The sequence below is a fragment of the Nilaparvata lugens genome, chromosome 11 (assembly GCF_014356525.2).
Source record: "Nilaparvata lugens isolate BPH chromosome 11, ASM1435652v1, whole genome shotgun sequence".
NCBI classification, from domain to species: Eukaryota; Metazoa; Arthropoda; class Insecta; order Hemiptera; family Delphacidae; genus Nilaparvata; species Nilaparvata lugens.
In genome coordinates, this window is record NC_052514.1 from 5227172 (window position 1) to 5293424 (window position 66253).

General features: G+C 34.9%; 1 protein-coding gene across 1 annotated transcript; it reads left to right on the forward strand.

Annotated features, from left to right (window-relative positions):
* Window positions 1-8860: 8860 nt before the first annotated feature.
* Window positions 8861-59617, forward strand: LOC120353629. Its single transcript, XM_039438176.1, has 8 exons — window positions 8861-9058; window positions 27031-27202; window positions 30813-31029; window positions 33669-33717; window positions 39292-39414; window positions 52088-52292; window positions 58641-58836; window positions 59538-59617. Exons 1-8 carry the CDS (start codon window positions 8964-8966, stop codon window positions 59615-59617), a joined length of 1137 nt encoding a protein of 378 aa, XP_039294110.1. The 5' UTR covers window positions 8861-8963.
* Window positions 59618-66253: the final 6636 nt, after the last annotated feature.

The window sequence follows — 66253 nt, forward strand, 5'->3', positions numbered from 1 at the left end:
GAAAGTTTTTTTATTGTGGACTGTTGTTCACTAATCATATCGGCTTGCTTCGCCAGCGTCTCACAGGTTCTGTCAATTTTTTCTGTACAAACGCGTATAGCATTGGATAAGTCCTCATTCAGCTTAGTTCGACTATCAGATATTAATTTCTTAAGCTCCTTCATCGATCTATTAAAAGTTTCAAGATCAATGAACGATTTTTTTACACTTGAAGATGGATTCACTCTCACTGGTGTTGAGTCCGAATTACTTCTTTGTATACGCAATTTAGTTGTACATTTAGTACAATACCATGCACGGTTAGCGAGTTCCTCAATTTCTGCTTTCCCCAATCCCACACATTTACCATGGAATAAGCACTTGCACTGTTCACAGACAATCTTCTCCTTCGCGTTTCTATCCACCGATATATTACAAACACTGCACGTACTCATTATTTGTGCCAGAACAAACTGATCGACAAAGTAATGCAAAATTTGACTTTATCACAGACAATCTCACGAGTGTAATGGCGGCTGGATAGATGAACAGGATATTCAGCAAGACATAGGAGAGAATAGAATTAATAGTGAACATAGAATTACTGAGCTTAGCAACGATTTTATTTACATCTGCGGGCTTCACAGCACCCAGTCTAAAGGATTGCAAGTCACACTGTGAATTGGACAATCCAGACGACATCAGAAGCACTAGCTCCGTGATTGATATTACAAGAACAATTATTGGATGAATTTACAAAGATCATTAATTTCATCAGCAGATAGGGGAGGAACCATTTTGTGAACGATTTTTTGGCAATCGTCCCGTATCTGTATTAATAATCTTCCAAGCAGCTTTGCAAATATTAGAGGACTTCAAAATATAATCATCATTAGCCTTTATCCCTATAAATTTGCTTTAATCTCCTATGATTTTCTATCAATTCAGTAGGCTATTGTTCTTGCATTTTTTATAACTTTAATCCAACAGTGTTCTAATTTCTTCCAATTCGGGTGTGTACCAAGCTTTAGATTTCTGAATTTTACAGCCCTTATTGAAGGAGTTGATTTTTTTAGTTATTATAGGGCAGCACTCGTTGAAATTTTTAGATAAAACCTTCATGAAAGAGTCAAAAGCCAGATCTACATTATCTGCCTGAACAGTTTCCGACCAATCAACTCTGTCTAACCAGTACTTTAACCTGCTTATGCTTGTTTCATTAACTAGTCTAAAGCTGTGAGTCAAAGTGTTATCGGATGGGCACGTTAAACTGTCGGTCCCGGCTGAAGTATGACAGTCGTAAGGCCCATTGACGGCTTAAATTATATATTCAGGCGGTGGGACCTTCCCGCAAGGGACTCCCCACCAACAAAAAGCCATACGAATTTACTTTTTAGCTGTGAGTCAATGATTTATCCTTGGTACTATTGTAGTTGAGCCTGTTAAAATGCCTGCAATCTCAATACCAAACCCAAATGATCAGAAAAATGCGGCTGTACTGTCTTACACTTATATATTGAGGGGTGGAGATTAGAAATGAAGTTATCCAGGCAAGACTCAGATCTGGTAGGATGCAGATTAACACAAAAGCAGTCATAGGATTTCAGCATATTTATAAACGAGACGTTGGTGGATCTCTTCATATTAGGGTCAATGTTCAAGTCACTAGCTATGACTATTCTCAAGTTAGAGTATTTAGAATTCGTATTTTGTATAAAATCAAATAGTTGAGACATTTTTTCGGTAAAAAAGACAATTGGAGAGTCGGGCGTACGGTATACAGAAACAATTAATTATTCAATACTACTGATAACTATCATTACTGCCTCAAATAGTTTGAAATCACAGAGAAAATCAATGTTGACAACCGAGAAAGGGTGCATGAAAGGAGGGAGGAGGATAAGTAGCACTGTTACGCTGCGGCGCGGTCCTCCCCCATGATTAATGCGCGTAATGGCCTGTCTATCGCATCGCTCCTACTAGTCTATGCATTCAAATTATGTATTTCAGGAACGCTATCTTATGTATTTTCGGTCACTGAACACGATTTTTCAACTCTCAAGCCTTAATAATTGATAATTCTCATCATAATATACTAATTATGGTCAAAATTACAAACTTCATCTCATTATCATTATTTATGATTACATTGTAATGATAAACCATCCTGTTAGGAATCCTATATGTGTTTCTCAGTCGATAAAAAACTGATATTCCATTAAGAGAGAATAATTATTCGATTTAGTTCAATGATCACTTTGGAATTGCGAAAGTCAAGTAATGGAGTAAGTTAAACAAATAATATAGGCTACCCCATATAGAGCACCGTGTAACAGGAGTAAAATATTTTCTTAACATAAATTTACAGTTGAATCACAAATAATGCCAATTACTCCCATGTGATATGACTAAATATTTGATTACAAAGGAAATACAACTCTAAAGCTGCGTTTACACCAAAGTTATTAAGGAGATGTTAATATAACTTAATCTTTATAGATACTATTAGATTGAACATAACTTATCATACATATGATGGACATATGTGTTTGCCAAGTTCCGTTCAATCTAATAGAATCTATAAAGATTTTGTTAATAACTTTGGTGTAAACGCAGCTTTATCAACTGATTTCTGTAACTTATATCTACGAATAGATACTTTTCATCTGGCTGAGTTTGACTGATTGTCTTGGGGTGGTACTTGAATGAATGTGGAATGAGAGATATCTTTGTTGAATTTGAAATATTTGGAGAGAATACTGTTGGAAATCTATTGAGGGGGGATCAGTATAATTAAGGTGTGAGAGCAAGCAATCAATTCAATGAAACAACTACAAGGACTCATGAACGGTTCAAATATGAGAGATTGTCAAAGTATATTTGAAAGAAGTCAGGAGCTATTTGTGGAGTTTTATTAGAATCAAAATCGATGACTACTTGAAATTTATGACTGATTATTGTAACATAGTTTAAATTATCTTAAATTGTATTCATGCTCATAAGGAAGGACTATCCCATACTTTTTTCATTCAATCACACAAAACTATGTTATAAAGTCTGTGTTATATCTAGAAAATATAAAAAAAAATACTCATAGAAGTAGAAAATAATTTCCAATAAGGAAACATTAACTCTATACAGTCAATACATTGACTCTCTGAGAGTTTAATAAATGTGACAACTGACAACCGATCATGCTTTGGAGCAAACCCTCATTCGATCATCCAAAACAGTGATTGGAATAGCTAGTTCTTCAAAGGCTTTCCTAAAATGGCTGCTACTATATAAAATAAATCTTGCATCAAAGATATTCTGTTCAAGTATGTTGACATCATTATGGATATCACAGGAGATTGTGAAGAAAGTCATCTAATGAAGTAAAACAAGAATAATGAGAGATGAGAATGATCTCCAGAAGCATAATCTTCTCAAGAGAACATAACATTTTTCTTCAAGACTCTGATGGACAATAGAATCTGCATAATGTTATCAATGGTCTGGAAGCAAGTGAAGAAGTGTGTGATTCTCTTTTGAACGTATAGAAAGAAATAGTTATTCGGTCTCCAACGATTTTTATCTGAACATAGTTGTAACAAATTGTAAAAGTGTATTCTCACCTATATAAAGAAACAGAGTTCTTTCATTCTCCACGATGCAATCAAACAAAAATCCTAGTCTTAGTTAATTCTAGAACAAAAAGATCTGATCTCTGTATTTTAACTAGGTAGCTGTTTAAAGATAATTCAGCATTAAAGTTTTAGTGCAGCATGCATTTCTACAATAACCGCAATCTCTGTCAACATCTGATGGATATTTGAAAAAAACTCTTAATCTCAATTGGCCCATGAAATTGTAAGTGAAACTAGTTGTGGACTTGACTAAATCCCTAAATATCGTTGACAAATTCGCATAATGATAACATGGCTCTCCTGAATTCAACTCCTACTTCACTTTTCAAAACTTCAATACGCTGCAAGATTATGGAAACTTTGTGATGAGAAGAGTTATGAAAATTCTCAATAAAGATGAAGTGATACAGGTGGACATAGCTTTTCATGTCTATGGTCTAAAATCAAACAAAGGTAGTGAACATATTAGAAGCAGCAGAGTAAAAGAATCACTTCAATAATATGCTCTCCAAACCATCGAGACTTGATTTCTAAATCTGTGACAGAGATTTATTAATGTGACATCCAAGAATCTATAAAGGAATAATCCATAAGTTAGCTACGTGCAGGAATACATACATTCATTCATTCATTTGTGGATAAAATTACAGATCATATAAATATGTTCGGGAAAGAATAACAGGCATGACTCAAAACTATTCGAATCCCAAATTTTGATACTGAATAACTTGTTACCATTTCAAAACAGTCTGAACGGGAATACCATAATGGATGAATCAATCAAAAGTTAGTGAAATATCATTATAATAATACTGTTAGAAATAATATGGATGAATATTTAAATTTTCATTTCATTTTGATTTCACACATATCTATTATTATATTGGATATAATTTCTCAAAAGTTCATGACAACTGAAGATTCACAAAAGAATAACATTTTCATACTAAACATAATCATTATGATAATGAATGAATGATGAATTCCATTCCCACCATGAAGAACTAAGAAATTCCACAAATATTTCTTGGAAATTAACTGACCACTATATCAAGTAAGCGTGGCCAGTGTGCAATTAATAATATAATTAGGCTGCAGCGCATCACAATAAATTAATTTCAGATAAAAACAATAGAACATAAACATATATAAATATTATCTTTATTCTATCCTAATATATTTCTTGAAACCCAAGTTTCGTTTATTTCAAACAGTCATTTCCTAGTTTCCTTGCAGAATGACATGAAGTTTGTAATTTTGACCATAATTAGTATATTATGATGAGAATTATCAATTATTAAGGTTTGAGATTTGAAAAATCGTGTTCAGCGACCGAAAATACATAAGATAGCGTTCCTGAAATACATAATTTGAATGCATAGACTAGTAGGAGCGATGCGATAGACAGGCCATTACGCGCATTAATCATGGGGGAGGACCGCGCCGCAGCGTAACAGTGCTACTTATCCTCCTCCCACCGCCGCATCAATGATCGTAACCCCAAAACTATATATAACATTGGATTCAGCAAGAAACGGCCTATAACGTTTATTGGGAGCCTTTTCCTCTAAGTCGGCTAATTACTTGAATATTCGAGAAATAACAAAAAGTCCATAATAAAAAAATACATTTTTCGAGATATTTTATTTTTTTACGGAAAAACTATGCGGTTTATCGCAAAAATGTAGAGAACCACATAGAAAGCCAGTTATGTGTACATGATATTGAGGAAAAATTAAATGCTGTACTATGAATAGTAACTGCAGGACAGGCGATTTTATAAACGCGCGTTTTTTACAACCTAACCCCCTTCCCCCCAAGCTGTCGACCACCCTGGGACGTGACGACATCGAGTTTCATATACACTAAAGACCCCCTAACAATAATCCAAAGTCAAATTCTCTGCCTCTCTCATGTATGCTCAATGTAAGCCAGCGCCTGGACTATTTATTGAACTCTCAATATATAGAACGAATTAATAAAAGTCAGGTACATGTCAAATTTTCAAACAAAACAAAGTTATTCAGCAATCGATTCAGGTCAAGAAGACATACACAATTTTTAAACTATACATTTTACGAACCTGCTAACTTGCTGCAACTAAATTCGGGCCTCGGTCATTCTATGTACTAAATTTTGAGCTATAATACGAAAACAACAAGAGTTTGGCACTCACAATTTTAACAATATCTAAACTCTACTTTTGAGAACACATAATCCAAAACTCAATAAACTCAGACATTATGAAACTTACTACACTTTACTTAAATTCACGCACACAATTAACTATTTAATTTTCATCCACTGATTCTATCAATTTTATATTACTATAAAAACTACAACAAAAGTACTGATAATGAAAAACTTTTCGATTTGTCCCTCTGGATGGGCAACAGACCCATTCAGAGGACCAAGGCTCGCGCACCATTACATGATTTTTCGTTTGCATCTCAATACCAACTGTGGCCTTTTCACTGAAAATTATTCCCCCTCCACGAGCGTTGAGCATTACTTACAGTGGAAAAGCCAAGCTGCAAAAAGGCCAATGCTCGTACAATTTCAAATATAGTGGCTTTTCGACAAGAAATTGAAACTGCATTTGAAAAATGCACGAAAATTGCTTTAATTCCGACAACTAAGCAACAAGTTAGCAAATTCAAACAAGACAGAGTCAATTCTCAGACTAAAACGCAGGGTTCAACATACAGTAAAATCAAAGTTCATTCACAAATCAAAGTTCAAAGACATGAAAAATAATATAAGATACACAAAAACAACTACAATACTACCCTCTCAATATCACACTATTACAACATGACCACTTTCTCATTTGAAAAAATAAAGTTGGAATCAAAATGAAGTTGGATCCATGTGACGGATCCAAGATGGCGGAAAAAAGTATTGAATCGACAGAAATAGTTTGTTTTTCAATTGGAATAGTATCCCCATGGAACCTATTACTGTTATATCATATTTGTAACTCTATAAAATATTACAAGTTGCGGATCTCAGAGATCAATACAACATTTCATGAGCGAGTTCTTCAACCCAGGGATCTCGAGTTCATACAATAAGTACATCATCGGAATGATAGGAAGAGGAAAAATAAGATAACCTTGTGCTATTTCTCTCCAAAATTTAGGTAAGGTTACACATAGTCTGAAATGGGTCAAGTCTTGTAGTTCTCCACTTCACAAAATTCTCAGTCCTTACATATTTTCACAAAGTAGATTTTCAAATTCAGATGCTTCTAAACCTAACATAAAATACTACTACTACTACATCACTCTTTGGTGCTACAGCCCATTTAGGGCCTTGACCTCCTTCAAAATGCCTCTCCAATCTTCTCTGTCATCAGCTTTCCTTCTCCATCTCCTGATACCCGCCTTCCACAAGTCTTCTTCCACATCCTCCAGCCAGCGCATAAAATAAATATTTTACACTAGTGACCCCCTGGGTTGAAGAACTCGCTCATGAACTTATTGTAGTCTTGTAAATCCGCATTTTATACAGAATTGATGAAAATCTTGGAAACAGCTAAATATCTCTTCAGCATGAATAATTTGACAGTAGGTTTCATTGGGGATCCTATTTGAAATTAAAAATTACTCTGTCGTTTTAATATCTTCGACCACCTTATGAATCCAAATTTATTTTTTGAAATGAGAGGGTGGTCATGTGATGCATGATTTTGATACTGAGTTCCAAGAAAAAATAAATGGCGGAAGCCGCACATTGATATCTCAACTCGTAACAGTTTGTTGCTGTAAAAGTTGTAAATCATGTTGTTTACTAACAAGCTGAAATCATGTGTCAGTGCATGAAGAGCCATGACTGGCTTCCAAATAGCCTTGGATGATGTCATGAATGAATGAGAAAACTGTAGTAATTTATTTATCCATTCCTATTTTATTTATTATCTATTGATTCATACAATAAGTGTACCATCAAAAATAAGGTAACAAGTTGCGAATCTCAGAGATCAATACAACATTTCATGAGCGAGTTCTTTAGCCCAGGGGTTTCCAGTTCATACAATAAGTTCATCATCGAAATGATAGGAAGAGGAAAAATAAGATAACCTTGCGCTATTCTCCTCCCAAATTTAGATAAGGTTACACATGCAATGTATTCTTCAGCTGATTAAATGACAATAAATTTTCCTCTGATACACTTCTAATGTTATTTTTATATCCTGGAAAAGGACGAAGGAGTTGGTCATTTTTGTTGACCAACGAACTTGACCTGACTTTCTAAAGTTATTTTAAAACATATAAACAGACGAACAACGACTTTGGCCTTTCAGCCTTCAGCGGATTCAATCACAACAAATTTCCGCCGCGTTTACACCAAAAGTATTAACAAAATGTTAATAACTTAATCCTTATAGATTCTATTCGATTGAACGGAACTTGACAAACACATTTATGTTCATCATGTGTATGATGAGTTATATTCAATCTAATAGAATCTATAAGGATTAAGTTATTAAAATTTTGTTAATAACTTTGGTGTAAACGTAGCTTTATGCACTTTCAATGTTATTTTTATATCCTGAAAAAGGACGATAAAGTTGGTCAATTTTGTTGTCCAACGAACTTGACCTGTTAGATCAATTCTTTTTAAAGTTATTGTAGAACATACAAACAAACGGATAACGACTTCAGTAAGTCAAAAGTGAGAACTCACTAAAGCTTCTTCCTCCTCTTCTTCTTCTTTTTCTTCTTCTTCTTCTTCCTCTTCCTCTTCTTCTTCTCCTTCTTCTTCTTCTTCTTCTTCTTCTTCTTCTTCTTCTTCTTCTCTCTTCTTCTTCTTCTTCTTCTTCTTCTTCTTCTTCTTCTTCTTCTCCTTCTTCTTCTTCTTCTTCTCCTTCTTCTTCATTTTCTTCTTCTTCATTCCAGGATTAGGCGTACACACCTGTTCCGGTTTCAAAGGATATAACTACAGTATTTATCTTACCATCTTTTCAGAGGTCTGCCAATATCCTTTCTACCGTAGTGTCTACATTATTCATGACAGCCTTTGGTATCCTAGTATCTGGCATTCTTCCACATGGTTTTTCCAGTTCAATCTGTTCATCCCAAGTTGTGCAGCTAATGATGATATTCCTAACTCATTTCTAATGTCATCATTGCGGAATCTGTGTAACTTTCTAAAACCTTTCACACTTCGAAGAAGAGGCATCTCTGCTGTTTGAACTCTTCTTGCTCACTCACTAAAGCTTGTTCAATTATTATCATTTCCAGAGCGTTGCCCAAATTTCGTTCAAGTAAGACAGCCACAAGTCAACAAGCTGAGCAACAAGTCGAGGAGATAATAGTAGGAGAGAATTCGACATTGGCAGAAGGAGAATACATGACCAAGAGGACAGGTAAAAGCGGAGACAGTCTGATAATTGGATCATATTTACCCCCTCTTCACGATGGATATTTAACAAGAGAATATTATGAGTGAGTATTATTCATACCATAATCTCAGTTTAAGCTTCTCGATTGTGGACTGACAAGCATTTCATACAAAGTAGTTTCAACCTCTTCTATCACTTCATTCAAATCCAGAGAGCGTAGAATATGAAAAAATTAGGAAGAGAAACAGTTTTAGGTTTATCCTGTTGATTCTCTCCCAATATTAATTTTATATTGTGATTGTGGGATGGATAAATACCTAATATTCTACAAAAACATCATAAGACAATGTTACATCCTCTACTCTGTTATTCCGTCTATTGCTTCATGTATGGAGAAATAACACTATACATGAATATCAAATAATCATCATCACCTCTTCATTCTTATCTTCCCATCCTATTTGTATACCTTCAACCTCGATTTTTTTCATATGCAGGGTGCTTTGAAAAATCCTTAATTACATACAAAACGCATGAAAAATAGACAAAATCTGTTGAGCACTCTACAAATGTAATTGAGGATTATTTTTTTTAGAGGTTGCGTTTGTCTATTATAGACTTATTTTACATACCTACTTTCTACAAGTTATGTGATAAAATATTTTGTGTTTATCGTACATTCAACATAGTAAATCTGCTTCAAACCATGAACGAGCTTGTTTTTCGAGACGAAGTTTGGCGTATTTCGTCACATATCTTGAAAATTACTGTAGCAACAGGTCTGGAAACGGTTTTATTCAATTTTTCAGTCCATTTCACATAGAGTACGATGGATTGTACATCTTAATTAATAGCCAACAAATACCCGTAGGACAGGGGAAGTGAAATTCAGACGAGATATTTCATCCTGTATAACTTGGTAACTAAGCATTTTCGGACCTATGTTAATTAGAACTTTTTTCTTTTTTTTGATGTGAGAAATTTTTGATAGCGAGTTTAATTTACAGCTTCAGCTGTCTCTCGCATCCCACATGCCATCCCTCTCTATCCATCCAATCTCCCTCTGCCAAATTCCTCTCGTGCATGTCATCCTTCACTAATCTTGCTTCATCCAAGTTTCAGGTGGTCTTCCCCTCTTCCTTCTTCCTGGTGGATTCCAATTCAATATCCTTTTTGAACGGTGGCCGTTCATCATCCATTCTTTGCATGATTTAGATTAAGATGATTGAGATTTAGATTTACTTCTTTTGCTATCGGACCATACAGTCATCAGCAACGTCAATGGAGTATTCATAACCCTTAACACTCAATTTATTATAAAGTATGTGTGAAAAACTCCTCCAAAGAATGGAAGGGGTTTGCACGCAGGAGATCAAACAGTAATTTTCCGAACAAAGAGACTGGATCATTTTTTTCGCCACATTGCACAGAAAGCAGCTGTTTTCCAGTCCCTACGTAGATCTAAACGACATTTTTTGCAGACGACTCTCGTCTGACGTCAGAACAGGTTTCTTTCCGGCCTAGGCCGGAAAGAGTGCCCTTTCCAGCCGCTAGCATGGAACTAAGAAAGGTGATCAAAAAACAGCTGATCGAAAAACTTTTTATTATTTGTGTTCATTATTCAATAATCAAAACATTTATAATAATATCATCTTATTGTCATTTAAAAGAATAAAAAAGTATAAACTCAACCTCCCACATAATTGAACATCATCTTTTAGGTTATTTAGACAAATCAGAATAAAAAATGAAAATACTTGGACGATCTCCTGATATTCAGATTACCTCAGATTTGCTAGAGCTATCACCTTCCACTTCTGCTTTCAGAAGTGCTTAGTAAACAACTATTCTCATATATATTCTCATATAATTGTTCTTATTAATGGACCTACAAGATCACAATAAAAACGTTCCAAAGGTTTTGTAATAACCTTGGAAGAAAGAAAGCCGAAATTATGTTGTTGAGCGGGTTTACTTTTCTCACATAATCTACATGTTTTCACCATCAGAACAATGTCTTTTCTGACGCCTGGCCAGAAAAATTTTTCTAGAATTTTGTTAGTGGTCTTATAAATTCCCAAGTGACCACCTAATGTACTCTCATGATAATACTTGAAAATTAAGGGAACCAAAAATTTTGGTATTACCACCTTCAATGAGTTAGAATTACGAGATTTGATGACAAGCACACCTTTACTCAAAGAGTACGGAAATTGGTCTACATTATTTGAAATCTTCTCAATTATGTCCTTACAAAATGGATCATTATCTTGATGACTTTTAATATCCGAAAAGGCAAGCGGGAATCTGACAATTTCAAGGTATTGATAACTGAAAGTAGGGGCTCAATCTCCTTGTCTTTGGATGTAAAATCAATGGGCTCTTCTTCGTCTTGATACATCCGTGATAGACTGTCAGCTGTGACATTCAGTCTACCGGGAATATGGACCGTTTCGAATTGAAAGGATAACAGCCTTAAGACCCAACGACCTATTCGTCCACCTTTTGGATTATTGAGAACCCATGACAAAGCAGAATTATCTGTCAGCAATTTAAATTTAGAGTGTTGCAAATACACTTTGAACTTTTCCATTCCGAAAAGAGCGGCAAGACATTCCAGTTCATAAGTACTATATCGAGCTTCGTTTGGTGTCAATTTTTTTGAAGCATAAGCGATGGGTTGGAGTACACCATCTATTTCCTGTGATAGTACGGCTGCGATGGCTGATGAACTCGCATCCGATTGAAGCACAAATTGTTTAGAAAAATCTGCCGTGCGTAGAACAGGCGGGCAGGTAATAGCCTTTTTCAACTTGAGAAAAGCTTCATTGTGAACCTCACTCCATTCAAACTTAGAGTCCTTTTTTCTAAGCGCATTGAGAGGCGCGGCGATCTCAGCAAACTTCGGAATGAATTTGTGATAATACGCTAGCATTCCTATGAAACGAGCGACACCTTTCTGAGTTTTGGGCGCAGGAAACTCGCGGATACACTTAGTTCGATTCGGATCCACCGATACACCATGTTCATTGACAATGTGTCCTAGAAAAGAAATTTGTCTTTTGGCGAAACTAGCCTTCTCTGGATTTACAGTAAAACCAGCATCACGCAATTTTGAAAGAACTATCTTAATGTGAGATAGATGTTCACCGAAATTTTTTGAATAAATGACAATATCATCCAGGTAATGAAAAATAAATTTGTACTTCTCCTCTTCGAATAGCTGATCTAGAACAACAGACAACGCCTGTGACCCAACAGCAAGACCGAAAGAAACTCTTGTAAATTGATATGTGGTCCTAGGAGTGCAAAATTTGGTCAGAGCTCGACTATCTTTATGCAAATGAATTTGATAATAGGCTTGATTCAAGTCTAAGATAGAGAAAAATTTGGCACCGTTAAAATAATGAAAGCAGCCTTCAATATTGGGCAAAGGAACTGAATCTAGGGAAATACGTTTGTTCAAGAACCGATAATCTACCACTAAACGCCATGCATCACTGTCGGTCTCATCTTTACCTGTTTTGGGAACAAGAAAACAAGGACTAGAATAATTGGAAATAGCTCTTTCTATTACACCTTCTTGAAGCATTTTCCTAACCTTAGTATCAACAATCTCTCTCTTTATTGGATTCAACTGATAAGGAGGTCTTCGCACCGGCTCTGTTGATGTTAACCGGATCTTATATTCCATGAGATTTGTTTTGCCTAGTCTCTTGGTTAAAACATCATTGAAGTTGTGAAGAATTTCATCCAAACGAGCTTTCTCCTCTATAGACAAGTCGCCATTCATGTCCGGGATTCCGACCGAAGCAGTCAGTGAAGATACTAGAGATTTCCAGTTGTTTACAAACATGAATTTGAAATTTGGTTTGAAACCAAAAAAATAACATTTATTAAAAAGTTTTAGTACCAATTGAGAATGAAGAATGAAATCACATCCCAAGATAATGGGGACTGCTAAATTTTCGCCAAAAAAAATTTAAATTTCCAAGTGAAATTTTCAATTTTAATCTTTAAATACACCGATTTCTTAAGAAGCAAAGTGGTTTGATTAGCCGTAGTACAGACAAAGTTTTCCTCAAAATAACTGATATTTGCACCGTTAGCAAGCATTTTATCCAGAACAGATTTAGAAATAATTGATTTCACCGCACCTGAGTCTATCAATGCAGGTGTGTGATATCCACATACTCCCAACTGACATCTGATAATAGGCATAACATCATCAGTAGCAGCTTTGACTTTGGGTTTAGCTGGGTGACGTTTGTGCAGACCTTGATGACTCTTATTTGAAAATTTCGTGTTACATTTATTGAAAGAGGAGAAACATGAAATAACCTTACTTTTGGAATGACAATCATATTCATTCGAATTTATTTTCCGGGAAATCCGTCTTGCATTACAATTTTTACCGGGCTTAAATTTTGAACATGAATTCACTAGTCAGGTCTTCTTTGACCTACAATTTCGAGAGTAGTGACCCAAACGATTACATGTAAAACATTTGACATTTGCATTCCTGTTGGAAACATTCTGATTCGGCTTGGCAGTTTCAACATTGCTACGATTTTGAGTCTCCTGATTAACTGGTCTTGACCTACAATATCGAGCTAAATGGCCTCTCTTACCACAGTTGAAACAATTCTTATCACCATAGCCTCTCGAGTTTTCTTGTTGATGGGGATTATTAACTCTAGATCTTTCAATGTGGATTCGCTCCTGGTCGGCAAAAGTCAAGTTTTGAGCTTGTACACTCATCGCATTTAACTCCTGAAAAGTTGTGGGACGACCTAGAAAAATGAGGCGAGACCTTTCCTCTGGATTCAAACCTGAACATATAGTATGCACTATCTCCGACTCCTGTAAATTAAGTTTGAGCAGACAAGCAGCCTCTCTTACTGATACAATGTAACTAGACAACGGCTCTTTGGATCTTTGGAGGCGATAAAACTCCTGTCTTTCAATAGCAGAAAGCAATCTCTGAGGAATAAAATATCTCAAAATGTCTCCATGAAATTGGTCGAAAGTATTGCCAGAATTAACTGCAAAACTCAATCGGTCGCACAAGGGACCGAGTGCAAAAGGCTGTAATAGTTGAAATAATTGGTTATCCCCTATACCAAATTGATTCTGAATTTTTAAAGCAACACTAATGAATTTCAATAATTTTTCCACCGTCAGACCATCCGTTACAGGTAGATCCTTCAACAGGCTCTCAATGGGATTTTGAAGTTTGTTATACAGAGTTCCAAATGATGATGGGACCGTGTCTCTCGCAAATGAATTTGGTTCCATGTGGGCATGTGAATCCATAGCTGAGTAATTTTGATTGACTCTAGTTTGGTTTTGAGCGACCGGGACAAAATTGTGAGACATTGGTGGCGGTATAGTCAAGGTTAAGTTCGGGTGGCGCGCACGGGGCAATGCACCAGTCTCTGTACCACCTGGGAAGTGTTTGGCCTACCAGCACTGACGAACGGTGCCACGACAGTTCGAGAAGTCCCAGCTTCGGCATCCCCAACGGCAGGGCTCGACATTGCAGTCGAATATGGGATAGGCGATGCACCCCGACTTGCTATGCAATGCTGCCACTCAATTAAGCGCGCATTTGTCTCACACAAAGCGTCCAAATATCGATTCAATTCTGAAATTAAATTTTCATTAGAGGATTCACGGGCATAAGTTACAAATGAATGATTCTATTTGCAGCATGCAACACATTTGAATGACATTTATAGAAACACTCCTTTCGACTATCACCCTCAACTGCAGCTGCAATTTGAGTACTCCAACTATCAAGATTTGATATAATTTTACTAATAGGCACCAATTCGGCCAAAGCTGATTGAGGATTGAATACTCCACGGAATATTTTACCATTACTCTCAATGTTTTCCTTTCGTAACTCCCTGTATTTCTTTCTTAACTAATCCACACTAAGATCACTAAGATTACTACTTGGCGTTCCCAAGGTTTCCATCTCAAAAAATAATTCACCCTTGACCAAATGATTAGGATTTAAAGGTCTAGCTAGTAATCCAGGTGGACCACTAGAAGACAAACGTGACTCAACCTCACTTTTGACTATCCAGAATAATTCTCTTGGCGCCGGATCAGTTGTCCCGGGCGTTTGGGTCTCTTGGACAGACGGTCCAGAACTTTGAGCAGTCACTGACACATTGTTGTCAGTCATGATAATAATATAGATAAAATCTTTGTCTCAAACAATAAATTCTAAGTTACTTTAGCTTCAGGTTCACATCAAATCAAACTTCAGCAGCCGTCTGCTGATGCAAACTCATTACTGGAATCGAGAATTCCCCGGCCACAAGTATGTTATCAAGCCTTTTCAAGAATAAATCGTGATCAATACATTAAAAAAATCAAGAAAGTAGCAGAGTGGCGCAGCAAATTGTGCCGTGCTATGAATTTAGAAAGTTAATTTTGAATTTAGAATTTAGAAGCACACACAATATAACTTAATAAAAGGGATGCTTGATAAACATACCTAGTGCTAGAGAACGGGAAACCAGAAATGACAAGAGAGACAACGAAATAGAGAGAAGGTATCAATTATATTATCACCTCTTACAGTTAAATTCAACAAATAATAAAACAAAAGGAAGTTACATTATGAAAATCGAAAACAAAATTACTAAAGTTAGGTTATCTCTGAAATAGGTAATACGGTAATAACCTACTCCGTATGCTCTACATTTGAAAACGTTTTAGATTGAGTCATAAAAGCTTAAAGGACTCTAATTTCAAAAGAGCAATTATTGAAAATTATCATCGATATGTCTCAGAAGTTAATCATAAATAACCATACATATGTTAAGAAAAGATCCACATAAAATTCATAAAATTCTTAGAACATTAAATTTTGAACACACTTGGAAACTTTAAAACACTATCAAAACATTATCAAATATTAATGATCCCCCCAATAATAACTATTCAGTATCTTTATATCATGAACGCTGCAAGGACAAACATTCCTCAAGTATCACATCATGGTATACTACCTTAAAAAAAACTATTCAAAAATATATGTCATCAAAACAAATTTAGGAAAGGTTAGGGTCCTTGAAACTTCATTTGATCCATTACAACTTTAAGATGAGAATTATTTTAAAACATTAATTTAATCAATAAGGGACCTTTAAAAACTCTACATGAGTATCATTCAACTTTTAGTAGTTTAGAAGATTATAATTATTTATAAATTTAAAGAAAACTGAAATTCCCAGCTGGATCCTTACAGAGAAAATATGGCCTCACTTTTCAATGTAAAGATACAACCGAAAATCTATTACTCAAACCAAATTAATAAAACTAATAATCTATCTATCCCCAATAATATCTCAAAATAATGATTTAACAAAAGTCTAATTCCGCACGTTTTAATTGATTGAAAGTCTGTGGTCACTAAAACCCATTTTGTCACATCCGGAGTTCCTGGGACGTTCGTTTAATTTGGAAAAAAATTGTTACCTCATAGCTGTTTCTTCAACTTGAATCTAGGCTCGGTGATCGAGCTCTACACGTCCAGTTGGACAGGAGACAGCATACCCCAAGCTTCTAGGACGGCCATCGATTCAGAGGCGTCTCAGCGGCTTAAAGACACACGTTCATGAACCCATGAAATGATGGATTCGTACGTTGATCCCATACTTGATGTTCCCGTACTTACACCGCTGTTAGAATAAAAAATAAACTAGGATAATACAAATTAACTTAACTTCAGTAATATAATAAAATCAACCTATATTAGGTTATATAAACTCAAATCAAGATTATTACTTAAAAACATAAATAGGCATTACCTACTTCAATCTCTTGATTTAAAAGAATAGAATTTATTTGTAATAAGGTTACGCCCTATACACAAGCGATGAGTACATAGTATTCCATAATAGGCCTACATAATTCACAAGTTGATTGAATTACTTAATAATAAGGTATTTCGAGTATTGTTGTTAGTTTAGTCAGTTCTCTTACATAAATCACATTTATGGTGTAATTTAAAAGAATAATTACATGATAGGTGTTTCCTAAATAATCATGAAAGCCTTTCATTAGAAACAAAGACAAATAAAATCTATAACCAAAAAATACTGATAGAGCTCATAATAATATACTGTGAACATCAGTTGGTTTGGAATTAACCAACAGTAATTGAAATTTAGGTTAATAGCTTCCTCTTCAAAAATAGTTTAAATCAAACAAATATCTTAATTCCTACTAATAGGTATTCTAAATTTCTACAAAACATATATCGTTAATTTTCTTACATTACAATAAATACTTTGATGGAAGCTTTCTTTGAAGATATTTTCCTTAATAATATTATAAATCTATGACGTACCTTTAGTAGCGGTTATAGGAGAAAAATCTCCATTGTGAGGTGACAATTTGATACTCTCTCTCTTCTTAATTAAAGCGACTACATAGGCAAAAGACTTAAAATGCTGCTGGAACAAAAGGTTCCAGAGCCAAATACTAAAAAAAGCCTAAAGCTGGCATGGAAGCCAAGATTAATACCAAGTTCTGAACAGACTACATTTAGTACTGCTAATGACAGTCGACAGACGCTGAGTGAGTCCACTTCGCTTTTCTCGTCTTGAGGTGGACAGCTGTGAGATCGTCCATACTAAATAGACCTAACCAACACCAACTGTGATTGGCAGTTACTATACTCTAGAAAAATTTCCATCAATAGAAAGGGACGTTACAACTACAATTTAAGATACATTCTTCCACCAAGTGACAGCTATTTTTCCTAGGCAGCTATAAATTCCTTACCTTATAAGGTCGTGAACCAGACTTATATTCTAGAAAAAAAGTTGATCTTCTAATTTGCATAATTCTCATCACTCATAATTGTAACAATATTTATTGTTACAACCAAGAGAAACAAATAACGGTTTACAATGTTCCCTGAAAGTGACCCCCACTATTATCCTCACAGCTTTTTTCTGGAGGAGAAGAACACCAAAAACATGACTACTTCCACCCCAGTGTAGGATACCATTATGACAGAAGACTTTGGAACAAACTGAAATATGCCATACACAAATAATCATTCGACAGTTGACTCTTGAGACATCATATGAGGTAGATAGACTTTGAGAGCTTGCCACAAAGATTTCTACAATGAGGCTCCCATGTTAACCTAAGGGGGTGGTGGTGGTGGTTTAAATGTGCCATTTTTTGGTTTCTCGCATAAAACTGAAAAACCATGTACCCTAAGTACTTGACTGACATATAACAAATTAAAGCTTACATAATTTCCTTTCAATATTCATGTTTCAACTTTTTCATATCTCCTCTAGTTTTCGAGATATCCACTCTTGAAGGTGTGACATTTTTTGAAAAAACACGTTTGCCACCATTTTTTTTTCTATTTTTGCTGATAAAACTTTTGGAAAATCGACGGGAAAAATTTATGTTGATTATGAGCTATGAGATGAGGGTCGTTTAAATATTGCATTTTTCAGCGTTCTGCTTCCACGCTCATATCTTGAGAACAATGCGTTCAACCGACTGAAATAACTATTCAAAAATAAAGCTTGATAAATTCTATACACTTTTTGTTCGGTGGAATTTAGTGATATTCCCAACAGTTCTCGAGATATTTGCTGTTGAATGTGTGTAATTGTTGAAATAACATTTTTTATCCAATGTTTATAACCGCGCTTATAACCACGGTATATAGAAGAAGACGGTAGGTGTCACCAAAGACCTTAAAGAGATATAGACCCACAATGCCTATGCCTTCCCAATGATAGCTCTTACTTGAAATTGAAGGCCGCCATTGGGGTATTTTAGCACGAGATATTATATATATAATATTTGTAATACTATAGATCACAAAGGCATTGGTGGCATTGGTATGTAATAATCTTATGGGTTGCCCCCTCAATGGCGGATTTCAATTCCAAGTACGACACTAGCGCTGCATGTGAGTCTATGCATCTTAAAGGTCTTTGGGTGTCACGCGCATGTTTGTGCTAAATTTCCGGTGTAGCTGAAGTCATTTTATATCCAATCATCTGTTCTTAGCAAATAAGTTTCTTAAATTACCAATAGGTGTTGAAAACGTCGGTTGGTGGCGATGACACAATCTAGCTGGCTGGCCACTGCACACACATTTCATGACCACTGCGCACACCGTTTTTATTTTAAATACCGTGCTTATAACTCACCAACAATGCATCATAAAAACTGATGCTTATCATAGTTTTGTAGAGCATTAAATTCTCGAAATGATGTATTATTCCAGTATTCCAAGTTTTCCTTTCATTGTTATAACAGCTTCAAGGGGTTAAATTTTCATTGTTTCAACAATTGATCGTTTGACAATGACATTTGAAGGGGGTGTCTGTGACACAATTTTCGACTTGACAGATCAATTTGGAATAGTTAGTAGGTGAACATAGCAAAATTGCGCATTTTTATCCCCTTTATTAAAGGTGTGGAACCTTGACACTTGTTGCAGCAATGAAAATTTCACCCCCTACATTGAAACTGCTATAACAATGAAAGGAAAACTTGGAATAGTGAAATAATACATCATTCCAAAAAGAATTCAATGCTCTAGAAACCTACCATAAGCATCAGTTTTTATGATGCATTGTAGGAGAGTTATGAGCCCTGAAAGAGCAAAACATTGGATAAAACCTTTTATTTCAACAATTACACACATTCAACAGCGATTATCTCGAAAACTGTTGGGAATATCACAGAACTCTACTGAACAAAAAGTGTAGAGAATTTATCAAGCTTCATTTTTAAATAGTTATTTCAGTCGGTTGAACGCATTGTTCTCAAGATATGAGCGTGGAAGCAAAACGCTGAAAAATTTAACTCTTAAACCACCCTCATCCCTTCAGCACATGAGTTAGGAATGGGGACATTTGTTATGTTCTCCTCCCAACTAGTCTCAACAAAACTGCAGAGTCAAAAATTTCGTTTAAAACATTCTCTCAAAATTCCTTTGTCGATTGGTCTATTGTTGCAAAAATGGATATATCACACTCAACACTGAAGCTGCTGCAAAAGGTGTAGGGAAATTCGTAAAAGCGTGTAATTATACATCAAATTCAATGCCTCATAAGCTCATAATCAACATGGATGTCCAATGAATTCAATGCTTCATAAGCTCATAATCAACATGGATTTTTCCCGTCTATTTTTAAAAATTCATAAAAGCAAAAATTTGAAAAAATTATGTGTGGCTGTCAATGACAAAATACAGATTGTATAATTCCTAGAGATTCAAATCATCTTTGGCAACAAAAAATTTCAACTCTCAATTCAATGATACACAGGCTAATAAATATTCCCATGTCAAAAGATAATTACAGAAAAGAGAAGAAAATAATAAAATATATGGCAATAACAAATGGATATAATACCAAAACTATTGATAGAATGATTTACAAACAAAAAGGGAAATTAATACAGAATAGAACTCAAAATAATCAAGGAAATGTTGGAAATAAAGAATATATTTGTGCTCCATATAACACAATATTTAATAAAGCTATAAGAATAACTTTTACAAAAAATAAATTCATTCTAGGTTATAGGACAACAAATAATGCATTCGAGATGATAAAAAAGAAATCAAATTCAAATGTACAACAAGATAAGTTTAAAAAATCTGGAATATATGAACTTAAATGTAGTGATTGCGTCAGATTCTATAATATCGGACAAACAGGTAGAAATTTCCATATCAGGTTTCAAAATCTAAAAATTATACACAGAAGTTGGCATTTGCTGAACACTTGATAGATTCAGGCCATAATTTTACAGATATAAATTCCAATATGAAAATAATTAATTATGGTAATAGAAGTCAAAAACTGAATGTCAAAGAAGATTTCCATATTTATAAAGCAGCAAAATTAAACAGAGATAAAATAATAAACTTAATCCAATTAGACACCAATAACCCCATTTTTGATAGAATCATGCGAATTTAAACCCAAAATTTACAGTCCAAGTTCATAAAAACATATGAATACACTAACATATGATCAAAATAAGAATCTTCCAGTAGTATTTATCTATTCACTTCATATCACTTGAAAATGGCATCAATGTCCGAAACATGTGGTGATAAAATATTTTAAAAAAAGGGTACTAAGATTTTTATTTTCTTTATATTTATATTACAAGTAGCCCTATACAGAAAAGAGGTTAAAATATGCTATTTAAAAGTATAAAAAATTAATCAATGTCCCCCATTAAAATAAAACATAATTCAACATAATCTTTCAGGTTATATTTAGACAAATTGAAATCTACTCAATCTGAGATCCTTACCCTCTCGAGGTCGACGACGGCATATACGCACAAACGAAACCCCAGCTAAAGGTCACGCTATACAATCAAGGACATCAAGCTTACATCAAGGACAGAAACTCATCAGATATTCTTTCAATATTCCATGATCTATTTTATTTTGGCTTATCTATGAAGAAGATGATCGAACTTCAAATGTGGAATGCACTACAAGTCTAACTGAATAAGTCTTCCATGTATATAAAGAGTGAGTCATGTGTATGGGAACCCTTATTATAGGTTGGAGACAGTTGTAGATATAATACTGTAACTTTCAGGATAAGTTATTGGTCAAATACACTACCTTTTGACCTACAACTGAATTTCAACCCTTCATAAGGGGGTGACAATTGTAACTCGAATATTTTGAACGTAAACACCCATTGTGTGGTACATCATTTTAAAAGCCTTTTAAAAACAAGAAAGATAGCATACAATAAAACACACTTTTTTTATGTATTTGAACACGACATGCAGTCGATTATTAAGTAAATATTAAAAACTTTTACTTACTGACTGGAGTACTTTCAATCGTCTGGTGATCATTTTCAACAGTGTAGACCGGAAATGTTTTGATGGTTAGGAAGATTTGTGGCGTTTATTATGTGATCAAAAAGTTTGTTGGATTTGAAATTCAGCTGTTCATTTAGTATGTTGTTACTGTCTAGGATGGTGGCTTTATAAATTTCAAACTGTTCTGTTGTATTTAATTCATGTCCATTTCTTTTTACTTTCAATATTGTAAGGTTGGTATCTATGTTTGTGTAGGTGTGCCCGGTTTCATTTAAATGTGTTGCAGAAGCTGATTCTGTTTTGGTTTTAAGTGCGTTGATATGTTCTTTAAATCTAAGTTTGAATGATCGTCCACTTCTGCCAATATAGAATTTTTCACAATCGTTACATTTTATCTTATATACCCCAGGGAGGTTGTGTTTGTCGGTGTTGTCGTTGGTTTTGGGGGTGAGGGTGGCCATCAGTTTATTTTTGGTTTTGAAAGCCACCCTGTAGCCTGCTTTTTTAAAAATTCTGGCAATTTTGTTAGATTGACTATTGATATATGTTAGTGCTATGAAGTGTTTTCTCTCATTTGTTGGATTGGTTTCTTGCTTATATGAACCAAAACAGAATCAGCTTTTGCAACACATTTAAATGAAACCGGGCACACCTACACAAAAAATAGATACCAACCTTACAATATTGAAAGTAAAAAGAAATGGACATGAATTAAATACAACAGAACAGTTTGAAATTTATAAAGCCACCATCCTAGACAGTAACAACATACTAAATGGACAGCTGAATTTCAAATCCAACAAACTTTTTGATCACATAATAAACACCACAAATCTTCCTAACTATCAAAACATTTCCGGTCTACACTGTTGAAGATGATCGCCAGACGATTGAAAGTACTCCAGTCAGTAAGTAAAAGTTTTTAATATTTACTTAATAATCGACTGCATGTCGTGTTCAAATACATAGAAAAAGTGTGTTTATACAAAGCAGCTCGGAATGGATCAAGAAATTATCACCTATAAAATAAAATGTTCTATGATACTTTTATCCAAGAAGGCGGCTGATTGAAGTTTTAGTTTTCAAGGAAATGAGGGGTTGTTACTCAAATATTTCAAAATGTTACACCCATTGTGTGGTACATCATTTTCAAGTCCTTCCTAAAACAAGAAAGATGATATCAATATAAAATGTTCTGTGATACTTTTATCCAATATGGCGGCTAATTGAAGTTTTAGCTTCTAGAGAAATAATTGATGAAGTTTAATCAGTCGCCATTTTGGATGAAAGTATCATAGAACATTTTTATTGATGTTATCTTTCTCATTTTGAAAAGGCGTTTAATATGATCTACCACACAATGGGTCTTACATTCAAAATATTTGAGTTACAACCCCTCATTTCTTTAAAAACTAAAATTTCAATCAGCCGCCATTTTGGATACAAGTATCATAGAACATTCTTATCGATGGCATCCTTCTTGTTCCTTTTCCTAGAAGGGGGAGTAAGGGCGCAGTCGGCCCTCTATTACACTTAACTCTCCAATACAAGATCAATTCATAAGCTCAAACAATATGTCACGAGCATCACATGAATTAAATAAATGAAACATAAGCACATACACACCAACGCACATGTTGCTCAGAGTCAGGCAACGTTCTAACCGAGTTCACCACAAATAAACAATCACATGACAGCCGCACCGAACCGACGATGTCCCTCAATTGGTTTAAGCTCAGCAGGTAGTTAATGCCCTAAGCCACAAGTGGTAACAAAGTGATTCTTATTATTGAACATAACAATCCTGTGAGTTGGGACAGCCAGTAGTTTTCAAGATTTTGTGTAGGATGCATAAAGCATGATTTTCTATTTATTTTATTATTTATTGTATAAAATACTATAATCATAATACAATTATGACATTGGAGGAAAAATTAGGCTAAGTCTGTACTATTTCTCTCCAAAAATTTTGATAAAATGTTAATTTTGTCCAAAATATAAGGTTATATAGTCACACACTGCTTCGTCACTTGATTTTCGGTCTAGAAATGATGATTTAAAATTTTGAATTTTGAAGGTTGATTTAATACTCTAAACTAGCCGTCAGGCTCGCTTCGCTCGCCATATCCGTCTAGCCAGGGGGCTCCGCCCCCTGGACCCCCGACTGGATCGTCCACGAATGAGATCATTTTTCATTTTTATCATATTATATTAGGACAATCCAGTCGGGGGTCCAGACTAAACGACGTCTGGCTAAACAGATATGGCGAGCGAAGCGAGCCTGACGGCTGGTAATATAATATTCCAGGATTGAAGTAGCAGTGCCCAATCAATTTTTCCGCGATAAATGCATTTAAATCTTCAACTTGGTGCCAACCTAACAAAATCAACTCAACTTAATGCCAACCTGACAAAATTATTAATTTAGTTGCCAGTTAACAACTGTTTCGAAGAGGTACTCTATCTAGATTATAGTTCTATAGTAACATATGATATGGAAATTTCAATTCTAATTAAGAGATTGGGAGAAGAAGAATATACATGCTAAAAGACGAACTTTAAACCCTTAAAAACAACCCTTAGAGTTGAAATATTGCCAAAAGATTTCTTAGTGCGCCTCTAAAGGGCCAACTGAACATACCTACCAAATTTGAACATTTTTGGTCCGGTAGATTTTTAGTTATGCGAGTGAGTGAGTGAGTGAGTGAGTGAGTGAGTGAGTGAGTGAGTCAGTCAGTCAGTCAGTCAGTGAGTGAGTGCCATTTCGATTTTATATATATAGATGAATCACTTCAGTGATGTGAGGAATCCAAGAGAAATTCTTATCAATAGTAACTCCCAGAAATTTAGACGTAGCCGATTCACTAATGTGCCTACCATTTACAGATATGGATATTGGAAAGGGTGACTTATTTTTTGTCAGAAACTGGAGAAATTTAGTTTTGACCACATTTAATGATAGACTAAATTTCTCCAGTTTCTGACAAAAAATAAGTCACCCTTTCCAATATCCATATCTGTAAATGGTAGGCACATTAGTGAATCGGCTACGTCTAAATTTCTGGGAGTTACTATTGATAAGCATTTCTCTTGGATTCCTCACATCACTGAAGTGTGCAGTAAACTCAGTAAAGTGTGCTTCTCACTGAGAATATTAAAGTCACTGTTAAATAAAGAATATTATTTACTTACTGTTTATCATGGCTGTTTTACATCGGTGATGACTTATGCAATGGAAGCTTGGGGGTTCTCATCCCATTCCAATGAGGTGTTCAAGATACAAAAGCGTGCTATCCGAATTATAGAAGGCCTTCCAGTATATCATACATGTAGTGGGACTTTTAGCAGACTTGGCATTATGACATTTTATGGTCTTCTTGTTTATCGGTCTGTTATATATATATATATATATATATAGGAAGGAATGGTGATCGTTTTACAACTGTAGGAGCTAGTCACAATTATTCTACAAGACATGGTACCAATTTGCTACTTCCCCAACATCGTCTTGCCTTGTCTGAAGGGGATATAAATGTCACTGGTATTAAAATTTATAATAAATCACCAGATAGCTTGAAGTCGATTAATAATGATGCTTTGTTCAAAACAAACCTTAGAAAGTTTGTTGTAGAAGGAGAGTTTTACTCGTTGAATGAGTTTTTGTCTGGCTGACTTTTTCTGACCTTTTATTATGTTAACTAAATACAAAAAACATGTTACCTATGTGTATATATTTGTACTTATGACGACTGCGATATACATACATTTCTTGTTATTGTATTCATGCAGAAAATAAAGAATTTGAAATTTGAATTTTGAATCACAATAAATTAAAAACTTTAGAAATATTGCACTTATTTAAAAAATGTGAATACAAAATCAAAAACCTACTCACTATTTGTTATTCACAGCTCTAAAATATATTTTTCCTACAGTTACCTTGAAAAGTGGCCATTCCTGCACTGATTACAGAACGCAAAGAATCACTTTTCCGCTCTAGTGCGGGAAAAATTTCTCCTGCACTCCACATTTGCAACATGGCAACACAAAATAGTTGGTGGGTTATATGGAGGATTAGTGCACGAAAACAGAAATTATGTTGGTAACAAAGACTGTGGTTAGATTTAGATAAGAATCATAATTTCAATGGCTACCCTACATTTATGATAAGATCCCAATCTAGAAATCCAAAACAAGAATACTGTTTATCTAAATCATAATCAAATAATAACTTATCATCATTTAATAATAAATAATGTTTATTTTCCATTGACGGTAATAATTATTTCAACTATAAGCAATGAGAAATGTAGCAAACACACATTATGAAATTCGAATTTTCAGGTTAAATAATTACCGTTCGAAATCCATGTCAATAAAATTAATAAAATAACATTAGAATATCATACAATAAAATATTTTCTGTTGACTATGTTATTTTATATTTTTTTTTTAGTTTACTTTATTATTTTTCGGTAATTTAGTAAGCTAACCATGTCTAAATATCTGAATACGGTTTTTAGTTGGATGAAACGAAGTTAGGTACGACTCTTCCCGCTAGGTCGCGCGCTTGTCGGTTCAGCCATTCAGCCATGCTATTGGCGTGTATTTTGAATGCAATTTTTTGTTTTATCTGTAATTTTTCTGATTCTTGAATGAATAAAGATGAGAACTTTGGCTGAGAATTTACAACTTCAATTGGATTATTAATTTTTAAATGAATTGAAGTTGTTATTAATAACAGCATCACACACACAACCATTTGATGGATTTCAGCCTCCATTTTATCCATAATTACCCACTTTTCATATTCAATGGTAACTGTAGGAAAAATTAAATGTGAAATACGTGCACAAAGTTCCTCTGCTGCACTCAAGAAACCATTCCGCCCTCGCCTACGGCTCGGGCGAAAACGTTTCTTTCGATGCAGCAAACTGTCACTTTGCGCACTAGTTGCACAAATAACTATAGACTGACCACTAACGGTCTACTTTCACGTATTTTCAGGGAATCATGTCTGTTGAAATACAAATGGTTGTCACGTATTGGAATGTTGATGAAGTGAATACAGTAATTATGTGTAAGAGTTAATCTGTCTTGTCAATCATAGAAGCAGTAATTTTTTTCCCCAGCTCGTTCTTGTTATTTTCTAGAATTCTGAGGAATAATGTAGTGATTCTGATAGATTGTTCTATTGATTTGAAGGTGTGATCTGGCGAATAGGGAAGACAAGTACAAAAAAGAATACGAGCCGGAGATCTTCAAACGGACATCAGATAGCTACGAAATGACGGGAGCTGAAGAGAAACAACCGCAAGTTCTATCTGAGAATTTTATACGTATCAAGATGGAAATTTGGACTTGCTTTAAAAAGGAGGTAACGTTGCGAAAAGACGCTCAAGTGAAGTCATGACTAAATTTCACCTCGATTCCAGCTTTCTTCCAAAAACACATTGTCACTCACCGAGTTATAACAGGTATTTCAAACTTGCATCATAGTGCATGCGTCGACAATTCTGTCACTGATACTGCAAGACTCACATCACATTTTTTAAGTATAATCACGCAACTGAAACAACAGCCAAAATGAAGGATCTACTAAATTTGAAACAGTTCCTGACAAACCCTTATGCTCAAATATTCTACAATTCACTACTATCTGAATCAGGTAGAGAAGATGACGATGGTTTGCTGACGACCCTTCAATTGATGAAGCTGAACGACTGGCAAAAACGATCAGGGTCCTAGCCACATTTTGTTCAAATTTTTTATTACAATTTCCTTTATTAATTAATGTTTTTTATCATTATGAATGTATAATAAACTAGCTGTACCCTGCCACGCTTCGCAGTGGCACATTGTGATTGAATGTTTATTTTTTTTTTCTGTGGCCCCCACTATATATAAAATTCTATTTTATTCTAAAATTCTAATTCTATAATTAAACACCAATAATTATTATGAGATAACTACTAAACGGAATACCAGATGAAATGCTGTCAACCATCCCGAAAATTCATTAGAATTGACTTCCATAGTAATTGAAATCCAATAATTGTACCGGAAAACATACGGTAATCAAGAGTGTAGTTTACCGGTACTCTATATCTCACGAACCTGTTGAAGCTGCGTTTTGAAACATGCGCGCTATCTAGCGGTCAGATTTTGCACTTTGATTGCAGCAGCGCTCAGCTCAAATCTGGCCAAAAATGGCCAAAGTTTCACCCCCTCCCCCCGGGCCACCCTGCGAGCCCGGTCAATTTTTTTTTTTTAATCGACTTATTTTCGCGAGCTGACCCCGAATGTGAAGTCAAAAATCGGAAAAATCCATAAACAAAAAAGTTAAAAATTTTCGGGCGAGCGTAGCGCCCCTGAAAATTGTAAAAAGTAGATAAAAACCATCCTTGATGCGGATTTTATATCATGTTAAAATTTCAACTCAATCGGTCCAGTACTTTTGGAGTTTTTGCATTACACACAAACCAACATAACATTTTTATATATATAGATACAGCAGAAACAGCATTGGATATTTTTTCATACGCTGTTTTAAGGCATTTAAGCGATTTCGAACTTTGAAAATGGGATACTGGAACTTTTTACTTATGGGACTTTGTTCGTTTGTAGCTGTGTGAGGTCCACGTTATAACGGCAGTGAGGAAAGATAGGAGATCAACGTTGCCGATCCTCTCTGTCTTGTTAATGCCTTCTAAAGACGGTAGCTGATACAGGTTTATTAATGTAATATTAACTGTTTATCGTTTAAAAATCAATTATATCTTATTAAGCAAGAAATCATATGTTTCAATTATTCAATAATGAATTTTCGTAATCAAGATGGAATATTTTGTTAATTAATTATTAATTCTACATTGTTAGAAACCGATCTGGCAACAGAGCAAAGCGAGAAAGAGATAGCTCAATTAATAAATCAAATCATTTATTTGCCATACAATAAATATACATATTCAAAACATAATAAAAGAAAATACTTAATTTTATAATCAAAAGTATGAAATAATTAAAATAAAAATTAAGCATAAATAATACCAAAATCATAATTGGATACTTCTCAATGGTAATCCGGCATCACCAGCAAAAGGAATCAAGCCTTGCCCGCTGTTGAGAGTTGCAATCAGCTAGTTACATTGGTTGTTCCCTAGTTTTATACAATAATAGAGAAAAAAATAATTCGCTTTGTTGAATGATATTCAAGGATAGCAATACCATTGCTAATTAAATACTGCCATCATAACGTGGGACTGACTATAGAATAATTTTGATGTTGGTTAATGCTCACTGCTCTCAAGTGTGCAGTGCATGCCACCAGCTGCTAGAGGCTCAGTTAAGCACTGGCCTCACCAACGTCTGATAGAGGTAGTGAGCTCGCTCCCGCGGTGGTAGTTCAAGCCACACCAAAAAACGTCCGCTAGCGGTAGTTTGGTTTTGTTTTTGTTTTGATGAGTGTGGTTCTCTAGACGTCTGAGTCTCGGTATCCTGCGCATGCGCTACCGAAGGCGAACTTTTAAAACTCGCTTTCCATGTTATTGAATTGTGCAGGCCAGACCGAGCTCGCTACCTCGGCGGTAGTACCACCAGCAGACGTTTCAAAAGTTCGCCTGAAACGGCCAAGTGAAACTACCGCCGAGGTACCTATGCGGGAGCGGGTACGCGACTAAGTGCCACCTCGACTAGTTGTCCCCTTTTAAAACCGGTTTTTAGGGGACAAGTAGACGTGAGCCATAACCGTCTAGTTGTATCCTTTCTGTGGAGGTGACAACTAGTCAACCATGACAAGAAATCACCATTCCGGCTGGCTCTTCATTTGAAAGTTGGAAAATGAAGCCAAACTATCAAGTTCTATATGAAAAGGCATTAAGATTCCCAATTTTGTATTATCAACATCATGTCTTTGTGAGTGAGCCTTTTCAACCATGTTGCAATCAAGAATAAGTATAGGAACAGACTGGATGTTGATAGAGCCTCAAAATATTTGTCTAGCATTAGTGACAAGTTATTTGTTTGACAAGTTATAAGTTATAAGTTTGACAAGTTATTTATAACTTGTGAACAAGCTATAAAATTTGTTTGAACAGTGTCTGTGAGTGTAGAAGACACAGACACAACTTGAAGATTCTCATTGGCCTTCTTATGGTCTGATTGCAATCTGAGCGCAAGTGTGTATAAATAATTATTTATCCTCATATCAATTACCAGACTTCATGTAATACTGTACCTCAGTTGATAAACCAGACTGATAGCTTCATCTGCCATATCATTGATGAATGAAAATTTGACTGTCCTATCATTAGGCTCAATTTACTCGTAAACGATGCGTCTGACGGGAAAATATAATTAAGCAAAATGTGTTTAGAATTGTGTTCTACATCTGGTTCAGTCATCAAAAGGGCTAATTATTATTTTTTTTCTGTTTTCAACTAACTCGAGAAAATTGTCCTAAAAATAGCAAAGACGGCGAATATCTCCCGAACCGTGCGTTTGACGGGAAAATATTACTGCACCAAAAGTGCTTGGAATTCAATTCTACATCATAACCAGTAATGAAAATTGCTTGATCCCTCCTCTCTACGCCGCAGGGGTGTAAGTCGTGTCAACTGGTGCTCTGTAGGTGATAAGTAGTCGGGGTGACAACTTGACGCCAGCGAGCAAGGTGTCATGTAGACGTGAGCCATCCCCGTCTACTTGTCTCCTTTCTAAGGAGGTGTCAACTAGTCGAGGGGACACCCTGACGCGAGGGTGCGAGGTGTCAAGTTGTCGTTTACGGTCGGGACTAGTTGGCACCTTTGGTCCAGTAGGTGTCAAGTAGTCGGGGTGACAACTAGACGGCTACCCGCGGGAGCGAGCTCGGTGTGGCCTGCTCAATTTAATAATATAACATGAAAAGCGAGTTTTTTAACTTCGCTACCGCCGCGGGAGCGAGTTTGGTGTGGCATGCGCTTCAGTTATTCCTTCGTTTAATTTTTCAGCATATGCGAACTCATACTTTGATCTACTTCATAAGGAATGAATTTATCAGCTTCAAGGAGATCCGTGATATAAAGTACGTCTCGGGAGTGGAAGTTTCACTAATAGATTACTCATCTGATGAGAGAAGAGTTAAGGTGGTCGAGACCAAGTTCTTCTATCGCAAGGACCATACTCTTACATCGAACACGTTTGCAAAAGCCTCGGCACTTAATTTCAGTAAGTCTCAAAACTTATCAACAGTATTTTGTGCCCAACTATTATAGTTGTGCAAGCCATATAATATGTAAGTTTTACTATTATGTAAGCCATATAATATGGATTACATAATATCATCGGTGAGTTTTACTTCTCAAAGTCAGTGGAAATTGAAGGAGAGCGTACTTGTAATATTTCAATCCAATCCAAGCCAATCAATTTCAATCCAATCCAATCAATTTCAATCCAATCCAATCCAACTTTCCCCCAATTCCCCCTTTTTGAATTAGAAAGACGAAAGCTGGTTCACCCTTTGCTACTCCCTCTTTGAATTGGGAACCCTAAAAATGTCATTTCATACACTGCTGACCTTTTTTGGAATTTCAAGGACACAGTCTGCGTCCAAACACCCCCCTCCCACCCTGTGGGCACCCCTGTAATATTTCCCAAAAATTATTGATTGTGATATTGATACAGAGGGTTCAGTTAGTTTTATATTATTTGATAAAATTGATTTGTTGATTGAATAATAATAAGTTTGATAAATTTCTTAGTTCTATATAATCTTGTTAGTATATAACAAGCCTTTTGTTATTTTCTAGCTGTTTGATGATCATTGAATAAAAGTAATATGTTCACTTATGAACCAGTCAATGTCCGTGTTTTTGTTAAAATAACAGAACCTCTTAGTTCCGGATTCCGAGCTCGGGATTTAGCTAAGTTCTAGACTTCAACTGGCTTTAAACTCTGGAATCAGAAAATTGGCTTTCCGAGTCAGAGCGTTAACGTAGTTGAGGACTTGAATAGACTCTGGAGTTTAGAGATCATGTTAGACCCTGGAGTTTATAATTTCGCTTTCTGAGTGAAGTGCTTATAAGTCCAGGACTTGAATTAGATTCTCGCCTCTTTCCGAGTCAAGGATTTATCAAAAATCGTTAAGTCCAGGACTTAAAACAGCGTGATTTTGAACCCTCGACTGGGGTAGGGTTTAAATTCAAGTTCTAGACTTAACTGAGCAAACACAATTCAGTTATTGTTTTGAAGTGGATAAAAAGCCAAATAAATGTCATGAAATACCTAAATTATTTGGATTAGTCTATCTAAATTCATAATTTTTAGTTTGCAAGTTCATTTTGGAATATAATTGTATCAGAATTATGCGTAAAAAACTAGCCTCATTTTACGACTGTGACATAACCTGAAAATGTTCAAGCAAAATAGTACAAGGATTGCCTTGGAATTTATATTCCTATCTGAATGTTATTAATCAATGTCATATTAAACATAAATAATAATAATAACAATAATAAATTATTACTCCAGTTTTTTTTTCAAAACAAATACAAAACAAACTCAATAGCCTAATGAAATGTTTATTCCAAAATCACTGGTTAGGATCAATGATCAATAATAGCATAATGTAAAATGAAATGTTTATTCATTCACCTTTTAAAGGATTTGCTTTGAATAGGCCTACAAAGAAATCTGAACGTATTTTTACAAAATAGTTTGGAGAGCATGCTCATTTGAATTATCCCGCTGTAATCAGCTGTTTCCGTTTTGCTATAATGCCAACAATACAACAGCAAAATATTGTGAATTTCCCTCATGTTTATTGCGTTAAAGTCCTGGACTCAAATAAGTCGAGAACTTGATAGACTCCGGAGTTTAGAAGATAAAATAGTGACTCAGAAAGTCAATTTAGACCCGAGAGCTTATTTTAGTCCTGGACTCTGTAAGTCCAGAACTTACAGATCCCGAGATCGGAAACCGGCTCTTAAATCCCTGTATGGGGAGTTTTGGGAGTGATTGGAAATTTCAAACCTTTAGATGATTGATATATATATAATTGTTTGCCTTTTGTGATTGAATAACATCAATTTCATCCTTGAAAAATATAATAATAATGATTATAATAACAGTCCAGAACTTATATAGATCCCGAGATCGGAAACCGGCTCTTAAATTCCTGTATGGGGAGTTTTGGGAGTGATTGGAAATTTCAAACCTTTAGATGATTGATATATATAATTGTTTGCCTTTTGTGATTGAATAACATCAATTCATCCTTGAAAAATATAATAATAATGACTATAATACCAGTCCAGAACTTATATAGATCCCGAGATCGGAAACCGGCTCTTAAATTCCTGTATGGGGAGTTTTGGGAGTGATTGGAAATTTCAAACCTTTAGATGATTGATATATATAATTGTTTGCCTTTTGTGATTGAATAACATCAATTTCATCCTTGAAAAATATAATAATAATGACTATAATACCAGTCCAGAACTTATATAGATCCCGAGATCGGAAACCGGCTCTTAAATTCCTGTATGGGGAGTTTTGGGAGTGATTGGAAATTTCAAACCTTTAGATGATTGATATATAAAATTGTTTGCCTTTTGTGATTGAATAACATCAATTTCATCCTTGAAAAATATAATAATAATGACTATAATACCAGTCCAGAACTTATATAGATCCCGAGATCGGAAACCGGCTCTTAAATTCCTGTATGGGGAGTTTTGGGAGTGATTGGAAATTTCAAACCTTTAGATGATTGATATATATAATTGTTTGCCTTTTGTGATTGAATAACATCAATTTCATCCTTGAAAAATATAATAATAATAACTATAATACCGTTTATTTTTCAGAGTTACACCTCAAAGTGCATGATCGACAGAGAACTTATCCAAAACCAGGGTAAGTAATAATAATTCAACAGTAACCTGTCTCATTAAAATTAGTTATAGAATGGTTGTGGTATGAAAATATTGAGCTATAAGGCACCTCAACAGCGGTTCATCTCAAGTCCAACATAGCCCAGGATTCATGAGTTGTGAAATCGCTTCCCGGTGCTAAGGAACCCACCTAAAGCTGTAGGTCCATTCATCTCTCATTATTATCCGCCTCATTACTCATGCGCAAGCCTAGAGCTCACGTGGGTATCACCTCACAAGAAAAAATCAAGCTATTAACGTATTCATTACATATAGGTTCCGTTTTAAGGTGGGTTTTCGTTTGTGCGTATCCGCGTTCAGCTGCGTAAGCGGTTAGTCAAAATAGAAAATCTCCAAAACAATAAATCGTTTCTGTTTGTATCGTATTCACACAGTTGATATCAAACGTCATTCCATTTAATATATTAGTGATTTCAATACTGAACACGATATCAAGTAAATGAATAATTTATTATACAAATAGATTCAATCTATTGTTTTTGATAGTTGCTATTGAGCCAAAGGCATACGCAGCCGAACGCGGATACGCACAAACGAAAACCCACCTTAAGGCTGTGCAAAGGCTGAAAAAAAACTTTCTACTCGAGATATTTTTCAAAGTTTTTTGATTCGTATATCATCAAGCTATCAAAATGAAAAAGTTTTCTCAGGAAAATATTTTTTTTTTGATCATTACTCTTTGAGATATGAGCGCCTAAAGTTAAAATTTTGGGACAGAACATTTCAAATTCGGTAAGAGAAGAATCCATGAGATTTAGAGGATAGATTTCTCATAGATTTAGTAAAACAAAAATTTTCTGAAAATATCAATTTTTAAGATAGTTATTCAGTTTACTAAAAATAAATAACTTTCAGTCGAGTTATTTTTGGTAAATTGAATAACTTTTCCAAAAATTGATATTTTCAGAAAATTTCTGTTTTACTAGATCAACAATGCCATGAAGAATCCATCCTCTGAATCTCATGGATTTATATCTTACCGAATTTGAAATGTTCTATCCCAAAAATTCAAATTTCAGTCGCTCATATCTCAAAAAGTAATGATCGGAAAAAAATGTTTTTCCGAGAAAACCTTTTCATTTTGATAGCTTGATGATATACAAATCGATAAACTTGGAAAAACGTCACGAGTAGAAAGTTTTTTTCTAGGCTCTGCACAGCCTTATTGCAGGCCCCATTCATTAGAAGTTTCATTACGTTTTGTTCCATTGATTACATGAAAATATAAATTTGACTCTTACCTGCACACAGGATTTCTCCCTGCCGGTAATTGCGGATTGAGGTGATAGATATTTCAATCATCAACCTGCTACTGATCAAACGGGAATCACATCTTAAGCCCGGTCCAGACGCTCAAGTTTAGCTTCAGTCTTTTGCTCAAGCAAAAGTCGGTGCATGTAAGTCGTTGCGTCTGGACGGTAAAACGAATGGGTCTTCAAGCTTAAGTCGTCAAACTCAAAATGTATCGGCCGGGAATCTTTTTCCATCAAACCGTCCGTCTTTTATCTATCCACCAAAACCTAAATCGCGTAAAAATGTAGATAGAGAAATTGTGATTTCAGATTCGGATTCAGCGCCCTCAAATTAATAAAATGCCTCGCGAGTACTTGAAAATAAGCAAGTCTTTTTATCGATTTTATATAACGCTTTTTTTCCTTCTTGATTCTCATGATACTCTCAGAACGACAGCTGATTTTTTACCAAATTACAATGGGATCTTAATAGCATGCAAGTAATAATCCACTCGACACCTGATTTATGATATCTATAGTCTGATTTTCACGGTAATATTGGTGTTTCAAAGTGAATGAGGAACATATAAACAAAATTATAATAGTATATTTCGCACCTAGGGCCGAAAATGAGACTTTTCCGGCTCGAAATCGGTTTTCAAGTCCGAGGCCGTAGGCCGAGGACTAGAAAAGATTGAGAGCCGGAAAAACATTTTTGCCCGTGGTGCGAACGCTATTTTTCGCCACACAGAGAAATAAACAATATATATGAGAATAATTGTTTATTAAGCAGTTCCGAAAACAAAAGTGGAAGGTCATAGCTCTAGCTATTAGTATAGTTATTAGTATCTAGTTATTAAAGTATAGAAAACTGAAGAATACATAATACTTGGAAACCTCACAGAATCATATTGATTTTTCCAATACATCAATAAATTTTAGTTCTATTAGGATCCTCCTCAATTTGAATCAGGCAGCCTCTTGTTTTCCCAATTCCAAAAAAAAATACCTAAAATACTCGTTTCACTGGGAATTCGTGTCTGATAGTAGCCTACATTATAACTGAAGAATAAAAATTATTACTCATTTTATTGTGATCTATTCATGTTTTTCTTATGAAATTCAATAAATTATAGGCCTACAGCATGAAGACTATGTCCAATTCATTTGTACTGGTGGCAAAATTTTACATTGAAAATAATTATTTGATAAAATCCAAGTTCAATAGTAATGAAAACAAATTCCTTCAAAAAATAATTGATAATAATACGTTTCGAGGGAAAAAATTAAGAACAAAAAAATGGGAAGCATCGGGGGATTTGAACCGAGGTACCATCGCTCCGTAAGCAAGCTTCTTACCGCTGCGCTACTTAGACGTTGGTAAATAGTAGTCTTATAACCTGCTGATAAAAATACACACTTTGGGCTATGGAACTTCAATTAGCCTACGGTAGCATAGATGAATTTGAACATTAATATTCTGAAAAATCTAGAAGGAAAATAGAAATTTGGGCTTCCAGGTGCACGAGATTGATATTTTTAGAATCTATGTTCAAAATTTGGAGATCTAAATCATTTCCGTTTTTCCGGTATGCAATCCACAAGTTGACATGTTTTGATGCGAACAAACACAACCCCACTCTCTCTTATTATATAGAAGAAGAAGATATCTTACCTCTATTTCATTCATCCAAATAAAATGATAGTATATTACTGCAGAATACTTTATTCAATTCTAGAAGCATAAACTGATTCTGTTTCATAAACTATTTGTTAAAACGTTCAGCACCATGGATATTGCCCAAGTAGTTCCAAAACTATCCACCAGGTTTTGTGATAAACGCAGTACTATGAGGTTTGAGGTTAGATTCTATTATACTCTGAAAATTGAATTTGAGTAGTTTATAATATCTTATTTGTATTTCATTCATCCAAATGAAATGATAGTATCTTATTGCAAAATACTTTATTCAATTCTAGAAGCATAAACTGATTCTGTTTCAAAAACTATTTTGTAAACCCGTTCATATCAAATCAGAATCAGCTGTTATTCAAGGTCATTTTACAGCCCTAGGGCCGTAAAGTTTTACCGGCCTGGTCGGAAAACAATCACTTTCGGCCACCATATGACGCACGTAAACCAGCTCATTACATCCAAGTGTGGCGAAAACATATTTTCAGATTCATCTTGCAATTCTCGAAGCAATGCAACGTGAGAAAATTTGTGTCGTTTTAACAACCAGTCCCTACTCCAACGTGAACGATGAACTCTACCTTTCTTCCTATTTTTTACATACAAAACAAAAGTGGCCAAGAGTACTAGCTCTTCCATAGTTGATGACGAACGGAGCTTGTGAGCACAAAAATAGGAAAACGGACGACATAAGACGGATGCGTGTGGACGCAATTTTACATCCGTCTTTTGCTTGAACCAAACGATCCGTCTTTTGCTTGAGCATAAGACTAATGGTAAACTTGAGCGTCTGGACCCGGCTTACAGTTATAAGAATGATAATAGAATATTATTATTGAACGAAAATTTAAATTCTTCAATGCTGTTTTCCATCACGAACTGCTTATTATTAAATCACTTTTTGCTATTGAAAAGAACGACTAACTTATGGTCCAGTCAACGAAAGATTATAGAGGGAAAAGTTTGGAACACAAATTTTGACCCAGCAGCTCTTTTAAGGATGGTAAGGGGGTAAATATATCAAAAGTCCTCACCCCTACCCCCTGTGCTAAGCGGGTGGTTTGAAATTATCATATTTTGGTTTTTTCCATAAATCTCGAACAATATGCGTTTTTTTTAAATTATTGACAAATACTAAATTTAAGCTAACGAATTAACCTACAATGTTAATCTGTAACATTTTCCCATATCTCTCTTAGTTTTCTAGATATGAGCTCCTGAAGGTGTCACAATTTGAGGAGTCACCCTCACGGCTACGATTTTTCCATTTGGCCTTATAACTTTTTAACGATTGATTGAAAATGTTCGTTCTTTTTAATAGCAAGAACTAATTGAAAAATTTTAAGTTAAATGCTGTAAACCAATTTATTGGCAGGAATAAGAAAATTACAACATCTTGGAAATACATAATAAAAGCAATACAAATTTGACAACATGGGAAAATACTATTACAAAATGAAATGAAATGGCAATTGAGTATTTGCATCTCGAGGTACTAGACCTGTTTGAGATGGTAATATAAAACTTTATTACAAAACTAGCGCTGAAAAGTAGTTACTGAGGCCAACAGTCGCCTATGAAGAGTTACATATTGCATAACGGTATCGATGATTTATCAATTACTAGCAGTCAGGCTCGCTTCGCTCGCCATATACGTCTAGCAAGGGGGCTCCGCCCCCTGGACCCCCGACTGGATCATCCAAGAATGAGATCAGCAGGCGAACGAGCATTTTTATCATATGTTAGGACAATCCAGTCGGGGGTCCAGACTAAACGTCTGGCTAAACGGATATGGCGAGCGAAGCGAGCCTGACCGCTAGTAATATGATATTCCCAGGAATAGCTCTGATTGAAGTAGCAGTGCCCAATCAATTTTTCCGCGATAAATGCATTTCAATCTTCAACTTGGTGCCAACCTAACAAAGTCAACTCAACTTAATGCCAACCTGACAAAATTATTAATCTAGTTACCAGTTAACAACTGTTTCGACGAGGTACTCTCTCTAGATTATAGTTCTATATTAACATATGGTATGAATATTTTTCAATTATAATTAAGAGAATTAGAAGAATAAACATGCTGAAAGAGGAACTTTAAACCCTTAAAAACCACCCTTAGAGTTAAAATATTGCCAAAAGATTTCTTAGTGCGCCTCTAAAGGGCCAACTGAACATACCTACCAAATTTGAACGTTTTTGGTCCGGTAGATTTTTAGTTCTGCGAGTGAGTGAGTCAATCAGTGAGTGAGTGAGTGTCATTTCGCTTTCATATATATATATAGAGATAGCTTTCCATCATTTATTGATTTCCATCAACAATTGTAATTTTTAAGAAGTTGAGGGAGTTACCATTGATAACTTAGGCTAGGCGCACAAGCCTGGTCAAGACAAGACAAGACATGATCAGACACGTTCAGTCACAATACTTCACATGGCTGCTTATGAAGACATGTCTAATTGCAATGACTAATCAGTGTGAGTTGCGTCATAAGCAACAATGTAAAGTATTGTGTCTAAACGTGTATGATCATGTCTTGTCTTGTCTCGACTAACTGTTGTGCGCCTAGCCTCAATGGAAGCTCGAGATTTGATGATGGGAATGTGTTAACAGATTGGCGTTCGAAGTAAAATACCCCAATGAAGGGAACTCGCTCATTCATGACATCGAGTCGTCGGGACCTTACTTGAGACTGGGCCCTTCTGCAACCCCGAATACGGGGGACATCACGGCTCAGTAAGTGTTCCATTCAATTTCAAATTCATTTGCCAATTTAAAAAACCTGGTGTAGAGCACTCACACAACCTTCCTTGCCGTTATGAAAATTGATCACCTGACGCTAGTGTTCTCGCGCATCTCAAGTCTACTATTCAAAGATATGAGACAGCTGGAAATAGGTCAATAACGCTGGAGACACACGAGATCTGCTATCTCTTCGTAGTGAATGATTTGATAGAACCAAAAGTTGCAAACAGTTTGCAATTTGATAATAACATTTTCTCGAATTTTAAGCTTATTTTCAATTTTAGGTGGAAATGTTACTGGACATTAATTGCAGAGATTTTCATGCTCAATCTTTTCCACTTGAAACTTGTTGTTTGAATTGTATATATGAAGGCTGATAATTGAGAATCTAAAATCAAACTTTGCATAGATGGAACGGAGTTCCTGAAATTTTTACAGATATAGGACTTGTTGCAGTTGGTAGAGCTTATCAATGACTATTTCAGGTATGAATTTGATCGAAATCGTTGGAGCCGTTTTCGAGAAAATCGCGAAAAACCCTGTTTTTGACAACATTTTCGCCATTTTAGCCGCCATCTTGAATTGCATTCGATCGAAATTGTTCGTGTCGGATCCTTATAGTGTAAGGACCTTAGGTTCCAAATTTCAAGTCATTCCGTTAACTGGGAGATGAGATATCGTGTACACAGACGCACATACACTCATACACACACACACACACTCACACACACACACACACACACACACACACACACACACACACACACACAAAATTGTTTACACCAAAAATGTCAACAAAATATTTATTTTCCCTTCCTTATAAATCCTATTAGATTTATTTATTTATACATAATTCAATAAATTGAATCATAGGGGAAAGATAGCATAAGTAGATATCCCATCTATATAATAAGAGAGAGTAGGGTTGTGTTTGTTCGTTTGTTCGCATCAAAACATGTCAACTTGTGGATTGCATACCGGAAAAACGGGAATAATTCAGATCTCCAAATTTTGCACATAGATTCTAAAAGTATCAATCTCGTGCACCTTGAAGCCCAAATTTTAATTTTCCTTCTAGACTTTTCAGAATTAATGTTTAAATTTCATTAATGGTACATTCGAGTTCATTAAAAAATCATCAAATCATATTTTCGAAATAAAAAAATCAGGTGTGGCGCACTCACACAACTTTCCTTGCCGTTATGAAAAGTTATCACCTGACGCTAGTGTTCACGCGCATTTCAAGTCTACTTATAAACAAAGATCTGAGTCAGCTGGTGACAGGACAATAACGCTGGAGACATACGAGGTCTGCTATCTCGTCAAAGTGAATCATTTAATAGAATCAACAGTTACCAACAGTTTGCAATTGGATAATCACATTTTCTCGAATTTCGAGCTTATTTTCAATTCTAGGTGAAAATGTTACTGAACATTAATTGTAGAGATATTCATGCTCAATCTTTTCCATTTTTTGTTTAAATTGTATCTGAAGCCTGACAATTGAGAATATAAAATCAAACTTTGCATAGGTGGGGCGGCGCACCTAGAATTTTTACAGATATGGGACTTGTGGCAGTTGATAAAGCTTATCAATTCTAGGTAAAAATTTAATTAAAATCGTTGGAGCCGTTTTCGAGAGAATCGCGAAAAACCCTGTTTTTTACAACATTTTCGCCATTATAGCCGCCATCTTGAATTGCATTTGATCGAAATTGTTCGTGTCGGATCCTTATATTGTAAGGACCTTGAGTTCCAAATTTCAAGTCATTCCGTTAATTGGGACATGAGATTTCGTGTACACAGACGCACATACACTCATACACACACACACACAACACACACACACACACCACACACACACCACACACACCACACACACACACACACACACACACACACACACACACACCACACACACACACTATGAAATATGAAAACACACGCAATATGAAAACGCATGCAGTTAATATGTCTTTTGGATAAAATTTCAAAACTATTCGAGCCCTGATAGAATGACTGACACACTGTACAGTCAGTCGAAAATTTCAATATTGGAATGAAGGGTATTTTGGCAAGCTGAGCAAAAAAATAAGGTCATATTATGTACCTTTTCGTTAAAAATGAAAAATGAGTTTTATGGGTTGTCAAAGCTCCCTCTGAAAGGGAAACTATTCAACGTATTCTATCTTTTAGTAAAATAACAATGATCATCCATCCATGTATCATCTTCTATACTATAATAAAGGAAAGATCTGGATTAGAAACGTAGCCTATACCGGTGTAAAGTATAGGGAAATTATTATGTTGACGCATTATCACGTCAGAACTACTGGACTGATTAACTTGGAATTTTGCATATAGATTCTTGCTTAACCGAGGGTGGTCATAGACCAATAATTTTAAATTCTTTAAAATTTGATTACATCCAGTTTACAGTTTGTCAAGTTTTCAATTATTTGTCATGCTTCCAGTTTGTATGGAAGCAGCAGAAGATCTCTCTTAAAAGGGAAATTAGAAGATAGGTATGATTGGGGATCCTTTTCGAATGATAAAAACAGGTTTTCCGTAGCACCCAAATTTTTCCGCCATTTTGAATCCAACTTTTTTTTTTATTGAAAGATGGTCATACTGATTTACTTGGAATGCAGCATATAAATTCTTAATCAATCGAGGATTCTTATAGGCCTATTTTGAATTCTTCTTGATTTCATTACGTCAAGTGTAAAGAAAGATCCTTGCGAAGCACGGGTTACCTGCTAGTATATAATATATATTACGTTTATATTGAATGATCTATCTAGATATCATCTATTAATGTATTTATCTATAATGTCACTGATATATAATCAGCTGATGAAAAGCGGAACGTATGTGTTCGTGACGCTCAAGTCTGTATGCACCTTTAAAGAACGGATTGTTAATGCAATACTGTATCTTTGTGTGTTTTTACTTTCCTTGCCCTATTACCATAGGTAAGGATAGTATTGCTTTCCTAAAAAAATTAAGGTACCCCAATTTCTATATTTCTGTACGTTTCAAGGTCCCCTGAGTCCAAAAAACTGGTTTTTGGGTATTGGTCTGTATGTGTGTGTGTGTGGTGTGTGTGTGTGTGTGTGTTGTGTGTGTGTGTGTGTGTGTGTGGTGTTGTGTGTGTGTGTGTGTGTGTGTGTGTGTATGTGTTTGCCATCCGCTAATAATAATAATATCAATGATGATAATAATAAATGGTGACTTGTGTAGAAGATGTCAAAAAATCATAATATCCAAAATTTGATGAACATTCAATTTTAAATATCTATAATTATAATTAGAATGATGATGTTCAAACAATATCTATGAATGTTCTAAAACAGTTTTAGACGTTTTAACCATCCGGTAGCCGCGCTCTACTCAGTCACACGAGCAGTCGCGTGTTGTATTTAGTACAACATCCAATTTTCCAAGGGTTATGTACTCTGTTTACTGTCAAAACATATTAATTAATTGTTTAATTTATACTTTTCCCATCTTCTCGAATTATTTTACGCCTATGAACATTTGGATGATTACCATTTCATAGCCCAATAAAGTACATCAAGCAAAGCTATAGTGTCTTTTGAGAACCTAAATTCTCAGACAACTATAATTAAGTTTGGAAATCATGCTAGACCCCGATGGTGGAGGGGTTAGTGAAATTTCTAGTACCATTCTAGTGATGAGGAATTCGAAATAAAAATCATTTGACGATTGATTGCCTCTATATTAACTATTTAAACTCAAACAACACTTTACAATAAATACTTTCTTCAATTAAAGATTATCTTTGTCTTTAAGAGACCAAATTTAATTATTTTTACGTCTTTAAGAGACCAAAATTTAAGGGACACATTGAATTCTGGTGGGGAAAGATCAAGTACTCATCTTGTAGTTGTCGTCGCGATGTCCGGAGTCCCTGGCGGAGATGGATGAAGGGTGAAGATGATTAGTCGTCCTCCAGGAATGTTCAGGCGTCGCGGCGACAGATCCAAAAGGGAGTTAGTCTTGTTCTCTCCTCATCAGCGTTCAATGACGTACGATTCCATCCATGGTTGGAAGAAGTCGCCGGCCCTTTTACAATGGAAATTCTCAGCCCGATACAGAAACCTGACGACAAATTTACAACAGAATTAGAAACATAATAATTACCAATATCTAATAGGATTGTATTCAATTGATGATCTAGGTAGATCATCAAATAAATACAATTCACCGCTTCCTATGAGGAAATAAATAATATTATTAACATACATAAATCGAATACCTATAAATCATATTCAATGACAATAATAAAAATACTCACCCAAAATGGGTATTGAAGATGCGAAGTATAGAGGAATCAATCGTCAATTATCTCAACTATCCCATAGCTATAAGGGGGACTTTACTTCTAAATATTATTCTTACATTAAATGTCCGATTTACTTGGACAATCAATTATTAAATTCTCCTGGAGAGAATGAGAATGTACCCCCAAACGAAAACATTATTGGAAATTGAAAGAAAATGTCAAGAAACAGTTAACACTCTGACAGCTGGGATTAGAATCATTGCTCTCCTAGTTTTCAGAGGCTTCCAGACTGATCAGTTCTACCATACAACTTTAAAATATTTACCCGATCGCCTGTGAATTTCTCTTTGCCCACTCTCTTTCTCCTCAGTAAATAAGGAAGGTGATACGTTCAAGCAAGAAGGAAACTAGGCGAGAAAAGTTATTTCCCTTTTGCAAGTTTAGAACTATGGGATTGATTCAGCATACTTCTGGCGTCTCAATCTGTCGTGAGAATAGATAATTCCAAGTGGGATCGTGGGAACCAAGGACTTTAATAAGATTCTGGTCATAATTATAACGATTTTAGAAATGCTGGCTAAGTTGCCAATGAACAAGAATAAATTTACTATCTTCATGGGAACTGAAAACTACTAACTTAAGATAGAATAAATTCCATTTAATAACTCAAAATTTTGGTACAGATTCTCCCCCCGTTAAAGGAAAGTTGGACGCCAATGAAAAAAAACTACCAAAATTTTGAATAGGTGAGCGCGCCAATTGAAAGGGTGTGGGGAGAATCCACAGTGTTCGGAATCAGTCGAAACGAAGAAAAGCGCGGGCCCAGCGCAATCGAGCGTCGTTGACAGGTTTTCCGAGCAAACACTTACTATTACCGTACTACAAGTCATGAAGGTTGTGAGAGAGAGTGTGCGAGAGTAACTTACGTCGAATGCAGTCAGAGAAAATAGGATTGACTCTGTCTGGATCCTATTCTCTCTGAACGGAGCTAGCCGTTCGATGTCAACATTACACTAATTACTCAACTGACGGTATCATAATATCAACAAAATTATCATGAAACCTTACTAGAACAATGAACTAGCCTACTCTGAGAATTATCGATATAAAATAGGAAATAGGTATAGGAATATAAAATCGATATGAAATAATCTTATCAAGCCTTTCATTCAATACTTAATCTAATTACACATTAACACTACTAACCTATTTCTATATTGCCAATGAATACTATAGTACGTGAATATAATACTACAACCTAACTGAATAATCGTACTCTAATAAACTGATTATGCCTTATTCACAACGATATAGTTTAATTGATTATATATACAAATTTGATATTATATAAGATTATACTCCAATTACGATTATTATAATAATTCTACTTATTTATCCTATTTTACCCATATCTTCCTAATATTCTTATCACTATAATCATGGCCATGAACTTATATTACTACCTAGGAAATTTCTCTCTTGTTTATAGTCGACTTTCAATTATTATAACTTCAAAGACATGATACAAAAGTCACGAAATTCAGTCACAGTTACAGTTACAGTCACGAAATTCAGATGCGTCCACCTGATTTCTTATGTGTCTCCTGTATTAATGCTCTTATCTAATTTCAATTGTGATACATGTGCACGTCGTATGAATGTATTTCCATCCATGGAAAATAACTTTACAGATACAGGTGAAATCCATTCTTTTATTATGAATGGGCCAGACCATTTTTGTGCTAACTTTGCCGAAATTTTATCAGCAGCTCTACTTATTGGATTAGCTTTTAGGAAAACTCTATCATTAGTTTTGAAAGGGATTCTACTTCTTTGTAAGTCAAATCTTTCCTTCGCTTTACTCTGCGATTTCAAGAGGTTTTCATGAGCTTGTTTCCACAATTTTCTCGTATTTTAACTGAATTTCTGGGGCAGTATTTCATCTATTACCCATATGTTCGTGAGTGGGTGAGTTGGTTTATGCCTGAATATCAACTCATAAGGAGTATACTTACTACTTTCATGGAAGCTACAATTAAATGCTAGAGGTAACCAACTGAGTGGTACATCCCATTTTGTGTGGTCATGAGAAGAGAATGCAATAAGTGCAGATTTCAAATTCCTATGTACTCTTTCAACAGCGTTGGATTGAGGGTGGTATGGAGTACACGTGACATGTAAAATGCCTCTTTGAAAACAGAACTTATTGAATATATTAGATTTGAATTGTGGTCCATTGTCTGACACTATTATTTTAGGTACACCGAAATTAGTGAAAATCCTTTGTAGTTCATTGCAAACGGTATTAGCATTGGCTTCTCTGACTGCAATCAGCCAGCAATACTTACTAAAAGCGTCGAGACAGCTAAAAATCATGCAATTACCTTTAGAAGATCTTGGGAGTTTTCCTACAAAATCTATAAATAATTTCTCCATTGGGTAAGAAGCAACACTGGAAGCCATATAGCCATAATTAGCCTTCTGTGCTGGTTTAGATAATGCACATATTTTACAGTTTTTAATAAATACTCCTACATCTTTAGATATTCCTTTCCAAGTGAAAACCTGTTTAATTTTATTCAAAGTTTTTGTATATCCTAGATGAGCGCCAAACAAAGATTCGTGGTAATACTTGCAAACCATAGGTTTTAGAACTTGGGGAAGTACTATTTTTGGTTCAGTTGAATTTCGAACATTGCATACTAGAATTCCCTTTTTTATTTGATACGGAAAAATATCATTACCAGCACTCGCTGATTGCATTATCTCCTTCACAAATTCGTCCTGCTTCTGATAGGTTGAAATATCAGTGAAACTGAGTGGGAAATCTACTAAATTTATACTACATAAATTCTGTTCTATTACTTCGGGAGGAGAGTCTTCAAACATACGGCTTAAGCAATCGGCGACCTTATTGTCAACGCCTTTCACATGCTCTGTAGTAAACTGAAAGGCAGATAACCTTAGAACCCATCTCCCTATCCTACCAAGTTGCTTTGGGTGGTTCAAGACAAATTGCAGTGCATTACAATCAGTTCTCAGAATGAATTTTGTATGTTCAAGGAAATATTTGAATTTCTCAACTCCATAAAGTGCAGCTAAAGTTTCCTTTTCATAGGTGGAATATTTTCGTTCTAATGGTGATAGGGTGCGTGATGCATAAGCGATTGGGGCAAAAGCTCCATCTTGCATCTGACCCAACACACATCCTATTGCAATTGAAGAAGCATCAGTGCTCAAAATAAACTTCTCATTGAAATCAGCCATTTTTAGAAGCGGAGGCTGTGACAGAATCTGTTTTAGTTTATCAAACGATTTTTGACATTCATCATTCCATATGAATTTCGCATTTTTCTTCCTCAATGCATTCAATGGGGCTGAAATCTGTGCTAAGTTGGGGATAAACTTAGAGAAAAACTGCACCATTCCCAAGAATCGTTCAATTCCTTTTACTTTAGTTGGAACAGGAAAATTAACAATTGGTTTTGTTCTTTCTGGGTCGATCGAAATACTATTATGAGAAACCAAATGACCTAGGAAATTGATTTTGTTAGCAGCAAAGTTACATTTCTGAGGGTTCACTGTCAGGTTTGATCGTTTTAATCTACAGAAAACTTCATCTAATAATTTCCAATGATTTTCGAGAGTGTCAGTATATATAATCAAATCATCCAAATAAAAAAATAGTCCCTTGAAACGCAAGTCACCAAACAATTTCTGCATTAAGTTGGTCAAAACAGCTGATCCACAACTGATTCCATATGGCAAACGCTTGAATTGATACAAGTTAAATGGTGTTATGAACGCTGTTAGATGCTTCGATTTTTCAGTCAAATGGATTTGGTTATAAGCGCTAGTCAAATCAATGCACGAAAACCACTTAGCATTTGAAAAATAATGAAAACATTCGTGAAGATTTCCTAATGGAGCTGACTGTAACTCTATTACCTTATTGAGGCGACGATAATCAATGCACAATCGATAAGAATTTGGAGTTGGTTTGGGCACCAATAAACAAGGTGACGAGTACTGCGATGTTGAGGGCTCAATTATATCTTCATCTAGTAGCTGTTGAATCTTTTTTCTTAGATATTCTAACTTGATTGGATTCATAGAATACGGTTGAGATCTGACAACCTTGTTGGATGTTAATTTAATATCATATTTTATTAGATCGGTTGATCCAATTTTCTCAGTCAGAACATCTGCGTGTTTACTGATCAATTTCTCTAGACTACTCCTATCAAAATAACTCAAATGCGATAAGTCCATTGGGGCCAGTCTCTCCATGATATTATGAACTTGAATTTCGGAATTGTTAGAAAAATCTTTATTGATTAAAGGAAATTTCAAGTGAGGACTGAAGTCAAAGAAAAAGTTTCTTCTTATTAAATTCACTAGGATCTGAGAGTGCTCTATGAAGTCACATCCCAAAATTATTTCAACTGGCAAGTTATCAGCAATTAAAAATCGGAATTTCCATGAGAATATTTCTATTTTAATTTTCAAAATGCACGACGTATTCATAACTAATTTAGAAGAGTTTGCAGTCGAACAAATAACTTGATCTTCAATGATCTCAATTTCTTTAAGTTTATTACTGCTAATTATTTCCTGAAGTGTGGAGGCTTTTATTATTGAAAACGCTGAACCAGAGTCAACTAGACATTGGAATGTAGTTTCACCATTATTGAAATTCGCTGGTACAAAGGGAGAGCTTTGTTAGAATAAATCATCCCACACACTTTATTTTCAGATTTTCTTTGCAAATTTTGAATGAAACGTTTCTTAGAATTAGAAATTTTATTTTTCAATGATTTCAATTTTGATTGTTTTTCTACTTTATTTACTTTTGACACTAAGTTTTTTTTGTTGATGAGGCTAGGTTGAAGTTTAAATTCTTAGTGCAATTTCTTGCAATGTGATTGGGTCCATTGCATTTATAGCATACAAATCCCTGCCTGTATCCTCTGTTGGGATAGTTATTTATGGGTCTCTTTTCAAATTGAGGTGTATTGCTATTATCCCTATTAGTCCTATAGAAAGCATCTCTCTCGATGTCTGCAAAATGTAAATTTTGTGCCTGGATACAGATTTCATCTAATTGGGCTAGAGTTGTAGGTCTGTTCATGAAAATTAACCTTGACCTTTCGTGAGGACTCAGACCACTTAATATTGTAGATACGACTTCAGCTTCTGATTTTTCCAATCTCAATAGCAAAGCACTCTCTTTTATCGACACCACGTAAGCTGATATAGGCTCAACCGGCGCTTGCAGTCGATAAAATCGATCTTTGACTATTGTTGACATAAGTCTCTGTGGTACAAAATAGTTCAGAACCTCCTGGTGGAATTTATCAAAAGAGTGACTTGAATTGATCGCCATAGTGATTTTATCGCATAGAGGCCCAACTGTGAATGGCACTAATAGTTTTAGCATCTGGCCGTCATCTATTTGAGAAAATGACTGAATTTTTAGTGCAATTGTTAAAAATGATAACAAATCATGAATGTTCAGACCATCAGTAGGTTTCAAATTTTTAGTCAAAGATTCAATGGGGTTATGCATTTTTGAATACATTGAATGTTGTACCTGATTTTGATTTTGACTCAACATTATATTATTGTCAGGGCCTGCAGCTGCATTCACCTCTCCAGTTGGCGAATTTATTATGTTCACAGAAGGTATATTCAATAGTTTACTTGTACCTGGTTGATTTGAAACTACAACATTTGATGTGTTTGGAAACGTGAATGCACTAGGCGATTCCATATTAGCTGGAGAAGGAGGCCTACTCTTAAATTGTTTACTTTGCAAATCTACAGTACGAGCAATGATAGAAGGCAACATATTTATCATTTCATACAACAAGGTCATTGATTTTTCTTGTTTATCGGGTGTTATTGTTGGAAAGGCTTTCAAAGATGGTTCAATCACTGAAATGAAATGAATAGTCTTCAATTCTAATTTCACAATTTCCTTTCTAGTCAGTTCCGACATTGATTCAAGTTCTTCCAATAAATATAGAATTCGAGAGCTAATTTCTTTTATTGTGCTATGAGATCCTAACGTTTCATAGGACACTTGTCTACATTCAGTGAGGTCAGCGATCTTTTGTCTGAACAAAGTTCTCAGACAATCAACTGTCTGACTTTGCATTTCCGATCTATCTAAACCTAGGATTTCCAATTCGAACAGAAGTTCATCTTTTACTAATACATCTGGGTTAATTTTATGAGACAAAAATGAATTAATTACACGGTTACTTGTAAATGCCGTTTTCACTATCTCCAGTGTAACCGCCATGTTATCCTATTATAATCAAATCTACTAATTATTAATACTTATTACTTCTACACAATTGAAAAGCTTGATAATTCAATATCACTAAAATTTTTCCTACTTTAGATAAATTAATGGAACCTGATAGTCTGGAAACCGCTACTCATTAAATCACTTAAAAATTTCATTAATTTAATAATATTCCATCAGAATCAATTTTCCCATTTCAAATTTAAATTTCCAATTCCAACACAAAAATAGGACCAGAAAATTCACTAATTAACTGTACGTTCTGCTACCAATTTTATAGTGTCTTTTGAGAACCTAAATTCTCAGACAACTATAATTAAGTTTGGAAATCATGCTAGACCCCGATGGTGGAGGGGTTAGTGAAATTTCTAGTACCATTCTAGTGATGAGGAATTCGAAATAAAAATCATTTGACGATTGATTGCCTCTATATTAACTATTTAAACTCAAACAACACTTTACAATAAATACTTTCTTCAATTAAAGATTATCTTTGTCTTTAAGAGACCAAATTTAATTATTTTTACGTCTTTAAGAGACCAAAATTTAAGGGACACATTGAATTCTGGTGGGGAAAGATCAAGTACTCATCTTGTAGTTGTCGTCGCGATGTCCGGAGTCCCTGGCGGAGATGGATGAAGGGTGAAGATGATTAGTCGTCCTCCAGGAATGTTCAGGCGTCGCGGCGACAGATCCAAAAGGGAGTTAGTCTTGTTCTCTCCTCATCAGCGTTCAATGACGTACGATTCCATCCATGGTTGGAAGAAGTCGCCGGCCCTTTTACAATGGAAATTCTCAGCCCGATACAGAAACCTGACGACAAATTTACAACAGAATTAGAAACATAATAATTACCAATATCTAATAGGATTGTATTCAATTGATGATCTAGGTAGATCATCAAATAAATACAATTCACCGCTTCCTATGAGGAAATAAATAATATTATTAACATACATAAATCGAATACCTATAAATCATATTCAATGACAATAATAAAAATACTCACCCAAAATGGGTATTGAAGATGCGAAGTATAGAGGAAATCAATCGTCAATTATCTCAACTATCCCATAGCTATAAGGGGGACTTTACTTCTAAATATTATTCTTACATTAAATGTCCGATTTACTTGGACAATCAATTATTAAATTCTCCTGGAGAGAATGAGAATGTACCCCCAAACGAAAACATATTGGAAATTGAAAGAAAATGTCAAGAAACAGTTAACACTCTGACAGCTGGGATTAGAATCATTGCTCTCCTAGTTTTCAGAGGCTTCCAGACTGGTCAGTTCTACCATACAACTTTAAAATATTTACCCGATCGCCTGTGAATTTCTCTTTGCCCACTCTCTTTCTCCTCAGTAAGTAAGGAAGGTGATACGTTCAAGCAAGAAGGAAACTAGGCGAGAAAAGTTATTTCCCTTTTGCAAGTTTAGAACTATGGGATTGATTCAGCATACTTCTGGCGTCTCAATCTGTCGTGAGAATAGATAATTCCAAGTGGGATCGTGGGAACCAAGGACTTTAATAAGATTCTGGTCATAATTATAACGATTTTAGAAATGCTGGCTAAGTTGCCAATGAACAAGAATAAATTTACTATCTTCATGGGAACTGAAAACTACTAACTTAAGATAGAATAAATTCCATTTAATAACTCAAAATTTTGGTACAAAGCCATCAATTCTGTGTTGTTGGTTCGTTTACAGTCCCCGTATACAGTCTTTCCCTATCATATGCATAGTACCACTTATGCACTGTCGCGACTAAATGGCACCTAAAGTCTGAACCATTGCTCGGTTGATACTATGACTGAGTGGAGTGATTGGGTGAAAGTTTTTATATGCATAGGTGACTCATTCACTTACACTACCCCATTTAATAGCTTTGTGCAGCGAAAAAACTGACACTGTTGTACTTTTTACCGCGACTGCCGGAAGTTTAAAGCTTTTTTGAACGTTATGTGGATACGTCTGTGCTGTCTGGGAAACTGCTGTGATCACTAGAAAGTTGAAAAATGGGAAATGCTTCTTTCAGATGTGAACCTCTACAAGGAATGAACCCGGCGCTACGTAGGCCAGAGGTGTTCAAAGTATTCGAATCGAGCAACCAGAAATCGGCACCAAACGAGGATCAATCAATCTACGCCAGACTGAGTGACAAAGAATTCGACGACCTTTTCATCATAACCAAAAGGAAATTCTGGAAGTGTACACCAACTACTACTACTAGTAATGGCAAGGTGAGGCTTAAACAATTTCCTCTCATCCGTTTCTTCAATCGATTGATCAATCAATGAATCAATCAATAAACCAATCAATCAAACAAATTCTTCATTCAAGACATACAATGTATATTGTACATGAATGCATCTCATTTTAACTAAATGTTAACAATCAAAATTTGTTAAGCATTCAACAAAGAAGAAAAGAAACACAAAAAACAATTACAAACACAAAAAACAAAACAATATATTTTTCCTCCACCTACTGTCTAAAGTACTTACTTTTCTCCCTGAAACCTAATACTAAAGTGTCACTTTTTCGCTCTCGGTAGTAAAAAACAGAAAAACTCCCTAGGGAGTAAAAGTGACTCCATTTAAATAACATGGGGAGCATCTCTATTTTGAAACTTACATTGCAATAGGTTAGAAGGTCTAAGCTCAGATGAGAAATCATAATAGAGGTGTCTGTCATTGAGTCAACTGAATTCAATACCACAACCAGAAATTTGATCAACTCATGAAAAATATGTTTGTATGATAATTATTATATTCTTAATATTAGTAGACAATAAAAATTTATACAATTTTAAAAATATTTTATTCTATTCAAAATACTAGCCAACAAATATTTTTGATCTGCAATTCAAATCTGAACCGCGTGATCTGGAGTCAGCCATTTCTGGTAGCTGCCCAGCTGATATAATTGTTAGAACTTTTGCTGATAGATAGCGCAATCGGCAGTGCCAATCAGATGACCGGTTTTTAGGTTTTAGATTTAGGTTATGTTGTTAGGAATCATTGTCACCAATACGTAAGTTATTAGAATGATTTTATTTGCAGTTTCTATAAAAAAATGTAGATGGAGGAAAAATGTTGTGTACATCACGAGCGAAAAATACTTTTTCTCCCTCAGGAAAATTGCTGCCCTCGGCTTCGCCTCGGGCTTCAAACTTTTCCCCACAGGGAGAAAAAGTCATACTTTTCACTCTAGATATACAAATAACTATTTTTGCACTTCAGTAAAAATCATGGGTTTGAAGACTATAGCTTTGAAACAATTGAATGACTTATAAAATTATATTATATATTCATATATATGGAATGAAATTTATTTATATATTATTATATATTATTAGTAGCACTTAACAGAAAACATTTTAAAGTTTTATATTATAAATATAAACAGGATACACACGACACAGATGGATTAAAAACACTTAAAAACTTACATTTAAACGAGAATTTTCTGGGAGCTGGGCCCCCTTTTTTGAGTATTTTTAATCTATCCGTGTCGTGTGTATCCTGTTTATATTTATATTATATATTGTTATATATATATATATATATTATATATATATATATATATATATATATTATATATATATATATATATATATATAATGGAAATTATATTTCCATTCTATTTGTTATATGAACTGAAATATCATAGGCTTGTGATAATTTCTATAAAAAATTAAATAATGATTAGCCCACTGAACATAGGGAAACTTCATTATTGGGATGTAGTTTTTCAAGTGGAAATTGCTTGAAATCACACCAAATTGAGGTTATTCTTCTAAAACTTTCCGAGGGAGGCCCCCCGGCCACACTTTTCGTTAGAGGTATAGAATTTTCTTGTTGTTTTCATTTTCACTTTCTTATGTTATAATGTTTTAAACATAAGTGGAAAAACATTTCAAATATGACTTTGTGGTTGATGAAATTGTTCAGAATTCAAAGATGAACCCCAATTTTACACTGGTTTTTAATAAAATCAAAAGAATAGCGAGTAAATAGCTTAATCTTCTATTTTTAATTTAATTTTTTATTAAATCCTTGTTGATCCACATAAAAAAATACAAAACTGAACTTCTGGGAGAAACAGTTAACCATAGCTACTCAACTCGCCACAGATCCAATTACAGCTTTGAGATACCTCAGCTGACTCACGGCTCTGAATTGACAAATCCTTCATACCTGGCCCATGTCTTGTACAGAAATGTGCCAGGGGTGATTAGGGAAGCAGAGGCATTTGGTTTGGTAGTGTTTAGGAAGAGGGTGGACAGGTGGCTGTACCAGATTGGTTGGGAAGCTTCAGAAGAACTACTCCAATCTCGTTATGCTTGGTGACCAACACGACTTCAAGGTTTCCAGACAATTGATTGGTATTTATTTTATCATTGATATAACCGATTTGACTGTTTTGCCTTTCTGGTTTATGCTTTTTTTTCATTCTCTCTTCTGAGAATTTCTGGAATCCCTGCCACTGCGGTCTTCAAAAAAATATTGTTATTTCTTCTTTATTTATTCTTTTATCAATCAAGGTATTAAGTATACTTATTCCTACATACTCATTCTTAAATATACATCAGCACATATATTATCTATTTTATAATCAGAATATTAATAATACATCCATAATATAAGTGTATTCTCTATTATTTACTTCTATGAGCAGATTAAGCTTATTATGTATAAAGTGGAACTCCCCCCCTACACACAGATGGATAGTCTAGTAGGGGGATTCCAAAATATGTTGTATATTGTATTTCTTATTCGTGTAATATGTTTTGGAAATAAACTGAATTGAATTGAAAAAAAAAAAAAAAAAAAAGAAAAAAAGAATCCCGAACCTAAACCTGCCTCCTAGCAGGTCCAAGTTGGAGTCCAAAGTCATCATTTTTGCTCCTGATATCATCTCATTATAGCCTGATCCCGATCTCAGCAATCCACCGAGATTTTCTTTTAAACCCGAGTTGATCTACGCTTGAACTCAGCAATCCACCGAGATTAATTTTTAGCCTAGACTGGATCTCAGCAAACCGATTTTTAAACCGTCGGTTTTTTCTCTGCGATATCAAAAGTTTATGTAGATGCATAACAATATTATCTTTAATTATTACAAAAATTGCTTTTTTCGTATCATATACAGATCAATTATTATTTTCTTAATCAATATTATGTAAATTCATCTTTAATTTTGCTGTATTCTAAGCTATTTTATATAAGTGTATAAGCCAGTATATATTGTAATCTACATAAATTAAGTACTCAATAAATCAATCAATAATTGCCAGTCAGCCAACTTTTGCGCCTGAGCGTGGTTAATCCCGAACTTAGCAAACCGATTTTTGATCCGCGGCTCAAAAACCGGTTTTTAGCCGAGCCTAAAGCTGCGTACACATATTCGCGCTTCCAACCCGCACCGAGCACGCTCCTCCCTCCTACCGCCCTCGTACCGCCCTCGTACCACCATCGAACCACAGTCGCTCCGCCCACGCACCCATCATGAACGTTAGATCTTCTCGCGTTCCCCGGTCGAACCACTGTTGCTCGCCGGTCGATCATCAATCGCTCTGCTGGAGTGACGTTCGGTTGCGGAGCAGAGCGAAAGTCTGTACGCACCTCAAGAGATAATCCCGATCTCAGCAATCGACCCTAACCGCCAAGAAAATTCTAGTCCACCCGATAAAGTTCTCCAAAACTATAAGTTTTATGGGGGGGGGGGTTAAGGTGATGGAACGATAATAATAATAACAATAATTTATCTGAGTGCTAATGAATTGCAACCAGTGGTGTTCATTTGCATAAACTATTTATAGTTATAAAAACATTTCACTAGAATGGGCTACTTTTTCACAAATTGATAAAAATCAATATAAAAACTTGTAGCACCCTCTACTAGTAGTTCTGTGAACAGTAGATCTCCCGCAGTTTTCTTGTTCACAAGAATCTGATGTAACCTGTTCTAGTTGATTCAGTTGAATCACAATTCACAGTTGAATCATAATTTACACTTAAAACTGTCATTTGTTTTCTCCTAGATTTAAAACTCACTTATGGTAATAAACTCAGTTCACGCTTGAATTTGTATCCCATATGATGATTCATCCAGTCATGATAATCTTCCCATCTGATGAAAATATTTCTCAACTATTTTGAAATTAGTCCATTCTAATCAATAATAGTATAATTTTTTCGGTATTATTCAGTTTATTCAATCATTTTTTATTTTATTTTCAATCACCTATTAAATTTGTTTTCCAAATGTGAGAATATTGATACTGATGGGCGAGCATCATAAAAAAATATTGAAACCATACCTTATAGAAATAGACACGGTCACACATCTGTGTAATGCATGCAATGCATTGTCAGCTGACATGATTATGAATAATTCTATAGTCTGATTGATCCTCTCTTCAAAGTAGATGATATATATAGTGATATCAGAGTATGAAGGAATTCCTTTTCTTTTCATATTATCCTTAAAATGCAAAATTTCAAAAAAAAACCTTGTGTATACATCGACCCACAGTTGGAAAAGAAATATTTCTGCCAAATCTCATCGAATTATATTAACGCGTTTGGCCGTAATCGCGTTACATACAGACAGACAAAAGAAAATTGAGTTGAAACATAGACCTCACTACATCCGGTCAATTATTCAAAATATTATAACGACCTAATATGAATTATGAAAATGACCTAAGCTATGGTCGAAGCTAGTCGTTGTAATTGACCGAGGGAAGTGAGGTCTAAGATTCAAGTTGACGGTTTTGCATTTCTCTTTATGTTTAAATGTTTATATGTTGTGCATTTACATAGAAAAGCAGCAAAAGATTTTCATGAAATTTGACAGGATGCTCCTTTTTGAATTTCGCGTCGACGTATAAGGTTTTTTTAAATTTTGCATTCTAAGGATAATACAAAAGGAAAAGGAGTTTCCTTCGAACACCAATATTACCGTGAAAATCAGATTATAGAATTATTCATAATAAATCAGCTGTCCAGGGACTATAATACTACCCGTTCAAAAACATCGAACATCTTGAAAATGTATCATTCCATCAACGTTAGTAGACAGGTTGTCTACTAACTATGTCTTTCCATGAGCTGAGGCCATGATTGATGATTCTAGTTTGGAGTTTGGAGTTATTGATAGAAAACATTTTTTTTACATTTTTCCTTCCCAATCTGATGATTAAAATTGCAACAAATATAATTGAAAAGAAATTGATTTCTAAAATCATGAAAAGTGAAAAAGAAATTTGTAGGAAATCAGCATTATGGTAGTTTATTTTGTTAATTTCAATACACCGATTTTTTCCCGTCACGACAACACAGAATGTTCTTTGATGGGTTGATTTGATTGGCGTATCGATGGCGTATCGCCTTGTATGGATGGGACACATGAAACATGAAAAGAATGGATGATGGCAGCCGGACCTGATAACAGCGCTCACACTCACATTCCGGGACGACACGTCACGGTACGATAGGACAGAAAGCTCTATGTTTATTTAGGATTTTTTCTATACTTTTTAAATTGATAAATTATTTATTAATTTTTGAGAAAACATAACAGCAGGTCAATGTATCTTACTGAGCGCGAGGTCTACTGTTCACAGAACTACTAGTATTTTGAATAATAGAGGGTACTACAAGTTTTTTATATTGTTTTTTTATTAATATTTTTTTCGTCTTTTTAGGCCACATAGGACCACTTAAGTCAATCTACTAAAAACGTCCTTGGTTTTGAAGCCGTCTGGCTTTTCGATCAGCCCAATATTTCTTCATTCTCTCGGATCGTAGTCGTCTTTCTGCATCAGTGATTATAATCTCCCTGTGCATTTTTGGCAAATTGAATATGTGCGTTTTAAGTAAAAGGTTTATTTTCACTTTATCAATGGCATCCTCAACTTCCAAGCCTATTTCTTGAAGATCCTGTTTTGGTTCATCAACATACGTGCCACATTTTCTCTGTTTTATATTACGCATTACAAGCTGTTTCAGAACTCGATTCTCAGGCATTCGCAGAACATGGAAAAAATGAGAAATTCTTTGTTTTTTTCATTATACTGAGGATGGGCTCTACTTCCTTATAGACTGTCTCATTGGTTGCAATTCTCCAGACTCCATTCTTTTGATAACTTTTATTTATGATGGTTCTTATGGACCGTCTCCCTGTTTTGCTCACTTGACCTGTCTTGTTCTCATTTCTGATTTGAAAGAGAGTTTCACACGCATAAAGTGCTTCTGGACGGATTACACTATTATAATGGTGAATTTTTGATTTTATAGAGAGACATTTATCAATAGTTATTATAATATACTTACAAAAGAGGTTGCTAATAATAAACTTAGTCCTACTTATGACACCCCTATCATATTATTTTATGCGACGGGGTGAATATAATATTATTGATGGTGACTGCGATTCCAGGCTATGTAATATGTATACAAACACCTCGCAAGAATCGGGTCCTCTATATAATTATATCTCAACTCCAATCAACGTGGACCCAACTTGAAATTATTAAGGCAATGAGTGTTGAGAAAATTGAATTTTTTTTTGTTGAATAGACCAGTACGTCTGAGCATAACTCCTTTCACCGTGTGATGCATGAGGTGGTTGGTAGAAAACCAATTAAGAAGGTCATCAGTGGATTTGGCAATCAAGAAATCGTATCGGTACAGATGCCCGATCAACAGGCAAAGACGGTCCTCTTCACAATAGTTGACAATTTCTACATGCATGACTTGAGCCGAATAACCAACCGTAAGTTTGAGTCCAACAACTAAAATATTATCAAGTCGATATTTTTATTATCTATTGATTTATCCCATCATTTAACATAGCACTAAAGTACCACTTGCCTGAGCCGAAAGCGGTTCAAGTCCAATATAATTAAATATAAATACTAGCATACAGAAACAATAGTATAAGTAGATATCCCATGGTATAGGGCGTTTATGTCGCTACTTTTACTGTTACCTCAAGCCGATTACTGTCGATTTTTACTGTTTCGACTGGGTAAGAGTGTATGAACGGCACAATATCAGAGACTACCAGCGTCGTAAAGCTTCACAGGAAAGAACTACGTGGACTATCAGCTTGAGATAACAGTAAAAGTTGCGTCATAAACGCCCTAAACCATGGGATATCTACTTATGCTATTGTTTCTCTATGATACTAGTTATTTATTGATTTATCCAATCATTTAACTTAGCAAAACTACCAGAGAAGTACCACGTCAAAAACCATGCCCAAGTCAAAAACGGATCAAGTCCAATATAATTAAATATAAATACTAGTGACCCCCTGGGTTGGAGAACTCGCTCATGAACTGTTGAACTGAGAACTCAATGAACAATGGTCACGAATAGTCAGGAACAAATAGACGTATAAAAACTGTGCCATAGTATGTTAATATGTGTATTTGTAGCCCCCGTTAATAATTTCTACAAACATGTTTTCAGCTGTCACACCGACATTCAAGGAAGAAGAGCGACTAACTGCAATCATAAAATCGTCGTCAGATGCGAAAGAAATAATGTGAGTTTAAACATTTTCCAATATTATAGCTGTTATCTATATATATAAAAGCGAAATGGCACTCACTCACTGACTGAATGACTCACTCACTCACTCGCAGAACTACAAATCTACCAAATCGACCAAAAAAGTTCAAATTTGGTAGTTATGTTCAGTTGGCCCTTTAGAGGCACTAAGAACGGATTTGGAAAAATTTCCAAAGATATGCCCAAAATCTGCGTTTTCTCAGCTTTATTGAGAAGAAAATAATGAACAGAAAATGTTCAAATTCACTACAGAAGCTCAGCTAGGGTGTAATAATATTGTGTTAGAAGGAATTTGAAATAACGCCAAAGATACGCCCAAAATTGGCGGTTTTTTGCGTTTACCCAGTTCTTCCATCAATTAGTGGACAGAAAATGTTCAAATTTGGTACAGAGGTTTAGCTAGGGTCCAGAAATTATGTGATGAGGTGACTTTAATATTTCATCAAAGATACGCCTAAAATCAGCGTTTTTCCAACGTTTTCTGCGTTTTCTCAGTACTTTGACTTTCTGTTGGAATGAAGCATGCTCAAATGAAAAATGCAGTCGAGCAAAGCGAGCCCGCTGATCTCACTTTTTGACGATCCAGTCGGGGGTCCAGGGGGCGGAGCCCCCTGACTAGACGGATATGGCGAGCGAAGCGAGCCTGACGGCTAGTGGTCTGTATAAAATAATAACTTGAGACTTGGCTCTCCATTCGAAGAAATTACAGGGTTTGCCTAATCGTTTAAAATTGCAACATTACAAATCTTCTAATTTAATCTCCTGAGGAGGATCTAGTATATCATCCCCGATATCCCAGTAGTGCTGAAAAAGTTTCAGGGTTGAAGGATTAAAAGGAAATTCAATTTTTTCATGAAATTGAAAAAAACTCGAAAAATATGTTTTTCTTTCCAATATCACTTCTCCCAGAATCATGAGATCTAGTAACAAATAAGAATTTTACATCATAATAACAGGGACACTGTCTGCTTTCTATTGGTGTCTGGTTTATTTCCATCCCGTCTTTCGGAGGAGACGATAAGCCGTCGGTCCCGTCTACCCAAAAAGTAGTCATCTCTCATTATCATCCTTCTCACTCATTAACCGCGCACAAGCCTAAGAGCTTATGTGGGCATCATCATCAGTATTAAATTCAAATTCAAATAATATTTATTTCTTCATAAATTACTTGCAAGTCACCCGTGCTCCGCAAGGGTATATTTTAAAACTTGACAAACTGAAAACCTGAACAAAAAGAATCTTGAAGAAATTTCAAGTTAATCAGTCCAGTAGCTCAGACGTGATGATGCGTCAAACATAATTTTCCTATCTCTAAGCCAGTTCTTTCCTTTATTATAGTAGAATATAGAATAGACTTTATTTGCCATAAAAACAAATACAGACATACTGTTGGAAACACAATATTGATTGTAAATAAAACAATAATACAATAAAAATTTAAAACTAAATCATAATAATTATGGCAAATTTACTGAGCGCAAAGAAAATAAATTTTCCGTCCGCGCACAGGAGTATCATATCAACAACAATATAATGAATATTAGAATATTGACAAAAATAAAAAGAATATAAGAAGCAAATAATATATGAAACGAGAGCATAACTAATTATACTAGGCTAAGATGAAACATTTTGTAAATATACTGTATAGGCTACAAAAAAGTATAAAATGAGATGGAGCTACACAATTAAAATTGAAAAATTTGAGGATATTCAAAATGATTAGACCTATTGAATTTCTACAACAGTAGAACATTAGCATGGAACCTCACTGAATACATACTAAAAGGCATGATAACTCAATATGACTTACATGCTAATTTTAAAACATTTTATCAAGGGTTTTTCACATAAATGAATAATCTTATCTCTGAATATAATACCAGCTTTCAATGACATCGATATTGAGAGCAAAAATTACCTTTTTTATTTTTCTCTTGAAAACAGGAAGAGGATAATTAGCATAAACTATATCCTGTGGCACATGATTGAAAAACCTGCCTTGCAAAAAACAAAAAGATTTTTGAAAGAAAGTGCTATTGGGTCTAGGGATTGGGAACCTATCAGTGAACCTTGTTCTCATTATTCCAGTTTCATGTCCCAAAGTTGCCCCTTGATTTCCACTAGACCAATAGAATTCAGACAGGACCTTGAAGACGTACAGGTGCCTCAGAGGCATGATTTTCATAACCTGGCATGACGATAGAAAATCAAAATTCTCTTGATTAGCAATTGCTCTAACTAGAGACTTCTGCAGAGACATAACTGGCCTTAAGTGAGTTATATAAGTACTTCCCCAACAAACCAGCCCATAAGAAAGGCGAGATTGAGCAAGAGCAAAGTAAAGATCTCTCAAAACAAATGTTGGACACATATTTTTCAAACTGAAAATTCTATGCAGTAAGCAACGCAGGTACTTCTTCATGCCGTCTATCTGTCCTTTCCACATCAAATTGTCATCAACAGTAATGCCAAGATACTTTACACTTTTTGACTGATTGATGATACCACAGTCACAGTCACGACTGGTACATCCCACATGATGGAACTTTAAAGGTTGGGTTAGCAAGAAAGAAGAGGCTATTCCAAAATTCAAATAAATGGTTTTATCAAGATTCAGGCTTAATTTATTGTACCCGAACCACATGGAAATCAAGTGCAGGTCGTTTGACATCTGATCATACAATCCTCATCAGAACATGCACCATAAGAAAGTGCCGTGTCATCAGCAAACACTGTAAAACTTCCTCTGAAGGGGCCCAGATACAGGTCGTTGATGTAAACCAAGAATAAAATTGGTCCCAACACAGAGCCTTGTGGAACTCCACAGTCGATCATCAGAAGCGGGCTGGAACTCAAGCCAATGCTTACAGCCTGGGAACGCCCAGTAAGATATGAACGGAACCAAGCAAGTGGCAGACCACGAACTCCAGATGCCTCCAACTTTCTGACAAGTGTAGAATGGTCCACAGTATCAAAGGCTTTTCGAATGTCCAGAAACAAACCTGATACTCTTCTAATCTCTTTATTATTTATATTTGAACATATTTCTGAGACAAATTTCCTCAGAGCCAACTCAGTTCCCAAGCCCTCCCTAAAGCCATATTGACTACTAGAGAAAAATTTGGATGAATTTAGAAAGTTCAATAGACGAATTTTAATCAGCTTCTCAAAAATAATTGAAAACACAGAAAGAAGTGAAATTGATCTATAGTTCTCCACCAATTTTCGGTTACCTTTTTTGGGAATTGGAATCACTTTTGCAATTTTGAGTTTGCTAGGAAAAGCGCCCTCAGAAATGCTCAAGTTGAAAATAAAAGCTAACACTGGACTAATGAAAGAGCTCATCCATTTAACTAGGACAGAGGAATATCCATCAATTCCTGGGGCCTTGGATTTTTTCAAGGATGAAATCACTTTCTCTATCTCAAAAGGAGAAATTGGATGCAGGAAAAAGGATCTCTCACAACGTGGCTCTCTGAAAGAATTGTGATAGTCATGTAAAGCTATTGAAGGGAAAGGAGGAGGAACAGCTGACTTGGGTGCGGAAACAAAATATTCATTGAACATATCAGCCACTTTTGAATCCTCACTAACAATCCCATTTTCAGTAATCAAATTGAATTTGCTTTTCTTTGTACCTCTTTCAATCAATTCATTAATCAATTTCCACTGTTTTTTTGGAATTTCCTCTAACCATCTGGAATCGACCATAGTAGTATCTTTCTTTTGATTTCTTGATCCACTTTTTTATTTTGTTTCTCAAAGTTACAAATTCGAGCTTCAACCTACGATTGTCAGGCTCATTCATAGATCTTTTGTATAACTTGTCTCTTGATACAATCGCTTCACAAAGTCCACTGCTCATCCAAGGTTTTAACAGTCTCTGTCTATGGTTATTTTGCCTAAGCTTAGTGGATGTAGATGACTGAATGGACAAATTCAAAATATTACAAAAACAATTGTAAGCCTGATCAGCGTTTCGAGCTCTGTACACAGTAGACCAATCCTCTTCACTGAGTAAACGAGTAAGTTCTTCATAATTAATTTCCTGAAATTCATGTGAAACCACCTCAGATCGAGACCTATCAGCATGCATAGATATACATACAGCTCTGTGATCAGTTATAGAGACCTCGACAACAGCAGAGCGTGCAAGAGATGGAGCTAGACCTTTAACCAGTATGTGATCAATACATGTTGAAGTGGTGTCAGTCACACGTGTGTCAATATCAATTACATTTTCAAAACCACATGAAGCTATTATCTCAAAGTATTGGTCACTAATTCGATCAGATTTATTGACATTAATATTGAAATCACCTAAACATACTACAGTTGAGCTCTGCAAGCCCTCCAACAAACCACAGAAATCAGTAAGAAAACAATCGACAGGAACTCCATGCCACCTATATATCCCTACCAATGTGAAACAAGAACCACCACACACGCAATCAATGACAATGGAATCGGCTCCATTAATTTCACTAGTCACTGTGCAGCATAAAAATTCCTCCTTGTGATAAAGGACAACACCACCACATCTGTTATCATTACATGAGAATAAAGTAGTGTAGCCTTTGTCACGTGGTAATTTGAAACCACCAAATATTTCTAAATGAGCCAATAAAATGTAATAGAACTATAAAATTGGAAAGAAGGTTAGACCTATCTAAAGAGTAAATCAACTCAAATCAAGTATTATTAGTGATTAGGAGTAATAGCATTATCAACAACGATAAGAAAACATGTATTATTGTGATTTAATAATTATGAGAACCCATTGGTAAGATCAAAAAATTATAAAGCGGCATAATTATTATTGGCGGATTACAAAAATAAAAAATAAAATAAAATGCATGAACATTGAGGTTAGAGTTACTTGTTTACGTTTTGAAAAGAATTAGTCGATCTTGGATAAATCGATAATTATCCGAACCAATACTGAACGAATCAGCTGATTATTCGATCAACCCATATGACCGGTTGAACCATATAAAATTCACTCATAAAGAATATTATGTATACTAAAGGAAGTCGATGTGTAGAATTACAAACAACTATTATTTCTATACAAATATTTATTACAATCCAAAAAAGCATGATAAATCAAGAGTATAAAAAACTCATATAAAAACAAAATGTATTATCTATTAAAATCATATGTTACGATTTATTTATGAATTCAATTTAAGATAAATACCCCATATATCTGTATAAAAACTTCTTTTATTTAATTTTTTCCATTATAAAGCCGAGGAAGCCCTGATTCCCAAGGCAACCAATTGTATTGAGTCTATTAAATTGAAGGCCAATCAGAGAGTAGCTTATAGAATTATTCTAGGAAGAAGCAAATTTTTCTGAAAACCTCTTTCTTCTGGCTTAAGATCCCACCTCGAGAGGATGCACATGGAGTTTAGGGTCTTTTCTTATTCCTTTTAAAAATTTGTTAATGAATTATTAAGCCAAACCCTTTTTTTTAAATGTAATGTATGTTTGTTGAATGTAAATTGTTTGTGAACTCAGTGCTGTCAAAGAGTTCGTAATTGTAAAGATTCCCATAAATAGCTTTAATTCGAAAAAACTTATAAAAATCTGATTACACGTTAGCCCAGCAGTGACGAAAAGGAGCCTACCTAATTAATTATTGGAAATAATTAATTCAATCCACGAGAACATCCAGAACTTCAGTCAGTGAGTGATAAGTCAACCAAATGAGCTCATTTGTCTACGTTCAGTGGGGTAATAATTAATAAAAAAGCGCTATTCCAATTAATTAGAATAAAAATAGAAAGTCACCACGTGTTGAACAATATCACATAGTTCACAGGAACATTTTATAAATTTATTTATTATATGTAGGAAGCTTACTTCCATGCACCGCCCGAATCATATTAAAAGCCCTGAGATCTCATTTTGAATATTAATTTATTAAATTAATTTTTGTTTTGAACAAAATATACCATATCAAACTTATAGACCGAACAGGTTTTTATTGGTAGAATTTTGTATTGATGGGAAGTCTAAGTACCAGTATTAAATATAATATATTTATGAATTTGAAATTCATTATTGTGAATATTAGCAAAGCCTGTGATAATTATTCAGATTTTAAAAGTAGATTATTTAAGTGAATTATAGTTATATCGAATATTTTATGCACATCTTTTTTATGGGAATATATTTTGTGTTTTATGTCAACATACAAACTTATAGAATTTTTTATTATATCCCAACTCATCTCGTGTTATATAGTTTGAGCTGTTTTGGTACCAACAAATATTTGGCAGCACTAAAAATCATAGAATCAAATAATATTAACCTTATTCAGAGCACTCAATATTTATCATCCTTTGATGATATTCATTTCATCAGCCAGAACAAATATATTAAGAAATTATATTAATAAGGTTCCAGTTATATCATATAAGGATCCAGAGAGCTTCAAGAACTGGCGTTGTAAGTTCTAAGGAATTTTGAAAGGGTATATTGGTGAATACTTGTATTCACGACGAGCGTTTTAAGAATCAACTAGAAACAACTATAGTTGGTCCTGATTATTCTCTAGTGGTACATGGTTACTGATAATCAGTCATCAAATATTCTTTTAATTT

What these genes read in the sequence shown, in the direction of transcription:
- LOC120353629 (XM_039438176.1), top strand. Translation starts at nt 8,964, where the DNA reads ATGACCAAGAGGACAGGTAAAAGCGGAGACAGTCTGATAATTGGATCA. An exon ending in CTACTACTAGTAATGGCAAG is followed by an intron (nt 52,293 to 58,640) that starts GTGAGGCTTAAA and finishes TTTGTTGAATAG; the next exon opens with ACCAGTACGTCTGAGCATAA. An exon ending in CTTGAGCCGAATAACCAACC is followed by an intron (nt 58,837 to 59,537) that starts GTAAGTTTGAGT and finishes ACATGTTTTCAG; the next exon opens with CTGTCACACCGACATTCAAG.